Source organism: Apium graveolens, chromosome 11 (genome assembly GCF_009905375.1).
Source record: "Apium graveolens cultivar Ventura chromosome 11, ASM990537v1, whole genome shotgun sequence".
In the NCBI taxonomy this organism is placed as follows: domain Eukaryota; kingdom Viridiplantae; phylum Streptophyta; class Magnoliopsida; order Apiales; family Apiaceae; genus Apium; species Apium graveolens.
In genome coordinates, this window is record NC_133657.1 from 189,155,328 (window position 1) to 189,227,416 (window position 72,089).

Here is a 72,089-nt window from a genome sequence, read left to right on the forward strand (position 1 = left end):
AAACATGAATTAATGAAAAATAAATTAGAATAACAAAGATTAACAGTAATAAAATAAGTACCACTATTGAGTTGTGAAAAAACATATATAAAAAATAAAATTTCAAAATTAGAAAATTTTGAAATTTCATGCAAAAAATTAGAATAACAAAAGTTAACAGTAGTAAAATAAATATTATCAGTAATTTGGTATAAACCATTCGTGCATAATATTGGTATAAAACTAGTATCACCAAAATCAGTGTGTCATGTAAAAATGATCGTTTGGCCCATACACAATTTCACATACTTTCCAGGTTTTTCTTAAAAATATTTTATTTCGTGAACAATGGACCAAAATGTCACTAAATGAGTGAATAATGCCCAAATTGTCACTATTGAATATTAATGCCAAAATTGTCACTTCATAACGGCATATAATGTATCATTTTTATTATATAGTAAAATGGAAGTTTGGCTATCATTTTATATTTTTTATTTTAAAAAATAAAACTCAAACGGATAACCGTCTACCGTTTTATGTTTTTTATTTTGAAAAAACAAAACATACAGAACACACAACACAACCAGAGAAGACAAGAACAAGTGAAGGGAAGAACATGTCGAATTATTCGAGGATGACAGAGTTAGCACAGAGAACACAGGTTGAGATAGAACACGGAGAGCTTCAAAATCCTTTATACTTACAACAATCATGAATCTTGAGGTAATTAAAGTTGCTTTTTATAATTTTTGAAGATTCATGGTTTGTTGATTGTAAAATAAGTAAATTGAAGATTTATAGTTTAATGGGTTATAATTAATGTTTAGTTTCAGTATAGTACTCTTGAAGATGTGCTATATATATGATATTGTTGGCTAAGCTTTGTTGGCAGTGTTTTCTCTAAATGTTTGTCCAATTATAGTAGGAATAGTTACTGTATATTCATAGTTTGTTGATTTAGGCAAAAGAACACAGTACAGACCTTAGTATCTAACTTATTAATTGATTATGTTGATTATGCTTAAGAGAATGATCGTGTACCCTGTTGTGTGGTGGTAAACATTCCAGTGCAACCTGTATTTGTGATCTTTATGTGGCCTTACAAGCAACGCTAACACCTGAAATTTTAATGGAAATTACATAAACTTGACTTCAATGGTAAATAAAATTTAGATAGATAGAAAGACCTTGCAGTACCTGGAGTGTCCCAAAAATGAAAAGAGTAATGCCAATGTACCAATGAGAGGATTATTGAATCCATGGGGAATCGCTTCCAAGTTTGAGACCAGTTCCCCAACCAGACCAATAATGTAGGGTGTGGGTTGACAAGAAATATGAAGGTAAAACCATGCAGGGTATGCTACTTGGAATACTTTCATATATCTTCATATTATAGCACCAACTGGCATCACAATGCCCCAACCGATGGCATTTAGCACCCCGTAAATCTAAAAATATGCAATAAATGATTAAAAAATCATTATATAATTGAGTACCATAAGAATGTAAATTATGTCTATTTCTTTTCGACGATGTTATGTCATATGGTGTATTTGTCAGATGGTGTACCATAAGAATGAAAATAATGTATTTCCCTTGTACATGGGAGCTGTAAACCAGTATCAATATATTTGTTACTCTGTGTACATCTGCTTTCTCTTTTGCTTGCTTGTTTATTTTTTACTGCTAGTTAAGCTCCTCGAGGGCCCTCACATTTTATTAACGGGGTAATTGTTGTGTAATTCAATTTACATATCTTCATATTATAGCACCAACTGGCATCACAATGCCCCAACCGATGACATTCCGCACCCCGTAAATCTAAAAATATGTAATAAATGATTAAAAAATTATTGTATAATTGAGTACCATTAGAATGCAAATAATGTCTATTTCTTTTCGACGATGTTATGTTAGATGGTGTATTTGTCAGATGGTGTACCATAAGAATGAAAATAATGTATTTCCCTTGTACATGGGAGCTGTAAACCAGTATCAATATATTTGTTACTCTGTGTACATCTGCTTTCTCCTTTGCTTGCTTGTTTGTTTTTTACTGCTAGTTAAGCTTCTCGAGGGCCCTCGCATTTTATTAACGGGGTAATTGTTGTGTAATTCAATTCTGCTCAACTGCATTTTATCGGATTTATATTTAGATTTTATAACTAATTTCTAAGAATTGAGGACTACTTTATCTGATTTTATAAAGCTTAAGTGTATTGTGTAGTTTTGTGCAAGATAGGCCTACCGTGACTTTGCCATTAATCTATGTCGCTGATTTTTCATGTTTGTTGCTTTGCTTTACACTTTAATTGCATTAGACTGATTTACTATTTGGCATATCTTATTATTGGATTATAATAGAACTTTTAATGACAGCCTTAGTGTAGTTTATAACTGAGACAATTTTTTATCTATTTGTACTTCTATATGCTTGATCGTGTTTTATTGGGTCATGTTTTATTGAAATGATTGTTTATTTTGTAACTTGTAATTCTATATGTTTGCAGGACGTGCATCCAGGCCCTGTTAACCATAACCTTCTTCATCTTCAGCATACACGTATATCTTTAGATATTTGGAGGTTAGGTGGTGGTGATATGTTGAAGTGTCGCTGAAAAAACCCTAATAATCAAGATAATCTTCAACCGCTAGATCTTCGTATGGTCCTTTTACTTCAGTCTAATGATTTTTATGGTGTAGCTCGGGTGGCATCTTTACAACTGGATTGGAGTCTCATATCAGCTATTGTTGAGAAATGGTGGCCAGAGACTCATACCTTTCACTTGCCTGTGGGAGAGGTCACTATTACTCTACGGGATGTAGGTGTTCTTTTTGGGCTTCCTGTTGATGGTGATGTTGTTATTTCTGATGTCACCCCTGGCCCTGATATGAGTTGGGCTTCTTATGTTGGTGAGATTTTTGGTAGCACTCCTGTTCCGAAGAAAGACATGAATGGATTAAGGGTTCGATAGACTTTTAATTTTTCATGTACTCCACATTTTTCACAGGATGCATCAGCAGATGATATTCGGTCTCAGGTGTTGTGTTATCTTGTTCATCTGTTTGGCGGTGTACTTTAGACTGATCATTCGAGAGGTCTCTTCCATCCCATATTTCTACATTTTTTTCGTGACCTAGACAAATGCGGAGATTATGCTTGGGGTGCTGCAATGCTTGCATATTTGTATAGGGAGTTATACAAGATAATGAAAAAGGAGGTTGATGAGGTTGTTGGTTGTCTGATATTGTTGCAATTATGGGCATGGGAGAGATTGCCCACTCTTGCTCCCATTCACACCACTGTTCCTTTATTTGATGCTCGTTTCTGGGAGGGTCAGCCTACGGCTCCACGTGAACTCATGTACTTAGCAATTTTTAAGTGTTTAACAAAACTTGATACGATACAGAAATGGTTAGGATTTAGGATTCGTGGTTTAGGGCATTTAGGCCCGAAACCATGGATCATAAACCCTGACATCATTTATGTTTTAGGGTCGTTAGGCCCTAAAACCTAGGAGCCGTATTTCATTTTTAATTTAATATTTTTTAATATTTTAGGGTTCATTAATCCCCAAATTGGGTTTTAGAAGCGTTTAAAAGAACTTGATATTGACACGGAAATGGTTATGGTTTGGGATTCGTGATTTAGGACCCCTAAACCATGAAGCCTAAACCCTAATGTCATATAGGGTTTAAGGACCCTAAACCCTAGGAACCGGACTTCATTTTCATGTAAGATTTTAATTTAACACTTTTTAATATTTTAGGGTTCATTAATCCCTAAATTGGGTTTTAAAAGCGTTTAAAAGAACTTGATATTGATACATACTTTAATTTAAATTTGAAAATTTATTTATTTATTTTAATGTGATTCTAGGTGGCTTTATGGTCATTCCCACACTACTACGGGTGGCCACACCCTCCCTGTTATTCAGACGCTATTGGATGGGTTTGGACCATCTCAGTTTATATGGCAGCCTTACCCTCTCAATGTCATTGTTGATCTTCCTACTTATTGCTTGATTGGTGAGCCTATTTGGCGCTACTGCTAATTTTTTCATGAACGGTCTTCGGTTAGACCTGAATGCGATGGATTTTCAAGCACCCAAGGGAAAAAATGAGTTGTTTTAGTGATTTGTTTAGTAATAATGTTGGCTAAAAAAATGTATTGAATTGAGAGATTTGTATTGATCATTTTAATGTATTTGTGTGTTTTGTTGTTAATTTAATTATATGTTTTAATTACGGTAATTAGAAAAATTTTATAGTGTTTTTTTGTATTTTAGCAAAAAATTTAAAAAATCCAGTAGTTAGGAAAAAGAATAGAAGCTTCTGATAATCAAATGACAAAACGAAACTTCATCCAACGTTAAAAATAAAACGTAGTTTCGTCTCGCGTTTTAGTGAAAAAGACAGCAAAACAGGTTTTTATCTAGCGTTTTTGTTGAACCAAACGTTTTTTAATCATGCGTTTTACCTGTTTTTTTATTATCCAGTATTTTAACGGATATTCGTGTGCCGTTTCTTTTAATTAGAAAACAATCTAAACATTTTTTTATTCAACGTTTTACCTTTTTATTATTTTAAAAATTAGTAAAACGGTCTATCATGTACCGTTTTAAGTTTTTTTTTGAATTCTAATTAAAAAAAGATAAGCAGACATAAATAAATAAAATTTAAACAAAATGAATTACCATCCTCCGTTTAATTTAAAACGGTTCTTAATATACCGTTTTACTTTTTACTTTATTTTAATAAAGTCATGCACTTAACGATTTATTATGTACCGTTTTACCCATTTTTATTTTTAAGAAACAAAAAAACGTTTTACGATCCTCCGTTTTAGGTCCAGGTTAACGGAGCACAAATTCACGTTTTAGCTTAAAAAAATATAGGTAAACGGTACGCGAACTTCCGTTATGAAATGACATATTGGGCCATTTTTCCATAAGTATTTTGGACCATTTTTAACTCCAAAATGACTTTTAGGACGACCACCCTTATTTTGTTAGTCCCTAATAAGCTACTACTCCTATCCATAATTAAAAATAATTACAAACATTTTCAAATAAATTATATGGCAAAATTACAAAAGAATGGAAATTTATAAAAATTATCTTAATCCAAATTACTTGTCAATTTTGAATTTTACACTTATTTTAAAATACATTACATTAATGACATATTTTTGTTGTCTCAATACATCCTAAGATCCATCTCCAATGAGTAAAACCCTTAGCTAAAAATGTCTCAAAGATACCATAAATAAATATTATAGATATTATGTAAAAATTAATTTACTCAAATGATACATTTATGTTAGCTAAAATTTTAGCCAACTCCCTGTATTGACAATATTTGTTGAATATGTATAGACCCGTAGTTAAATTACACATAATATATTTATCATATAGAAATTACATATTCTATTTATAATAACTTAAAATGATAAAATATACTATTTTTAAAAGGGTCCTAGTTCCCCTGAAATAGTGTGCCGGTTAAGTTTTATCTAAGATACCGCTACAGGGACATCGGATCTATATTTCTTATTTCAAGGGTCCATATCTAAGTTTTTTTTAGCCTTCCGTCGATATTTTCCGCAGACGGGTTTTTCTCTTTTTTGCGGATATTTTTGACGGAAAGAAGAAAACCCGATCCGCAGAAAATATACGGGGAAGGGTAAAAAAATTTTTTTAGACTTGAGTCCTTAAAATAATGATCCAAGGGTTATATATTGCTTATATAACACCCGATTGTCAGGAAAATTTTACATAATTACTATTTTATATCATTTTAGCCAACCACTTTAGTCAAACACGTTACAGATAGAGCGGACAATCGGGTCGTGTCGTGTACTTTCGTGTCGTGTAATTTCGTGTTTCGTGTACGTAAACATGAAACCCATATCCGACCCGAAATGATTTCGTGTACCCATATGTGAAACTCATATCCGATTCGAATCGTGTCGTGTACTTTCCGTGTACTTTTCGTGTATATTAAATAAAAAATTAATATAATATATATACATAAAATATACAAAAAATATATATTTTAATATATAATTTAATGAAATATGGAGAGTGTATATATAAATATATATATTTTACATAGTATTCTATAAAAACTTGTAAATATTTATATTATATATATATATTATATACATAAATATATGCATGTGTTATATATATTAATTTATAAATATATTTATCTGGTGTAATTCCGTGTACTTTCGTGTACCTAAATTGAAACCCATATCCGACACTAAATCTATCGTGTAATTTCGTATTCGTGTATATTCGTGTTTCGTGTACCAAATATTAAAATTTATATCCGTATTTTTCGTGTCGTGTACCAAATTGCCCGCTCTAGTTACACATGCTCTAAATAATGTAAAAATATCAAAGTGTGCAGATAGATTTTTATGCATGTTTTACAAGGACAGGAGAGAAATTACAGTTAAACCTCTTTAAAGTAATACCCTTGGGACCGGGAAAAAATATTACTTTACCGAATTTATTACTTTATCGATATAATAATATTTTATTACTTTATCGATAAAGTAATATTTTATTATTTTACCGAATTTTTATGTTTACGTGGTACCGTATAATATATAATGTACGTATAAAAACTAGAATTAATCACATGCAATGTATTTGATCTAAAATTACTTTTATTATGATTACTTATATCCAAAAACTAGATGCATGCATATTAAAATTGCACCAGATCAGTACATAAAGGTAACATGTGTTGTGTACGTTGTATTGAAACTCAACCATCTAATATTTATTGTAATTCTTAAATAAAAATACATGAAGAGACACCATAATATTAATGATAAGACTTTGTGATTAACTATATAAAATGATAGAATGGTACACTACAGACACATACAATATCAACTTTGTTTTACAGTCACCAATGTCTTCGCATCATCTAAAAGGAGTGAAAAAATCAGCAATCACAGATAAGATAAGGAGTGCTATTTGTGAATATAAAAAGGAGAATCCAGGTGTAAGCCAAAAAGATTTACAAGCATGGGTACATCAAAAATATGACTTAGATATCAGTCAATCAACTATATCAAACACACTCAAGAGAGCCTCAGAATACTTGTCCGACGAGAGGAAACAAAGTGATGTCAAAAAACACAAATCAGCAAAATATCCAGAGTTAGAGAAAGTTTTGTTTGAGTGGTTTCTTCAAAGGCAAGATAAAGTTAATATGTCTGGAGAAATCATTCAAGAAAAAGGAAAGGAGCTAATGAAGAAAATGTATGGGGAAAGTAATTCCGATTTTAGCTTTTCCAGTGGATGGTTAGAACGTTTCAAGGCAAGATATGGAATCAAATCTTATCGGCGTTTTGGTGAAAGTGGTTCAGTGATGATGGAGAACATTGAAAATGCATTGCCAGGCATCCGATCAAAATTGGATCAATTTCAGTTGAAAGATATTTATAACATGGATGAAACGGGATTATTCTATCGACTTGAAGCTGACCATTCACTAGCTACCAAACAGCTAGAGGGCCGCAAAAAAGATAAAGAGAGAATCACTGTAGTTGTGTGTTGCAACGGTGATGGGTCTGACAAAGTTCCACTTTGGATCATTGGTAAGTACGCCAATCCTAGGTGCTTTAAAAATGTGAATATAAACAATCTTAATTGTGTGTATCGTTTTAACAAGAAGGCTTGGATGACTGGCTTGCTTTTTCAAGAATTTGTTACTTGGTTTGATAGTAAAATGAATGGCAGGAAGGTACTTTTGATTGTTGACAATTGTCCTGCTCATCCAAAAATAGTTGAAGGCTTGAGAAATACAGAGTTGTTCTTTCTACCTCCTAACACAACATCAAAGATTCAACCATGCGATGCTGGAATTATTCGAGCATTTAAAGTTCACTATCGGCGTCGTCTATATTCTAGCATGTTGCAAAGTCTTGAAGTTAATGCAACAAATCCTGAAAAAGTTAATATCTTGAATGCTATTAGTTTTGCTAACATGGCTTGGAATATTGATGTGAAAACAACCACAATTGCAAATTGTTTTCGGCATTGCAAGATTCGTTCAGAAGAAAATGATGAACAAGAACTTGGAGAAATAAATGAAGGTGTCGAAGGATTAAATGAAGTTATCTCTAATTTACGATATAGGAATGTGATGGATGTCGAGCATCTCTTAAACTATCCAAACGAGAATGATGCGGTTATGGAATCACCTACGGATGAAGAAATCATTGAGTCGGTAATGAGCACTGATGAAGGGACTGATCCTGAACCCGACGATAGCAATGTCATCCCAAGCGTGTCATCAAATGAAGCATTTCAAGCACTCACCACTTTGAACAATTACTTGTTACAACACGAGCAAAACATACCAGGAGTTATTTTTGCTTTACATAAAGTCAAGGACGAGATTAATTTTGGCTTTGGTGGAAAGAAGAAACAAGCTACAATAGATTCATATTTTAATAAGAATTAAATTTTGTAATCATATACATTATACAGTATATATATATATATAATTATGGAATTATTACTTTACATATTACTTGGGCCCTTAATGACTTTCGAATTTTTTATTATCTTATGCTTTTAGCGAGAATATTACTTTACAACATTGGCCCAAGTTGGGACCGATGAAAATTATTACTTAAGCGAGGTTATTACTTTATCGGATATTACTTAATCGAGGTTTAACTGTATAGCAATAAATAAATAAAAACAATATATATGGAAATGAAAATGAAAAAGGATAATGGGCAACGTTCATAATCCACAACGGACGCGAACTCAAAATTTAAAATACCGCCTCTTTGCTCGCCCAAATTTTCGGTATTCCCGCTCATCACTTCCCCCCTCTCTCTCCCCCACTACACACACACTACCCTAGTTCTTATAAAATCCACTTCTTCCTCGCCTCTCTCTCCCTCGTCTCTCTCGCCTCTCTCTCTCTCTCTCTCTCTCTCTCTCTCTCTCTCTCTCTCTCTCTCTCTCTCTCTCTCTCTCTCTCTCTCTCTCTCTCTCTCTCTCTCTCTCTCTCTCTCTCTCTCTCTCTCTCTCTCTCTCTCCATGGCTCGTAAGCGAAAAGCACCAAAATCACCATCTACCGGCGAAGCTTCATCACAAAAGGCAACTAGATCTTCGAAGAGATCGAAAGAGAAAGCAATCGTTGAAGAAGAGAACTTTGTGTTGGAATACAGCGACGCCGAGGACGAAAATCTCGCTGCAGAGATTGTCCAAGAGCTAGTAGAACCGCCTGTAGAAGCGCGCGTTGCTCGAGTAGCTAAGCGCTCGGTGACTGAAGAAGAAAGTGTGTTTATCGGAGAGCCTATCAATGTCGAAGAAGCCAAGAGTCGATGGCCTCATCGTTATCTCTCCGAGGTCTAATTGCTTCTCTTTATCGATTTTTAATTACAGTAGAATTTTACAAATTAATGATTTTATGACTGATTTTTTTTATTAATTTATCGAGATTTATTAGTACATTGTTCGGACTTGAAGTATACATTCATAGAGGTTATTAATTTATCGAGAATCTAAAGGAATGTGAACTGATGATTGTTTTTATTGTATGTTAAAGAATTTAATGGGCCGAACTTTAATTAATTTGTTGAGATGATTAGTACATTGTTTGGACTCGAAGTAAAATTCATAGAGGTTATTAATTTTTCAAGGTTCTAGTGAAATGTGAATTGATGATTGTTTTTTATTAAGTTATGAATTGAATGCTAATACGATGCTATGTTTTTGATGTGAATAGATTAAAGGAGGTGCAGAGGCTGAGGCATTGGAGAGGTATTATTTTTTTGTCTATAAATGTATTGGAAGTTAATTGTAGTTGTGCTAAATTGGGAATTTTTATTCGATTGTTTGAGTAATAATGACCAGTACACATTTAGGTCGAGCTTGGTAATGTGCAATTGCTTAGTACTGTAATTGAATTTGCGAGTTGTTAAACATTTGTACAATAGGTCTGTTTTCTGCACATGTTTGGACTACAGTTCACTTGTTCATAATGTATTACTGAAATTGCATTTTGTGTATAAAATTGTGATGAACATGGCACCTGTGAAGAAATTTATAATGAACTCTTTACTTCCATGTTTCTTTTTTGCTCTTAAAGTCATTAATTGGATATTTTCCTTTGCAGTCTAGCACTTTGAATATTTTGTAGACTCTTTAGCATTATGGTCCTGGTGTCCTTCAAAAGTTTGGTTATAATTCTGTGTGCTATTATTCTTTTTCATGTTTCTACCTAAAACTGTCTTTACTATTTTCATACATTTCCTCAGTTGTTATCATCCAACTTACTATACAAGTATTAGATGAATTTATACTGTATTCTGATCTAAAGACCGTAGTTTCAGTTCTTGAACATAGCTTCACTTGGCAAGAGACTAAACATGTCCAATTCATTTTTGAAACAGTGAAGTCAAAAAATGTCAAGCTCGTAGGCATTTTACACAAGCAAGGGTTGATGGGCGTTTATTTGATCTTGGAGATGATGCTCATGTCATGGTAAAAATCCTGTTTTATGTTGCTTATGTATCATACTACATGAAGACTCTTGGAATCATTGAAAAAGAGTTCTAGTACAATTGTCAAGTATTTTTTATAAGCTATTTGGAAAAAAGTAATTAGTATATAAGTCAAGGTAGGCAATCTAATTTGTGTAAAAATAAGTCGAAGAAAGAGCTCCATTTTTTTGAAATAATTTTTATGAACTAGAGGGTAGTATAGATTGATAAAAAAGGAGTTATATCAGATGTAATTGTCTTGGAATGCAGGGTCTAACTTTAGAGTCTGTGTTAAGTGGAGCTAATTTATTTGTTTGTGTTTGGTTATCTATCTCAGGCAGATGAAGGCGAAGATAATTATATATGTAGGATTGTCGAAATGTTTGAGGGTGTCAATGGTGAACCCTGTATTACTGCTCAGTGGTTTTACAGGGCAAAAGATACAGTAAGCTATTTAAGAAAGTATTACTACTTTGTATAAGGCTGTGCAAATGTTTGATAATTTTTATCCTTTCATTTCAGGTCATAAAAAACTGCTCAGACCTTATTGAAAATAAACGTGTATTTCTGTCCAACATTCAGGATGACAATCATTTGGACTGTCTAGTTTCTAAGATTAAAATTGTTCATCTGCCCTTGAATGTAAGACTAGTACTCTTTGGGTGATAAATTATTTTCTAATGTCTATATGTTTTAAATCTAAACCTCAGTTTTATAATTATTGTTTCAGGCTGACATGGATACTAAGTTGGCTACCATTGCTACATGTGACTACTTTTACGACATGCTGTACTTTGTCCCCTTTTCCACCTTTTTGAAGCCACAACAAGGTAGGCAACAATACTATTTTTCAAACTATGCCTCTTGAAGATTCTTCTACAGCCTTGTGTCTAACCTTGGGTTTTTGTTTGTAGATGACATTGATGATGGAAATAAGTCGGTTTCTACCATCTCAAGTGAGATTGATGCTCGTCAGGATGAAGGGAACAAGAGGCCAAAGGAGATGCGGTTATTGGACCTATTCTCCGGATGTGGTGCCATGTCCACAGGACTTTGTCTAGGTGCTAATTTGGCAGGTGTTAAACTTGTTACGGTGAGTTATTATTGAAGCTAGTAAGCTGTCATGAATGTGGAAATTAGTGTTGTCTGTTTAAAGATAATTAATGTATTTGGTTACTAATCAATTATGATTTTATTATAGAGATGGGCAGTAGACCTAAATGAATTTGCATGCCAAAGTCTAAAATATAACCATCCAGAGACAGAGGTATAATATATTATTTTTAATTAATGTTCTTCAAGTTTATGTATGTTCATCAATGTTTGATGCATGTTTGGCTAACTATTTTGGATCTCACCAGGTTAGAAATGAGAAAGTTGAAGAATTTTTAGCTCTTCTGAAGGAGTGGGAGAGACTTTGTACTAAGTTTTCGTTAACTGGAGATAAGAAATGTCAGCAACAAGGTTCATCAGAGAATGAAAGCAGTCATGAAGACGAAGAAGATGAAGAAGTACAAGTGGACAATGAGGAAGTTTTTGAAGTAGATAAGATCTTGTCTTTATGTTATGGTCTCCCTGCAGGGCAGAAGGAAGCTGGACTATATTTTAAGGTACTAGATATTTTTTTAATTGCTTCCATTATGAGTTGGTAAGTTCATTATCTCTTAATTTATTGAATGAAAATCCGCATAGAGTGCCACTCTTAGATTCCTACAGCATCTAGGATTGCATATTGCCAGTAATTCTGTGTCATGCTTGAACTAAACTTGACTGACTTGGCACTTTTAAAACCCTTCCAATTATTGTTGCTCTATGAGCAATCTGAGTTGTATAGAGATTTGGATGATTTCAATTTGCACTTGAGCGTATATGAGCTCAAAATCAATAAAATATTAAAATAATGTTGTAATGTAGTTGGTGATATTGGGTTGAGCTTCTCTTAGTTCGTAAGTCAGGGAATGGGTAGCCTAAGCTAACAACTAAATTAGAAAATATATATGTGGGTATGTGCTAAAGTGCCGTAGTCTGTTATTTTACCTTCTTTTTTGTTCTGGCCTGTCATATTCGTTAAAAACCTAATATACACGGAGTTGGTGAATTATGTTTAGTTTGTCTTGGATACATGTGCAAATACAATGTTTAAGGTTAGAGATGCTAACTTATTGGATATGTAATTACTAATTACATACAAACTTATTTAATTATGTTTAAGATTAGAGATGCTGCCCTTTGAAATTGTACAACATACTAACTTACTGGATATGTAATTATTTAGATCCGCTGGAAGGGCTATGGTGAAGATGAAGACACTTGGGAGCCAGAAGATGGATTAAGGTATAATATTACAGCTCTGCGTTCTCTTGTTTTGCATATATATATATATATATATATATATATATATATATTCCTCTTATGTTGTTGACTAAAGTATATTTTCACCTACCAGTGGTGCTGAGGATAAGTTGAAGGAGTTTGTCACTAATGGATTTAATTCAAAGATTCTACCTCTGCCTGTAAGTTCATAGTTTACAAACTGGACTCCTTTATATTTTGAACTATATCTCACTTATCCAGTGTTGTAGCTATCTTAAATATAAGGCATGAGGAACACCAATTCATGTCGAGGGAGACCAACCTTGCTATTATTAGATGTATGGATAATTAATTGAAGAAATGTTGACTAGTCCTTGTCTTCACACACCTTATATTTTTCTGTAGTGCCTAAGCGTGTTTATTACTTTACTGTCTTTGTCTTTTATTTGTAGATTTGGCAACAGAGGTACAAAGTACATTAATGCAATAAATTGCATCTAATGTAGATGGTTAAACATTCACTTAATATTATTAGGCATAAAGTATTGATATGAAGAACCTGATTCTATTGGTTATATGTGACAGTATGACATAGTCATGAATTCAAGTAGTCTTTGTACTAGTTCATTGTGCCTCCCTGTATTTAATGAAAATATGTCTCGGTTTCTTGGTATATTTTTTCTCAATAATCATGTTTAGATCTAAGTAATTAACATTATGACAACTGAACAGGGTGATGCTGATATCATATGCGGGGGTCCTCCTTGTCAGGGAATTAGTGGCTTCAACCGGTTTAGAAACTCTGAAAATCCTTTAAAAGATCCAAAGAATGAGCAACTTCTCTTTTATATGAGTATCATTGAGTTCTTGAGGCCAAAATTTGTATTGATGGAGAATGTGGTAGATATACTCAGATTTTCTAAAGGTTTTCTGGGAAGATATGCGTTAGGCCGCCTCGTGGGTATGAACTACCAGGCACGCCTGGGTATGATGGTTGCAGGAGCCTATGGCCTCCCTCAATTTCGCATGCGTGTATTTTTGTGGGGTGCACATCATTCAATGGTAATATATACTATATATTGTTCAGGATATTTGTTCATTTATTCACTTGCCGTGATTACATTGTACAATGTATACTTACCAACATTGTGACTTATATTTTATGCAGAAGTTGCCTCCATTCCCATTACCCACTCACAATGTTGTTGTGAGAGGACATGCGCCTGTAGAGTTTGAGGTTCGTTTCTACTTTTGTATACTCTTGTACAATATAAGGCTGCCTATATTTGGTTTTAACTAAATCTTATCAAACAAAAATATAACTGAGGGAACTTTATTAAAAAAATCTTTGACCAATTTTCTAATGTCATTTCTGTTTATGCGTGTTGTTTAACCTTGTTGTTGCTCTTGCTCCTGTTTGTTAAGGGTGTAAACTCACAATTTAGTAAAAGGTGATACTGAGTGCAAATTGTTAAACATAATTAACACATGTTTCTTATTGAAGTGTAAGGGCTGATATTGTGCAAGGGTTCCTTTCATTGTTTTATTTTCTTCGAAGATTTGCACTTTTAATGGCCTGTCCTCTATGATTATTGTTATAATCAGTGCAATTTATAATACATCTATGCTCACAAGTAATCAAGATTTTGAATAGAATTGTATTCTTTTTTAGTGTTATTTCCCTTTGAAGTTCTATTAGCTTTTATTCCCTATTGGTTGATTCTTGGTTCCTTTCACAAGCCTAAACCTTAAAATCACTAGTTCTCACTCCACCCTCATTTTTTTTAACTTGATTGTTTTTTGATGAGATTCTTTTAATTTATTATTGCAGTCGAATGCTGTTACCTACGATGAAGGTAGTGCTCCTAAATTAGAGAACAAGTTGTATCTGGGGGATGCCATTTCTGACCTTCCAGCAGTATGTTTTGTGCCTTGAGAGTGACGACTTTAAATTTTAAATATGGCAGGTTTGTTGTTTATATATTTTCATTCCATTTCCATGTATTTTGTAGGTGGCAAATGATGAAGATCGTGATGAAATGCCATATGGCACTGATCCCAAAACCGAGTTCCAGAAGTTCATTAGACTAGGGAAAGAAGGTAATTCAAGTATCAAGTCATGAATAAGACTTGGTGTTTCATCCTGAAATATATATAGTTTGCAATTTAAGCTTTTCTTTTATCATCTATTCAATTGGCTAATTGCATGCTGTGATACTAGGCGCTGCACAGTCAAACTGCCTTCTTTATGATCATCGTCCACTTAAATTAAACATTGAAGATTATCAACGTGTTTGTCATGTACCAGTTAAAAAGGTTTGAACAATGCTTTACTAATAACAATGTTTATTTTGTGAGTAGTTTAAAATTGTTAATTTATCCAATATGCATGCTAATAACTTTTCCATGTAAAACACAGGGTGCCAATTTTAGGGATTTTAGAGGCGTGAGAGTTAGATCTGATAATAAAGTGGAGTGGGATCCAGACATTGAACGTGTTTATTTAAGTTCCGGAAAGCCTTTGGTATGTTTTGTTCATTATTACTTGCAAAAATTCTTATTTCAAATCTTTTTAATTTGACTAAATTATGGTTTAAAATTTCAAGGTTCCTGACTATGCAATGTCATTTGTGAGAGGAACTTCTTCAAAGTAAGGAATCTTTATTTTTTATCTTCTTGTCATCAGGGAAAGTTGGTTGTGTAATGGTTTCATGTATTATATTTTAGGCCATTTGGAAGATTATGGTGGGATGAGACTGTGCCTACTGTAGTTACAAGGGCTGAACCTCACAATCAGGTAGTGTTTATGTGTGTTAAATGTGATAAGATTATTCTCTATTCATGTATGTTAGGCGTGGCTGACTCTACAATTTTTTTGTTAGATTATTATTCATCCAGCGCAACACAGAGTGCTCACAATTCGCGAGAATGCTAGGCTTCAAGGATTTCCTGATTATTACAAACTCTTTGGTCCTATCAAGGAAAGGTACGTAATTTAAAAGGTTTTGTTACTTATATATCATTATAAATAGCAAATAGTTTTCATTTCTCAAACCTGACAAAAATCATTTCTAAATATCTTATATTTGTAAAATCAGGTACATTCAAGTGGGCAATGCTGTTGCAGTTCCTGTTGCAAGAGCCCTTGGATATTCATTGGGATTGTCTGTCAAAGGTGGTGTCTCTCTGCCTCAAGAACCAACATTCACTTTGCCGACGAAATTCCCTAACATTGAGGACGTTCAATCTCATGCAACTGATAAAGTCTAAAAGGACAATTTTATCATGTTAGTTAGTTATTCATGTCTTGTTATTGTTATGGAACTTTCATCAAACAGTAGACAAAAATACAACTTGATCTGAATGTTTGGTATGCAAATTTAATCATTTTGGAACAAAAGTGATCGTCTTTTACTCTGGTAAGTGGAAGGAAAAGAATGTAATTTAATTATCCAGTTATCTTTAGAAATTTTCAAGTGCTTATAATTTGATAGACAAATGCCATGATAGATCCTGTTTGTTGATAAGAGTAAATTATTACATATTAAGTACTTGTTTGGTTTGCAAATATGAAGTTATTGACTATGGAATTTTAATTTTTTATGGAAATTTACAATTAGTACAAAACATAAAATTTAGTTTTGTCGTCACATGGGTAGTCAGTACTCACAATGGCAATTGCAAGTTACTAAGAGGGATGTTGGAGAGCAACTTGCTGTGTTAGATGGAAATTCAAAATTCATAGCATGTTTAATTTCCTGTATTTTGTTAAAAACCAAAGAAGGATGTCGACTAAGACTTCCTAGGTAACTGAAGTTCCAGGGTATGGGGGTACGTGATGGTGTAGTAGATGTTCTAATGTTAGCCGCAGGTTGTCCTCTGAATGCTGTTTTGCTAGTCCAAGCCGTAGCTGAGACAGTCTTCTTTGATATCAAATATGCATCGGATATTTGTCTAGGATTGTTAGTAAGTATAATATGACTGTCTATACCTTATTCAGTTGTTCCACACAATATCTTATATGAGAACTATACTCAAGTTAATGTAGCTATAAAACTTCAATTCTGTTATAGTTTTCTAAATGGAAACTGTAATAAAAATAGGTCATCAATTGCCAAGACTGCCCGCCTTTGAACAGACCAGACCTGGTATGGATGGAAGATTATCCCTAAAATGTCCTTCCCCTCTTGTTCAATTAGTTGAATAAACAGTTTCTTAACCTGGTCAAAAAGAAGTTTGATGATATTTTAATATCAACCGAACAACCACGGTCACCGAGTGAAGTTTTTTACCATACCTCCGAGTTTTAAAGAGAAAAAAATGGAAATGAGAAAGGAAACATAAAGTCAAAGCAAGTAGTATAATTTATCAGAAGAAAGATTAGCTTATTGTTTAAGCTCAGTTTGTAATTATGAATTGCTCATATTTTAAGACCAACTGGATTAAAATATTTGATTGATGTTTAAACTTGTGCCTTCTGAGAATCTGAGATTGTTTGTATCAGAAGAAATCTTCTAAGCTCGTGATGCTGTTATGAATTTCTTTTATTTGCGGGAAAAAATTAATTTGTATGTTTGACTTTCCTCGGGAACACATTGTTAAACTAGTTTACTCCACATTTTTTTTAAACTTGGTGGCAAATGGATGTACATTCCCATGAGATCTAGTCATGAAGGTTGCTAGTTTGCTTGCTATTGTTTATAATCCACGGAGTTGATCAGTGGTTTTAGAGAATAACTCTTTTCGGGATCTTATATTATTCTAACACTCCCCCTCACTCGAAAGCCCATTTATGAGTCGAAGAGTGGATCACGGACATAAATTTGTCTTCTGTGTCTCTCATAAATTGTGAGAAATGTTAGGGGTGACAGAGATCGAGCCCGAGTCCTCCGTCAGCCGGAGCTCTGTATCATGTTAAGCAATCAGCTCACCTAACAATAAGAAGTTAAGTCTGAACAAAGGGCACATATTTGGGACGTCGGCTATGGAGCTATAGCTGATGATTATCTTCCGAGGGAAGGACGACTTCAACAGAGGAGATGAGAGTAGTAAGACATGAAAATGTGCAAGTGTTGGAGCCAAAAATAAGTTAAAAATGTTGCACATTTTTCTTCCAAGATGTAGTGCTGGTTGGTCATACTCATTTTGAGTATTGAGCATCTACCGTAGGCGGTTTAAGGTAAAATGAAAATTCAGAATGCCATGACTCTCTTCTCTACTAATTAGGAACCTCAATCCTATGCTTCTGGGGATTGGCTCTTACAATTGTTCTCTTTGGTATATAACCTCATAACTTTCTTTCCTCTGCTCATACAGAAGCAGATGAGTTTGCAAATTTTACACATGTATACTAAACTTAATTACACTTAAAAAGTGCCGAGAAACTAAGGTAGCTTACTAGCTATACACATAAGCTGTTGTATTTATATCCCTGACCTACGGCGTCTTTTAATATACTTCTAGAACTGGTGTTGCATAGCTATCAGGTATTTAATGGCAGAAAATGTAACGAAAACGGACTGCTAAAGAGCTCATAGTCAAAACAGAAGCTCACACCAAGAACTGGGGATTTCGTACCATTACAGTGAACTGCAACATAAACAGCATTGGTGTTTAGAGTTGTATAGAGCTCACGGTTTCAAAATCATAAAGGTCCCGAAAGCCGCAGAATGGCCTAAGACATTAAAGAATATTGGCTCCCAATTCATGATGAAGCTCCTGTATACCCAGAAGAGCAATTATCTTTACTATTTTTCTTAGGAATACATGTAGAATGATGCTACATTAATAGCTGGGACGTAAAGAAGGATGCCTAACATTTGCTGCTTGCCTGTATATTTGTTGGAAATCATTTAAACGTGTATCTATAAAGAAAGCGATTAATTTTTTGAGTAATTTTCTTCTCAAGTATTGTAAGCATTTGAAAAAGCAATTGCATAAAACACAAGTTAAAACACAACCCGGTACGATACTCTGTGATCTTATTACAAAATGTTCCTGATCTGCAACTGCAATAATAGAAAATGTCATCACATGTACATATCTACTGTAACTTTATGGGCAGACTATAAACACCATTTCATCAACGGTATTCTCCATATAACAAACACTTATCACAGACTTGCACCGCGTATAGATGACAAAATTTTGATGAAAAGTCGAAGCGTGATCCCGAAAAGCCTCGATCTCATACTTTAACAAAATTTGACAATGAAGATGCATCTAAAGCTGGAAACTCATTTGCGGCAGACAGTACAGAAAGTCCGAGTTTTAGAGCATCATCTTTAGTTGATGCCTGGGAAACAGTACCATCAATTTCAAATCTCCAGTAGCCGTAATACTTGGAGGAAATACAAAGATATAATATATCAGGGAAGACTTTTTCAATACCTCAATGTTGAGGGGCAAAACTGGGTCATGCAGAGAGAGTCTAAGGAGGAACCAGCCGCCATAACCAGAAACTCTGACCTGTTAATATGAAAAGAAAAGAAAGCAATGGATGCTGATGTCAAACTTCTTTTAAAACTAAATTCGGACTGAAATTTATAAAAAGATCAACAGTTTGAACTCACTAAATCAGTTTAAAAACTATGAATATAAACTAAACTAAAGATATTAATCTCATGCTAGATCTTTAGGCTGAAGTAACTAAATCAGTGACAGCTAAGACTGCAAGGAAATGATGGATACGTAGAATGGACAATTCTGATAAGAACCAAGACACTGTTTTAATTATCAAATCAGTAATCTTACGCCTTCATAGTTAACAGGAGCTTTCTGAAGCTTTGGATCTGAATCACTAATGTTCTCCAAATGTTTTAACACAGCCTCTCCATACTCCCGGAAAGATCTGAAATCATTATACCGAGTTAGCAAAATATACACAAGCCTTATATACTCATCCAAGTATTACCATAACCAGTAGCATACCTTCCCTTTAAGTCTGCATGTTTTTGATCAATCTTTATTCTGAGTTCAACAGCCACAGCTGGTTCTTCCAAACCATCCAGCAAATCTGTCAAAACTTGGCTGCCGCCTCCTAGTCCTGAAGCTCTGGCTGATGCAAGTTTGTTTAAAAGTTTGACCTGCAAGTAGTGCCGAGAGAAAACATATCAATATATCATGTATATGGTCAAGTGTTAATCGAATTACAACCTCAAGTGCCTGCTGGAAATACAAGTAATTGGTAAGGAAATCTGCAATGCTTTTTTTGGATTAATCCAATGTTGTAGGCAACACAATTTTTGAGACACATACAAACTAATTTGGTATTAAAACTTACCATGAGGTACGCACCATCATCGAGCCAGTGGTTCTCCTTGAGCGCACCATGACCACTAGTTTCAATGGCCAAATGTGATTCTTCTCCAACTGAGTTCTGAAAAGAAAATTCTTTCATTAACTTAAATTCTGAAGATAATTTGTATCTATACTAAACTATAATAACCGAACAGGGGTATAATTTATAGTTTGTTTAACCCTGTTTTTGGTTATCCCTTTCGATCACGACCGTCAAATCTCTTAACCAAATGATCATAACCGTTAGATTCGAATACTAAAAAAAATACACCAGCCAAGCTTACAGGTTCGAATCCCGCCAACAACAAACATTTATATTATTATTTATAAAATAACAAATAAATTTCTAGGTTCGAATCCTGCCAACAACAAACATTTATATTAATATTTATAAATAAATACACTAACCAAGTTCACAGATTCAAACCCCGCCAACATCAAACATTTAATTATTATTTATAAATAAGGTTAATGGTTCAAATCTCATCAATCATATACTATTTTATACTATACTATTTGATTTAACTTAAAATTATACACAATCAAATTATAACTATATTGTTATTAATTAACGTATTTATTTATTTATATTAGAATTTTAATAAAATCACATTAAATATAAATAGAAAAATTTAAGCTAGTATACTTAATAAACAAACAGTAATATTACCATAAACATAAACATGGGAATATTAAAATATTGAAACTATAACTATAGTATTGGTATTCAAATATACATATGAGTTCTCATCATATATCTACAAGTATACAACTATTTTGTTCTGCTCACAGAGAGAGCGATGAATTTGCAGCTAAGCATTAGCAAACTGCAACAAGGCATAATAACATTTAAAACTGAACTTAAAGTAAATTTTGCATACTCAACAAACTGCAACAAGGCATAATAACATTTAAAACTGAACTTACGATACCCCTGTCAGATGAGTATTTATCTTACCAAACGAATTGCTTCATCAATGACATTTTTGTAGCCCCTTTTGAACCGATGATGCTTGCCTCCTGTGAAATATTAAGACATATAAACACTTCAAGGTGACAGAAATTCCAATCTGCTTAAATTTCCTCTTACCCAGCTTCTTCTCAATAAATGTAGTTAATCCATCTGATGTCACACTGTCGGTGACAATAGTTGTTCCTGGATGCTGGAGAAGGAAATCAATGGAGTATTATAGTTCAAGATCAGGTCTGAAAAAGAAAACTGAATGACAACTGTGACTAATAACACTTACTTCCTCTAAAACAATAGCAGACATTAAAGCAATCAGGCGATTCCGATTTAACTCACAACCAGCAAAATCCACAGCAGCAGATCTGGGAAGAACTTGTATCAATAAAAACCCAAGCAAAATTTACGAAAATTATATTCATGTATATCACCTGTCAACGTCTGTGTCAAAAATGATCCCCAAATCAGCTTTGTTAGTAAGGACCGCTTCGGTGATAGATTTCATTGCTGCCTTATCCTCAGGATTAGGAATGTGATTGGGAAATAAACCTAAATAGAGATAGTTTAACCTAAAAATAAGTAAGGATATCGAATTTTTAATTGTGACATCTAGGGTTTAAAACTGTACCATCAGGCTCCAAGAACTGACTGCCAGATGTAATAGCCCCAAGAGGCTCAAGGACCTTTCCCTGGTAATCATTAAGAACTCAGTTACCATCTTATACTGGTATGGGTAAGTAAACATATCATGTCATAAAAAACATTTTTTGAATGAATACAAAACTGGACCGATTGGTGCATAGACCACTCTCTATGTTCCGCAAAATGATTACCATTTAAAACTATTCTGCAATCCATATTGAGGTCCAATTATCATAGGTAGTAATATAAAATGACACCATTGCCTCAAATTGGACATCAAAATTCACTATTAGGCCATCAATTACATACAAAGAAACTCACATTCGTAAACTTTAAATTCTGAGGGATAGAGAAATGAAGTTTTTTTTTGCTAAATAGAAATGAAGATTTTATAAGTGTAACAAATGGATAGTTTTTTGTGGAATAGAGGGAGTCTATCTATAAAGAAGAGAAAAAGACTGGTACATAAGGTTGAAGTTACAAAAAGTTTCAAAATAAATGGATGATGGTTCCGATTAATTAAATAATGCTTGTACAGATTTCAAAATTGACAAGAGTTGTTAAAGTAATTAAGGGCTAATGATCAGCAAGGGGGTCTTTATAGTTTAAACAGAATAAAAAATGGCTTGGAATATTATTTATTTGACCACATCTCAACTCAACAGAGGGAAAAAACAAGTTATTGTATAAGTAATGTTACTTACAGCGAAAAAACCTCCCGCTCCATTGCCTGCATCAACAATAATATGGAAACCCTCCAATGGCTTTTCTGAGAATTCATGAGAATTTATAGGTTAAGTACAGGATTTGACTGCAAAATTCAGATATAAGGAGATAGGAAGCAACTACTATAATTGAAAGTTAAAGCATGAGGAATCATACGTTTTAACAGATTGAACATGTATCTGGTGTAAAATATTATGAAGGACACCCTCTGTCCCATTTTAATTGATTTTTGATTTTTTAAGACATATTTTGAGATGTACAAAATTCACTCTTATACATAATTTATATTTATAAAATTTATGGAAAATAAAAGGTTAAGATCTAAACTTTAATTTGATAAGAAAATTAAATTATTTTATCAAGGATAACTATTACCTTTTTACACCTCAATCTACGCGTTAAAAAGTCAAGCATCAATAAAAAATAGGGAGGAGGGAGTACCAAATAGAACTGTAAACCGTTACCTAGAGAAAGAATTTTAATGCCCCATTAATAACTACAACAATTTCCCTATAAAACCCATCATGTTATTACCAGTATTTCCTGAAGCTTTGCGAACTGCTGCAACAAGATCAGACGAATAGACACTCATGTAGTCAACTCTCTCTATAGATGAGGAAGCTTTTCTCTCAGAATCCATTAAGGATTCCGTTGTGAAGCATTGGTATATATCTGCTGCCCTTTCCAGAATGTCTTTAATGTCAGGTTTCCCAAGCCCACCCGCATTTGTAAAGAACTTAAAGCCATTTCTGTTGTAAGGAAGATGGCTTGCTGCAGCAGATAGCTTAAACATATTATTCAGGTGATCTCATGATCTCAAGATGTAGGCTATTAGAAAGCATGGAACCGATAATAAATAACAAATGAAGTGTAAATCTATAATTTATGAAAGTTTAGATTGAACTCTGTAATATTAAAGATTACAAGACTTCATTATCAAAAGAATGGTTATCACCTACCCTGAAAAATAAGTGAAGGTGATAATAATATAATAAGTTAAGAACTGATTACACTTGGTTTGAGGATTTATATGGGTAATTAACATCCTTTTCCGTTCTCATTCAATACTTTTTGTCTCGGGTATTCTCTCTGTGACCAAATGCCTTGCATTTTTGGCACTTGTTGAATACTATATTATCAAATCAAGGCCTCCTAACACCTTAAGGTTTTAGAAGAGTTGGCTGCTTATCAGAGCACAAATTTTGGGAAGAGGTTACAGGTTCGAGCCACCAACCCAACTATTGTTTAAATTTATTTGTTTGTTTGTCAGCTAGCCTATTGTCCAGAGGTAGTGTTGTATATAACATGATCAAGGAAGGGATCCTTCTAACACCTTCAGGTTTTGGAAGCGTTAGTTACTTAACAACCAAACACTAAAAAGGAAGCACTTAGATATTCCATGATATCTAATAGGAGCAGATCATTCAAGGAACTGACCTGTTATCATAATGGATCCGTCAACAGGACATAGTAAGTCATCTTTTTCAGTCAGCGTGCTATTAAACATTGCTGGTGTTGATGCCAGTCTATCATAGCAAATTTAAATATTATCAAACTCATCAATCCAATTCAATTGCAACGAGGAATCTAATACTATGCATCAATTAAAAAATGAGATGAGATTAGATACACAGAAATGCTGTTCTTCAAATCAATTTGTACCAAGTTCATCCAGCCCAAGACCCTAACCATTAAACAATTATATGCTTTGGGCCTTTTAAGCGCTTGCCTTTCATATATTGTACGACTATGTAGGTTTCATCCTAATCAGAATACAAAAAATACAGCTACTTACGTCATATTTTTTTCAATTGTTTGTAAATAAAAGTTTAGCGAAAAGACCGTCTTAGTCTCAGAGTATTACTTATCACCACATGGGAAATCGCTAATTCATCATCATGATACAGAATCATTTAAAATATGATATATTGTTAAATAAGAGGTGACGATTGAATAGAAAACTATAGTGCTACTGCATTCCAAAAGAGAAGGCAATCTCAAATTTCATAACAATTGTATCCGGGGCATTAATTTTGGAAGAAGCAATTCTTCACTAAAGAGATTGTTTCTTTAAACTAGTTAAAGACCTAATATTACTATCACAGGGTAAGTTGCGCATATTTTTTCCCATAACAATCATACCCGGTAATTACCGAGGGTGGGTAAAGCATAGCCAAAAAATATATTATCGAAAAATTGAATTTCTCAGGTAATTAAGTTTCATCATCCACCATAAAGAAACCGCAAGAAATAGAGGCTTTTCTAGTAGCGATACAATCTAGGCAAGACATTGGATAAATTAAATTTTATAAGTATCAAGTTTTTGACTTCTCTTCACTCTTCAGTCCATCTGAATTCGAGAATATATAGGACAGACCGAGAGGGATCATATCTGTTCATTACCCCCATTCAAGCCGAACACATATAAACTCACATTGTAGCTTATAATGAGAAAAACTCCAGATACATATAAGTAATGATAATTATGATTAAATGGCATTTATACATTGTAACGTCATACCCACCCATACTGAACAACATCCAGACCAGCTCCTGCAATTCCTCGAGAAGCTGCATCCTGAAAGTCATAATAACATTATCGTAAAAGAGTAACTAGTGAATCTTGATGACTGCAGGCACATGCGATACAAATAATCTCTTTTGAACTGAGAGACTTAAAGTTCAGTCAATGTTTTAATCCATGAGGAAGAAACAAAGTATTTTTATTATTAATCACAACATAGTGATGCTCGCGTCTTTAACGAGCATATTAACATATTAACAATACCATGTAATATGTCAGGCATCAAATTAACATCTTCTATATGCTATCGTCAAGTCTACTTCTCAGCAAATACGAGAAATGTTTTAATCAATGTTTTAATCCATGAGGAAGAAACAAAGTATTTTTATTATTAATCACAACATAGTGATGCTCACGTCTTTAACGAGCATATTAACATATTAACAATACCATGTAATATGTCAGGCATCAAAGTAACATCTTCTATATGCTATCGTCAAGTCTACTTCTCAGCAAATATGAGAAATGCGGAAATAAAGTAAAAGGAACGATAGTTGAGAGGGGAGAGAGATTGGCAAAGACTTTGGTTCATAGATTATAATGTCTACTACAAGTACTGCTAGGAGGCTAAGCCTCTATTTATAAAATAGTATGATAAATTTACTGCTTATTTTATAAATGCAGTAATAGCATTAAACTTTTTTGGCTACACTTCCAAGTTCCAACAGTACTATTATGTAATGATAATGCTAAGCTCTGACATTATTAAGGATTAAAGAACTTCTATATATGTTTTTAACTATTTTATATTTATTTGGTGTAGAGATAAATAATGTATCTATTTATATGTTTTATATGTGAGGCTGGGAGTTTATTTATAATAAGGCCCAAATGTTTATGGGCCTTAGTCCATTGGGTAGTTTATTAGGGTTTCTATTCTCTATATATAATGATGTAATCCCCACATAATATTCAGCTGTGATTATACATTTTTTCTTGGAAACAATACTGAATACTTATTCTTGGGATTCGTATAATTAATTGCTTATTAGCTGTTTAATATCTTTTCTTATTAGTTGTTTAATATCTTGTTCTACATCAATGGGTCTCTTTTCTCCCTTCTGAGGTTGGCAAACCTTGGGTTAGTGGGTGTTCTGTGGTTCACCACCCAAGATTTATTTTTATTCTTGTTTTCAGTTCATAATCGTTCTTTCACACTTTTGTCCTACATTGATGCACTACTAGGTAAGGGATTGACTAATCGGGAGGTCAATGCAAATCAACCAGGGACAGTTACAATGAGTGCACAACAGGACAAAAGATGGTTAGCAGCTGATGATTGGGGCACAAAGGAAACCGTTACAAAAACAAGAATCAGGAATGAAGTGTCAAGGACCACTGGGGACAGCTGTTAACCAATGCACATTTCATTTTCATTTCAAGTAGCATTTCATTTCAATTCTGTAGTAAGACAATATATAAGCTGAAGGTGTAACCAAAAACTATTATCTGTCATTTTGTCATTACATATAATCTCTCCTGTTTACTCTCTGGCTGTTTCCTTTGAGTTGTTTTTATCAGAGTTGCTCTTCTCTTTTGCTAACTCTCTAAAATCACTCCACAGTCTCCATCTCTTTGAGATCAGGCTGATATTTATCATATATTAGTCTTGTTATTTAAGAAACCGCAACATTGGTATCAGAGCTATCGAACCTTGGAATCATGGCACAAAGAAAGAATAATAAAACAGGGGAAGAATCTGACGGAGAGGGGGAGTGACCAGATCTGCAAAGAATGGAGGTAAATCTTCGATCCTTGCTTGAAACTCGGAACCAACGTTTGATTGAGGCCTGTAATAACAGTAGTGCTAACATAGAACAGAATGCTAAAAATATTGCTGAGTTGAATGAGTTGTTGTTGGGTCTTTCTGTTCAAGTGGCTAAAATAGTTAATAATGAAGAAAAAGATTCAGGTATTGGAAGTCAAAATAGTGGGGGGATAGAAATAATAACGATGGAAATAATGGAAACAGATTCCAATCCTTTGCTGCTAGAATGACTAAGGTCGAGTTCCCAAAATTTGATGGCACTGAATTAAGGTCATGGTTATATAAGTGTAATCAGTTCTTCCAACTAGATGAAGTAACAGACCCACAAAAGGTTAGATTAGCAGCTATTCATCTGGAGGGTAAAGGACTATTGTAGCACCAAACTTACATGCAGAGATGTAACCACATAATACCAACCTGGAGTAAATACACTGAGGATATCACTGTGAGGTTTAGGGACCTATATGATGACCCTATCGCTGAACTGAAAGCCTTAAAGCAGCAAGGCACTGTTCAGGACTACCATGATGCCTTTGATGCACTCACCAGCAGACTCACATTGTCTGAAGAGTATCTACTTAGTTGTTACCTGGGAGGGTTGGCTGATGAAATCCAACTAGCAGTAAGGATGTTCACTCCCAAGTCTATTCAGCAAGCGCTTTGTCTAGCTAAATTGCAGGAAGCCTCATCCAAGGCTCAAAGAAATAAATTCTCTCCCAAACCATTACTACCTACCCCTACTGCGTCCAAACCTTACAGCAATGCTCCTTCAAGCCAGGGAAAACCTTTTTTTGCCCAATCCAACTCACCTTACTCTAAACCATACTCTAAACCCTACTCTCCAATCAACTCAACCCCCACAACTAACAGACGAACACTGACTCCTGCAGAATTGAGTGAGAAAAGGGCCAAGAATTTATGTTTTTGGTGTGATGAGAAGTTTGTTCCAGGTCACAAATGCAAGGGAACTAAGGTGTCTTTAAGAGGGATACAAGGAAAAAAATTGAGGGGGATACAATCCCAAAAGCTGGATAAACTATTGCAGGAAACAGGTGAACTTTCTATGCTGCAGCTGGTACCCTTAGAGGTCTATAGCGCTTCTCAGATCTGCACTAAAGACTCGACGACATCAGGCCAAGATGTTTCTTTAACAGCTGTGTTAAAGGAGTACGCTCAAGTTTTTGAGAACCCTAAAGACTTACCCCCAACAGAGAGCAGTTTGATCATAGAATTCCATTAAAGCAGGGCACTGATGCAATTAATCTGAGACTATATAGATATTCCTTAGTACAAAAGAATGTCATTGAGGAGCTTGTTCGAGAAATGCTAGAACAAGGGATTATACGGCCAAGCAGCAGTCCATTTGCAGCACCCATTGTCCTAGTTAAGAAAAAAGACGGTGGTTGGAGAATGTGCATTGACTATAGGGGATTGAACAAGGCAACCATTAAAGATAAGTTCCCAATTCCCCTTATTGAAGATTTAATGGATGAACTACATGGGACTAAATTCTTCTCCAAAATCGACTTGAAGTCTGGGTATCATCAAATCAGGGTAAGCGATAGAGACATTCACAAGACGGCTTTCAAAACTCATGTTGGCCACTATGAGTACCTAGTCATGCCCTTTGGGCTGACAAATGCACCTTCTACTTTTCAATCATTGATGAACCATATTTTCCAGCCATTACTACGAAAAGGAGTGTTGGTGTTCTTTGACGACATTTTGATATATAGTGCGAGGTGGGATGAACATCTGTTACACCTACAGATGGTTCTTCAGATCATGCAAGAAAACTCCCTTCATGCCAACCTAAAAAAATGCTCGTTTGGTGTCACAGAGGTACACTACCTGGGTCACGTAATTTCTGAACAAGGAGTGCATACGGAATCAGATAAGATTGGGGCCATTACCAGCTGGCCAACTCCTCAGACCTTGAAGCAACTACGGGGATTCTTAGGCTTGACTGGCTATTACAGACGCTTTGTCCACGGTTATGGAAATATTTGTAAGCCTCTGACAACCTTGTTAAAAAAAGATGCCTTCACCTGGGGCGAGGAAGCTCAAGAAGCATTCGAGTTATTGAAGATCAAAATGTCAACTCCTCCCGTGCTGGCCTTACCAGACTTCACCAAGCCCTTTGTTATCGAAACAGACACTTCTGGCACAGGGATGGGTGTTGTCCTTGTGCAGGAAGGTCACCCAATTTCTTATATCAGTAAAGCATTTTCTGAAAGGAATGCCCTTCTGTCTGCCTACGAGAGAGAGTTACTGGCCATTGTGTTTGCCGTACACAAATGGCAACACTATCTCATGACCTTGCCATTTATCATCAGGACAGATCAACAAAGTTTAAAGCACCTATTGGATCACAAACTAGCCACGCCTTCCCAACAAAAGTGGTTGTCTAAGTTAGCAGGATTTGATTACTTGGTGGAGTACAAAAGAGGATCTGAGAACAAAGTCGTTGATGCTCTTTCAAGGGTCTCAAACATGGAGCTGTTAGCTATGGCAGTAACCTCAATACAATCACAATTAATGGAAGAATTGGAAAAGCACTGGGCCACCGATCCCAAATTGAGTAAACTCATATCTGCGCTACAAACAGATCCTAATGCTCATCCTAAATACTCATGGTACCAAGGTAAACTCTTGAGGAAGGGAAAATTGGTAATAGGCAGTTGTCCTGACATAAAGAAAATCGTCCTTGAATGGATGCATAGCTCTGGCCAAGGGGGACATTCAGGTATATCAGCTACCTTGAAAAGGATTCAAACCTTGTTCTTCTGGCATGGTCTGAAGCATTCTGTGATTTCTTTCGTCAAGCACTGCCCCACCTGTCAGAAGTGCAAGTACGATCAAAGTGCATACCCTGGATTACTTCAACCTCTCCCAATTCATGTGACGGTATGGGAGGAAGTAATTATGGATTTTATTGAAGGTCTTCCCCAATCTCGAGGAAGGGAGGTAATTCTAGTGGTAATTGACAGACTTAGCAAGTATGGCCACTTCATTGCTTTAAATCATCCCTTCTCTGCCATAATTGTGGCACAGGCTTACCTTGACAATATCTACGGCTTACCTTGACAATATCTACAATTGCATGGGTCACCTAAATCTATTGTCTCTGACAGGGATAAGGTCTTTACCAGTTTGTTCTGGAGGAGTTTATGAGGTTGCAAGGGGTGCAGATCAAGTTATCTTCAGCCTACCATCCCCAAACGGATGGGCAATCAGAAGTGTTGAATAGATGCCTGGAATCCTACCTATGATTAGAGCCGGCCAAACGGTCGGGCCGAGGTAGCTCGTGAACGGCCCGTGAAACTAGACGTGCCGGGCCGGGCCGATTTAACGGAAAATGAAGTCGGGACCGGCTCGCGAATTAAACGACTCAGGCGGTCCGGCGAATTGGCCACGAATAAACGAATGAACGAATTAGGCGAATAACACCACTCTGGCCGACGACTTTTTGTTTTTTGTTTGAATTTTTTATATTTTGTTTTTACTTTATTTGTACAGAATTCTGTTTGAATTTTTTATATTTTGTTTTTATTTTGTTTGTACAGAGACTTTGCATTTTTGTTTCAATTTTACTTTTTTTTATTTCTGTTTTTATTTTACCTTTTTTATATTGGAAAAGTTTTTCTATTTTTAACACATTTTAACATTTAACCTTTTTAACAATTGACTCGTATTTTTGATAAATTAATCAAAATAAACAAATTTTATTTTTACTCGTATTTTTAAAAAGTTAGTTTTTGCAAAACAAATTTGTTAGTTTTGAAAAGTAAAGTTAGTTTTTGCAAGACAAATTTGTTATTCGTGCCGAACGAACGAATAATTCGCGTGCCTGTGTATTCAGACGAACGAATAATTCGCGGGCCGAACGAATTATTCTTCCAGTTTTTTAGTTCGGTTACGAATTATATAGTCCGGGCCGAGCCGGTTCCGGGCCGGTTCCGGTTTCATAAAATGCTATTCGTGTTCGGTTCGTTAGAGTAGACGGTTTGAGCCGAATAACTATTCGTTCATTTACGAGCCGATTTATACGAATTTTGACGAGCCGAATTACGAGCGGGCTGAGCCAAACCGCTCGTTTGGCCAGCTCTACCTATGATGCATGTGTTTTGAAGCACCTAAGGAGTGGGCTCACTGGTTGCCTTTAGCTGAATTTTGGTACAATACAACCTTTCATTCTGCTATCCAAAGAACACCCTATGAGGTCATGTATAACCAGCCTCCACCTACATATAGGCCTTACATCATGGGTTCTACTGCAATAGATTCTGTTGATAGAAGTTTACAGCAAAGGGAGAAAGTCATTGAATCGCTAAAGCAGAACATGTCAAAAGCATAGAACAGGATGAAACAGTTAGCCGACAGAAGGGGGTCTGAAAGAAGTTTCTTGGTAGGAGAGTGGGTATATCTGAAGTTGCATCCTTATAGACAGGTATCTGTAGTATCCAGAAGTAATCAAAAACTTGCTGCTAAATATTATGGTCCGTATCAAGTCATTAGGAAGATAGGAAATGCAGCCTATACACTACAGTTTCCGCCTTCTTCTAGGATTCATCCTACTTTCCATGTTTCCTTGTTAAAGAAACATGTTGGTTTACCTCCTGTCACCTTGGACCATTCCCTTTCAACAACTTCTGATACCATGACTTTCACTCAACCAAGATCTCCTGCTACAGTTACAGAAATCAGAACTGTTAAGAAGAATAATGTTGCTCATGTGGAATGGTTGATTCAATGGGAAGGGCTACCACTAGAAGAGTCAACTTGGGAAGATGTCAAGCAGATCATGGAGGCATATCCAACCTTTGATCCTTGGGGTCAAGGATCTTTTGAAGGAGGGAGTATTGATGCACTACTAGGTAAGGGATTGACTAATCGGGAGGTCAATGCAAATCAACCAGGGACAGTTACAATGAGTGCACAACAGGACAAAAGATGGTTAGCAGCTGATGATTGGGGCACAGGGGAAACCGTTACAAAAACAAGAATCAGGAATGAAGTGTCCAGGACCACTGGGGACAGCTGTTAACCAATGCACATCATTTTCATTTCAAGTAGCATTTCATTTCAATTTCTGTAGTAAGACAATATATAAGCTGAAGGTGTAACCAAAAACTATTATATGTCATTTTGTCATTACATATAATCTCTCATGTTTACTCTCACTCTCTGGCTGTTTCCATTGAGTTGGTTTTATCAGAGTTGCTCTTCTCTTTTGCTAACTCTCTAAAATCACTCCACAGTCTCCATCTCTTTGAGATCAGGCTGATATTTATCATATATTAGTCTTGTTATTTAAGAAATCACAACATACATCAATCGTGCTACATTAAAACTACGACATCATGACTTTGTAATGAACAGTGACAACGTAAAGAAGTTAAATTTGTATTCCATAATAAAAACACAATTGGGCAAAGAAGTCAATACATGACAAGAGGGTAAAGAAGTAATTAAACTAGGAAAGCAAGGGGCAGAGAAGTAATTGCAGATGTGAGAACTTAAAAGGGGAAAGAGAAGTTTAATTAGGTGTCGAGATAGTGAGTCGTATTTACATGTTTTGGGAGAGAACTGGCCTCTCGAATGTCCAGGAGTTGTAATTGCAGACCATATTGAGTTTTAGACAATCTTATTTCAGTATTTAGTGAATATTACACTTCTGCTCCATCCCTGTTGTGTTCTTTAAAATAAGATTCATCATAATATTTTGTATCACAAACTTCAAGCAAGGGGTGTCTTGTATTTGAGCATCTCTCAGAATCTGCCGTTTTGATGAGACACAAAACTGGTGTTTCTTACTCTTTAAGTTATTTCATTTCATGGTCAGTATCCAAGTAAGTTATATACTCTTACATAGCAAAAAAACAACAAGCTGAACATCTGGGGTTAGCCACAGCCTGTCTAACAGCAAAAGAAACCAGTTAAACTGAATTAGCCACCTGGCTTCTACTGGAACCATCTTTTATACCCTTTTTAATTTTTATGTAAGGGTAGGTATGGAGGGTCTAAATCTAAAATAAGATAGCCTATAGCAAGAAGGCTCGTCAGCGTTGAAGTGATACAGAGCGCCTATTTCAGGTAACCACCAGTCAGAAACCTCTAATTCTTCATACTAAAGGATTATCATAGCCTATATCCTACTAGATGATCCAAGGCAAGGTGCGGAGCCTTCAGCTGGCTCTTTTCTATTTCGATGGTCGATAATCGACCGAAATCTGCATTATTTTTATTTGAATTATATTTAAGTGGTTCAAGTCAAAAATGTCAAGAAATAATAACAGGAAGAAGAAGAATTGGGTTGCACCATTATTTTCAAATAAACTTTTCAAAAGGTTTAAATCTAAAGGAAGCTGTATTTAAGGAACCCTCCTTGGTCTGTGACTCTTTAAAGCGCCAAGATGCCGTGTCAAAACTGAAACTGAGAAACACATCTTTCCTACTTTTTATGAAGAACCTTTCTCCCCCCAATCCATCACCTCCATCATATCAACCCAAGTCCCAACTTCAGAATTAGTAAAGAATGAAGAGCAAGGCAACAAGACGACAAGAATATAGTAAAGAGAAAATATCCAATGCAGCCTAATGCCAGTCTCTCACGAATCATGATCATACTTAGTTAATCCAAATTATTCAAACATTGAATAGCAGTAAGGACATGGGCAGCCAATACCTGTAATTTCTGTGCAGATACACGAGAATCGTGGCCAATGGAAACTCTCAGTCGCCTAGATCCATTAGATTTCTTTTTATTCAAAAGCCATGCGGAGAAGGCAGCTGCTATTGCTTCTGTTACTGGTTCAGTGAGGTTAACAGGTTCCCCCTCTACACCAGCAACAGCAACACCGCGAATGTCACTGCACCAAAAATTATTAGCGGATGTAGTTTTTTCCATATCTGTATTGAGTATTGCACACCGTTTATAAAACGTCTTCCTATTCTTATTAGTTGCTACGGATATATTACTTACACAATTTTTTATTTTACCAAAAGGATGCACAGTTACATATAATTAATTTTCGATATCGCCTAACTCGCTAATGATGGATCACAATGACACAGGCTTCATCCCAAATACATAGAAACACCAACCATTTGCCAGGACCTAAACATATTAATCACAAGTTGTCCTATTTCAAGTTGAGTGGTGAGAGTCTAACTATACAAGCTAGGTGGATAAGCATATCACTTCCATCCATTTAATATTAGATATAGAGGAAGCAGAGGTAGTCATGGAAATTTATATACATGTCTATGTATTTTAGAAGATAGGTTAAGACTTAAGATAATGTTGTACCTGCCGTTTTGGAGCTTAAGGAAATCAACCCTTTCAAGAGATGGTATTGCTGTAGCAGATGAAGCAACTGCAAGGAGAATTTATCTAAAATTGTAACTTCGTAGTTGAATGAGGAAAAAACTTAAGAACAGTACCCATGAAAGCATACCATACTCAATTTAATATAGTAATCAAATGTGATAAAGAGTGGAGAGTGCAATCTGGAAAAACTACCAGATAACTAAACTATCTCAGGGGTTTCAAGATCTAAGGTTGAATAAAGTCAACCTAAAGAATAAGAATCTAGAACAGACCGTTGCAGTAAACAATTCCTCGGTTAAGTTTTGAGAATCTATGCGATTGCATGGTGGAGGTTCCATCCCACGACAATTTAACTCCTTGAAAGGAAAGTAATTTGTGTGTGACAAGGGCAAATCTATCCCTCTGACATTGGGGACTGACTTGTCTGTTCTGCTTGCAGCACTGTGCAACAATAACACTTTGTGATATTTTTCCAGAAATTGCTGCATAGAAATTTCAGTTCTATCAGATGCCTCATTAGAAATAGCTTCAACAACAGTTCAAATTATTTTCTCATGTTCAACGTCTCTCTTAGAGAATTTTTTTCGAGGAGTTCTTGATAGAAGGTAACCTCCCAATGATTCACACTTTAAAATTCTATTTCAATTTATTAGTATCATTTTTGCAAATGTGTTGACAATTCACCACTCGTTGTGTAAAAAAATTATAATACCGTCATGCAAAGTCATTTCCATGCCTAACTATTAAGTTACTTTCTGAAAATGCTGAACACCTTTATGTGGAAATAGAATTCTCATAGCTACGCCTACAATAATTGTACATCTAGAGAATAATGAGGAAACACCCACCTGACTAGAGCACTCTTAACAGTCCTGGCGCATAACACGTAAATTACTCCCAATTTAGATGGAACATTTAATAATTAATACAATGGAATGCCTTGAGGCAAAATTTTACAACAAGCTGAAGCTAACGAGGACAGCCAACATAATTATATAACATACACTCAAGAACACAAAAGGGTAGAACCTAGCCCTTGCCTCAGAATGCTATAGCAACGCAACATCCCTTCTGAACTGACATTTGGGCTTTCACACTAGGTAGGTCGTAAGGTTAAGATAGGGAGACTTAAAGAAGAAACGTCGAGTTATTCTTGTATTCTTCCCAGATTGTCAAATTTCAAGTCTTGCCATAGACATCTAATTTTTCATATTATCTTCCCATTGCTCAGCATTAGGACTCGATGTTATACTAGTCAAACATTTCCATTGTCACGGAAACATCGTAATCATCATCATACACAATCTACTAAATACTTAATGAAATGTCAGTACCTTCTCTATCACTTACTCATAAATAGGCAGTCAATTTTCGGAAATGTAAGTCTACTTTCAAACCTGATCAACAAGATATTCCTAAACCTAAGTCCTAACACCAAAGTCCAAACAGTAATTTATCTCTTTTAGCACCACCGAAACAAACGAAAGAGCAGTTATATAAACAAAGAATATAATCCTAATAATAAAACCGTAATGAAATGTCAGTAACATTGTTATCATCATCATACACAATCTAACAATTCTGTAATGAAATGTCAGTAACTTCTCTACGGCTATTCATAAACACGCAGTCAATTTCCGTAAACGTAACTCTAATTCAAACCTGACCAAACAAACACGACATTCTTAACCCTAAACAACGAATACAATCCTAATAACCAACACGAAAAGTCGAAAACACTCTACGAGACATTTTGTTAATTCAGTTGGAAATTCCTGTGTTTAATTCAACACCACAACTTATCTATAACAGAAATGCTTTACTTACAAGCTTCAAATCAGACACATAATCAAAATTACAGAAATGAAATATAAATAACTAATAATCTCACTTAAAATTATGAAAGCAAAGCATGAGATTATAAAATTAGATTAATAAAAAGAAGCTGACCTGCCATCTGATCTCGCCGAGAATTGAAGTTGTAAGTATATGTGTGTGTATAATTACAAGCTGGTTAAGTAGAAGAGGAGCGGAGAGTACGAGAGAGACAAATTTGTAAAACAGATTGAATTTCTCAGCTAGTGAGCTTAGCTGTGCTATGTCATGGACTGGGCCTGGGTTTGTTTTAGGATGGGCCGGTCTTGAGGGCTACGTGGATTTAAGCATTACGGCTACTTTTTGGGACTGGCTTATTGAGTGTTTTGTTAAGAAACTAAAGGCCGAATCTTACGGATAATTACTTAAGGTGGGCTTTCTTTTTACCTTTGTTTATTGTGTTTGTCTATTGTGTTCGCATTAGCATATATTAAAAAATTGTGATTGATGAGTTGTAAAATTTTTATTGACCGGAGATTTTCGTATATGCATGGGGTCCAGTATTATTAATAAGCTTTCACCAATATTTTGTGAATATATGGTCAAGCACCAACTCTTAGCATGCATATCCTAGAAAAATCCTTGTTTTTATTATTTTATTAGACTATAAGAGTGATTTAATAAGACAGGCGATTGAGGCCTGTAACAAATGTTGAATGATTGGCTGTTGACCTCAAATATCACTATTTGAGAGATAATGACCCTCAATGTCACTATCTAAAAAGATGGTCCCAAATATCACACCAAAATGGAATCTCGGTTTATGTTTTTCAAAAATTATAAAAATGCAGATGTGTTTTGCGTTTTTATTATTTTCTATATTTCAAAATTGAAAACGCTATCTCATCTCATGTGTTAAATGGCTTGAAAACGTTACTTGAGATTATGTTTTTAGTTTTTTGTTTTGTTTTTTTATGCAAAACGGATTCACATGTTTGGTTTTAGAAGTAAAATGTAATTTGTACTCCCGTTTTGCTTTCTTTTTTATACCAAAAATTCTAAACAGTGCTATGTTTTCAAGTTTAACACGTTATTCTAAGAGATATTCCATTCATATCTATAAATATTATAATATTTTTAAAATCCAAATTTAGAATTATTTAACCCTATAATATTTTTAAAATTAATAAAACAAGTCTAATTTAACAATTTTTAACATTTTAGGGTTCCCCAATCCCCTTTTGGATTTAAAATTATTTAAAAAATAAATTAATAAAATATACACTGATTTAGGGCTTTTTAAGGGTTTAGGCTATAGGGTTTAGGGCCCTAGAGCCTAAACCCTAAATCAGTGTATATTTTATTAATTTATTTTTTTTAATATTTTTAAATCCAAAATGGGATTGTTGAACCCTAAAATGTTTAAAATTGTTAAATTAGACTTGTTTTATTAATTTTTTAATATTTCTAAAACCCAAAAGCGGATTAATGAACCCTAAAAAAATAAAAACTTGTTATTCCCAGTGGACTAACAATGAGATTTACAGAAGGGGGGTTGAATGTAAATCTCAAAACTTTTTCAAGTTTTGAGCAGTTTCTAAGGCTAAGTGTTTGAGTGATCAAATGTGTGTGAATTGCTTGAAGCTGATGCAGACAGATATATATTCAAACACAAAAGAAATGAGCACAAAGAACTTAAAAACTTTTCTGGTGGATTTGTTGTTCCACCAGAGATGTGTTATTTCAGAAAATCTGTGATTCAAAGAATTAAATCACAGCTGCTTCCTAGTACAAACTAGATGATTTTCTCTTTTGATATTTCTAAACAGCTCAGGAAAATTCATATCTAATTACTAGCTTCTACTTGGTTTATATATCACCAAGTTTACAAGTGAAGACAAACGGTAAAATACAATTGAAAAGATTCTTCACATGTTTCTTCTTCATTTCTCTATCCAATGCAATCTAGGATAATCTGTAAATCTTTGAATACTTCCTTGTTTGCATCAGAATGGAAATGCTGCATTTTCTTGATTCCTCCTAGAGGCTTCCACATTCCAGTATGTCTCTGTCAACCCATGTGCCTCTGTTAGCTTGTGAATTGTCACTATCAACTGCTAATGAACTAAGCATCCGTTGAAGCTTTCATCCGTTGATGCCTTATCCGTTGAGGCTTTATCCGTTGAAGCTTTATCCGTTGATGCATTATCAGTTGAAGTCTTTATCCGTTGAAGCACTTATCCGTTGAAGGATATTATCCGTTGAAGCAATAGAGACATCCGTTGAAGCTTTGTTTCTTATCCGTTGAAGGTCTTTAATATCCGTTGACACTTCTTCACTTATACAAAATTACAAGGCATGAAATATTTACAATTAGCCCTCCTATTTGTACATCCATTAGTAGTCAACATGACTGATTATTTCCTAACAACATCTAAGAATTACAGCTTGAAACCAGAGAGTGAAATGTGCTACAATACTAAACTTATTGCTAAGTAAAGTTACTCCTTCAACGGATAGCCAAGATGGTCTTATCCGTTGAGGCTACAAATACTAGATTTCTACTTAAGTGTTTTGCTTAACTTATCATGAAACTAATACACATATTCCTAACAATCTCCCCCTATTTATGTCTACTAGAACTGTAGGCATAAATTTGGGTTTAGCTTGATGATAACAAAACACTTAACAAATATATAAACTGTAATAAAGCAGAAATTCAAAAGTGCTACAAAAATGTATATGCTGAGATGGAATTGAAGTATTACATTGTTTCCAAGGGTGCTCCTTTAGCCTGAGCAAATTACTTTCTTTTCCTTTGATCCCTGGTTTTCTTTCCTAGCCTCCTGTCATTCTCCTCTATTTGAAGTTGAAGTTGTCTGTAGAATTCAGCTTCATCTTCTTCATTGATATCTAACTTAGATTGCATATCCTTGAGAGTTTCATTACTGGCAATCTTTAGCTGATCTTCAATTCTGAAAAATCTTCTGACTCCTTTGTTGTCTCTGAACTCCATCAACCAATGAGGTGATTTGTGAATTGTAATTCCTCTTTCTTGAATGAGTAAAGTTCTAGGCAAAACATTGGGCTCCCTCCAAGTTTTCCTTATGTTGGCAATCTTGTTGAGAATCTCAGTCTTGGCAGTCCTGGTAAAGCCAGAATCCCTTTGTATGGCTGAGTAGACTCTAATCAAGGTAGAGTAGCCTTCATTCAGAATTCTGTGAAGAGGCCATGTTCTTTCCCCAGCTCCTTTGTATTTGAACACTAGTCTTTCTGGTAGCTGTCTGTAGGCAGCTATTCCCCTTACTTCCTCCAGCTCATCCAGATAGAGTTCAATGTCTGAAAATTCTTTTATGTCACAGATGTGAACATAATCATATTTAGAGGTTTGAGGTTTAGGCTTAGGCTTCTGTGTGAATTTGATTGAGGCTTTAGAGGGTGTTGATTTGATTCTTCTTTTCTGCTTCTTTGATGGTGGAGAAAAGGTTAGGAAGGTGGGCAATATGATGGTGTCCCAATCAATTGGTTCCTCCTTGGGAATGATTGTTTCACCATGAATGTTCATGAAGGGGTCAGGTACAATTGGTTCAGGAATAGAGGGTAGTGGTTTGGATATTGATTGGGTTTCTTCAGTCTTATCTACCTTCTCTCTCTTTGCATTGACCTTCTTTCTTTTCCCCTTCTGCCATTCTTCCTTACTTCTTTCCTCCATCTCAGTACCAACCATGTCCCCCATAGCTTCATCTTCACCTTTATCTTCAATTTCTTTCTGTTCTTCAGCCTGACTTGACTTTAGCTGTTTTTCAAGCTTTGCTTGTTCTCTTTTGTCAGCCTTTAGCTGTTTGGCTTCTTCCTTCAACCTTTTGGTTTCTTCCCTCTTGGCTATTGAGAATTTGGGATGTCCTTGCATCACACATATGCTATTTCCCTCTCTGAAGATAATAACCATGTTTCTCCTTACAGCCTCATCCATGGTCTCTTTGAGATATGCAATACTTCTACCTAAAAGCTTGTCCTCATCAGCTTTTGGAAGAGGAAAATCCACCTTTTTTAGAGGATTCTTTGTAGAGTCCTTATTGGATCTGTTGTTGGGCTTGAGAACCATAGGTTGCAGATCTTTGGAAGAAGTTTCTCCATCCTTATGCCTCCCTACTGGCTTGAGTTCCACAATAATTGATTCCACTTTTGTGCTATGCTTCACAGATTGTGATTGAGAAGTTGTAGAACCAAATATTAGTTGCATTTTTCATCAATCTTCTTCCTTTGCTCTTTGACTTGCAATTCAGCTGCTGCTATCTGGATTAGATCAATTACATCTAGCTTTCCTTTGACTTGAATAGTTGGAAAAGTTGTGATGACAGGAACTAGCACTTGAGAAATTTGAACTGTTGTAGATGGCTCTCCTTTTGTAGATGGCTCTCCTTCCCCTTCCCCTTTATTCTCCCCCTTTTTGTTATCATCAAGGGTAGGGGTCAAGCCTTGTGTTTGTGCCAGCTGCATGAGTAGATTTGTTTGAGTTTGTTGATTCTGAAGGATGGTGACCATAAAGTCTTCAATGATTTGAACCATATCTTCCAGTCTGGCCAGCCTCTTGTCAGCATCAGATGCTTTCCTCAGTCTCCCCAACAAATCTTGCATAGTACCATAGGGTATAAGTGAATCCAATTTCTCAGCATTGTAGGATTTCAGATCAGCAATGTCCAGCTTGAGCTCATCCACACTTAGATTTTGCTGGTAGTGTTGCAACTGCAAGAGATGCAGAGATTCCAGATGAGCTTGAAGAATTGTCTTGGTACCAGCATCCTGAGTCTCCTGAAGGGCCTGCTGAATTGTCATGACTTGTCTGACCAAAGTGACACCAAACTCTCCTGGTGTTGATGGTTTTGCCCATGCCCATGCAGGAAGATCAGGAACAGAACTTGGGCCTGCTACTCCCCCTAAGTTCATGCTCTCATTCAAAGAATTAGAGTCATCATCATGAGAATTTACTCCAAATTCTTCAGATGGCTCACCAGCTTGAGAAGGCAGCCTGTTGACAGCAGCTTTGTCTCTGAGAAGAGATTCTGAAGTGTGTACAATGTGTAGTGTCTGTTCTGCCTCCACATTGCCCTGTGCAGCCAATAATTGATAGGCTGAAACAGGGTGAGTAAAAGTGTCAGCATCCAAGGAAATGTTATCAATGACAGCTTTGTAATGTTGCTGAAATTGTCTTCCCTTGTCTGCATCATCCACTTTCATTAACTCACTAGCAATGGCTGGATCCACCCTTATAGCTTCTGTACCTGCCTTTCTCTCAATTTCTCTCTGTTCTTGCATCAGGGGCTCCCCCTGGCTCACATACACCCTCACACCCTCACCTTCACCTTCTAAGGTGGCACTCCTCTCACTCACTTTTGCCATGCTGGAAGAAATAACATGCATTTGGTGACTCTCAACCTCTCCTTTTGCCTGGGAGCAACCCAGCCTCTCACTCAAAAGATCACTCCCTTCCCTCAAACCTAAAAGTGATTGTACAGTTGTCATATCCTCTACAGTTGGAATTGTTTCTGTGAAGTGTGTAGAGACCATCAACGGATAGGGAATATCCGTTGAAGTGGAAACCGATGGCATCAACGGATAACTGCAGTTAAGCTTATCCGTTGAAGAACAACCACTTGTCAACGGATGAGAGATATCCGTTGAAGAAGGAAAAGATGTAGATATAGAAAGTGACATAATTGTTGAATCTGTGTGGATTGATTTTAAGTGAGGTAACACAGAATCTTCAACTACATCTGAAAGAATTGGCTGATGATCCAACAAATCATCTAAAAGATGATGATCATCAGGTTTTGAGTGGGGCTCCTCCCTGAGTTTTAATGAGGGAGAATCAGGAATTGATGTGAATATCATATCCACATCCAGAGAGGGTGTTGGAGAGTTTGATAAATGGTGTGTTTCTATATTGAGAGAATGGGGATGTGATTCCACATTTGCTGGAATCACATCAAGCTGAATTTGAGAAGGCACAGATACAGGTGGATGTATATGTGTTGTGTGTGTCCCTTGTGTGGAAACTAGGGTTTTGGCCTTCTTCTTCCTTGAAAATGCTTTAAATGGTGAATGTGTGGCTTCAGTGTCCCTCCCTCTTTTGTTCTGTGTCCCTGGTTGGGGACTATTTTCAATAGTTACATCCTTTTGGGAGGATGCAACTAGGGATGTGCTGGACTCCTTTTGAACCACCACAGTCTTTTGAGAGACCGTGGCTTGGCTGGTTTGGGTACCACTCACCTCTCCCACCTTATCCTGGGGGGCTTTTTGATGTTCACCCCTCCCCTCACCACTCACACCCTGTTCACTCCCTTCAGGGTTTATGGTAGTTGTTACAACTGTTGTCTTTTGAGAAACAACAGAGGTAGGTTTCTTTGACTTAACTTTGAAAACTTTAGATTTGGTGGCTTTGGTAGGAGCCTGTTTGGACAAAGACACAGGTTCCATAGCCACACTAGAAGGCAAAGAAACATTGGGGTTGGAAATAGTAGGAGTTATAGAAATATTTACCTCACTTACCTGTGGTGCATTCATGATTGGCAAGTATACCAATGGCACCTGGCTGTTGAGTTTCATTCTCAAAAGGTCTGCAAGGACCCTTTTCTCTTGTGCCCAGCATTTGAGTTTATTATTCTCATTGGATATAACCAAACCTTCAGCAACATGGTTAGCCAATAACATAAAGAATCTAGCATAGTAGATGTTATGTGGTCTATTAGTTTTGTTACCTAATCTGGAACCTAATTCTAGCATAACACAATTGCTAAAATTAAAGTACCTATCAGAAACTAGCATATAGAGCATATTAACAAGAGATGAAGTGATAGCATCAAAATTGCTAATCTTCCCAGAGAAAACCTTAATAAAGGCATCTCCAAGAAAACTCCATTCTTTCCTAAGGCCTTTCCTTCTAATACTACCTAAACTAGCAGAATCAAAAGCATAGCCTATGGAATCTAGCATAGCAGAGACATCTTTATCAGTGTGTTGTGTCATGGCATTATTCTCAGGCAACTTAAAGCAAGATTGTATATCATCACAATTAATGCAATAGTCCTTATCTTTGAGAGAGAAGGCAATAGTCAAATCTGTGGAGTTGAACTCTGCAGTTGTCCAAATCTCCTCAATCACCTCACAGTAGATGGTTGGGGCTTCCAGCATTGCATAGCTTAGTTTACAGTTTTTGATGAAGTCCATCATCTTGTGATAATCAGAATGGGCTTCATTCTTTTCAACCAAGGCTATGAAATTATTCTTTTCATAAACAAATCCTGTTTGAGACATAATTTTGACTACTGGTGCCATTGTTGTGAGTAGAGGTTGCAGAGAAAAACTTGAGAATTTAGAGAGAAAGAGAATAAGAATTGCAAGAAAGCGTAAAGTGAGAATAAGAGTTCAATTGGCATTTTATACTTTCTTGAATTAAAACGTAAATAAAATGATTGAATGATAATTTTAAGTAAGTTACAGCCGTTCGAGAATAAATAAAACTGTAGAAATTCTGAAAACTACCTTAAATACAATTACATACAACACTGTATATTTGTATCAACGGTTGAGTAAAAGAATCAACGGCTGAGACTCACTTATAGTAACTGACGTGACACTTCAACGGATAAGGGAAATAGTTATCCGTTGATGAACAACACCATTTTATCCGTTGAAGGATAAAATTACCAGAAATGTATTTGTCTTTCAACGGATAATGAACATCCGTTGATAGAACAATTTTGGCTTTCAACGGATAGAGAATATCCGTTGATAGGATAAGTCATAATTAAAGCCAACTTTGTTCTTGCAGCAAATTTCATTTCAGGCTACAAGACAGATTATATAGATGATATAGATTATGAATAATTAAGCATACCTAACTCACTTACTAATCTTGTGAATGTTGATTCATCAAGTGGCTTGGTAAATATGTCTGCAATCTGTTTTTCACTTGGAACAAAATGAAGTTCCACTGTACCTTTCATCACATGTTCCCTAATGAAGTGGCACTTGATATCAATGTGCTTGGTTCTTGAGTGCTGCACTGGATTTTCAGTAATGGCAATGGCACTTGTGTTGTCACAGAATATTGGAATTTTGTCAACAGTCAGACCATAGTCAAATAGTTGATTCCTCATCCATAGTATCTGTGCACAGCAGCTACCAGCAGCAATGTACTCAGCTTCAGCTGTTGATGTGGAAACAGAATTCTGCTTCTTGCTGAACCATGATACAAGCTTGTTCCCTAGAAATTGACAGGTGCCTGTTGTGCTTTTCCTGTCTATTTTGCAACCTGCATAATCTGCATCTGAGTAGCCAATTAGATCAAAACCAGACTCTCTAGGGTACCAAATTCCTAGATTTGGAGTCCCCTTGAGATATCTGAATTTTTTTTTAATAGCCACTAAGTGAGATTCTTTAGGGTCAGCTTGAAATCTAGCACAGAGACATGTAGAAAACATTATATCAGGTCTACTAGCAGTTAAATATAAAAGTGAGCCAACCATGCCTCTATAACTTGTAATATCCACAGACTTTTCAGCCTTGTTTAATTCAAGCTTAGTGGCAGTGGCCATGGGAGTTTTTGCAGGTGAACAATCCATTAAGTCAAACTTCTTTAAAAGATCATAAATATATTTAGTTTGACTAATGAAAATTCCACCACTAACTTGTTTAACTTGTAAACCAAGAAAGTAAGTTAGCTCTCCCATCATGCTCATTTCATATTTACTTTGCATTAATTTAGCAAACTTTTTACAAAGCTTATCATCTGTAGATACAAATATAATATCATCTACATAAATTTGTACAAGTATCTTAGAGCCATTAACATTTCTAAAGAAGAGAGTTTTGTCAACAGTACCTCTTGTGAAGTGATTATCTAGAAGGAACTTTGACAAAGTCTCATACCAGGCTCTAGGTGCTTGCTTTAGTCCATAGAGTGCTTTCAACAGATAATACACAGAGTCTGGAAAATTTGGATCTTCAAAACCTGGAGGTTGGCTTACATAAACTTCTTCCTCCAATTCCCCATTTAGAAATGCACTCTTGACATCCATTTGATAGACTTTGAAATTGGCATTAGCTGCATAGGCTAGAAAGATTCTGATGGCTTCAAGTCTGGCAACCGGAGCAAATGTTTCATCAAAATCTATTCCCTCTTGTTGAGAATAGCCTTTAGCAACCAATCTGGCTTTATTCCTTATGACAATGCCATTTTCATCCATCTTGTTTCTGAATACCCATTTTGTGTCAATAGAACTCTTGTTCTTTGGCTTGGGTATCAGCTTCCATACTTTGTTCCTCTCAAATTGGTTTAGCTCCTCTTGCATTGCTAAAATCCAATCTGGATCCAATAGAGCTTCTTCCACTCTCTTAGGTTCCTCCTGTGATAGAAAGCTACTATACAGACATTCATCTTGAGTAGCCCTTCTAGTTTGTACTTTTGATGTAGCATCACCAATGATCAGTTCAAAAGGGTGATTCTTGGTCCATTTCCTTTGAGGTGGTAGATTAGCCCTAGATGAGGTTGCCTCAGTATTGTCATGATGTGAGATAGAATGTTGATTTGTTGAAACTCCCCATGAGTTGCTGATCCTTTGAAAGGAATTGGGAGCTCTATCAACTGATGAAGTGAATTGATTATCCGTTGACAGACTGTGATCAACGGATGCTTCATTATGAACTTCAACGGATGATGCACTTTGTCTTTCAACGGATGTTGCATCCTGTGCATTATCCAAAGGCAGATTCTGAATTCTTCTTGAGATGCCTTCTTCATCATTCTCTTCTTCACTATCATCACAGTATATCTCAATGTTGTCAAATTTGAGTCCTTCATAATGTCCCTCATCTGTTAGTCCATCAATCTTTTTATCATCAAACACAATATGTACGGATTCCATGACAATGTTGGTTCTTAGATTGTAGACCCTATATGATTTTCCAGCAGAATAACCAACAAATATTCCTTCATCAGCCTTTGCATCAAACTTCCCTTTGTGATCAGATTGATTCCTTAAGATGTAGTATTTGCAACCAAAGACATGTAGAAAGTTTAAAGTTGGTTTTCTTCTCTTGAATAATTGATAGGGAGTCATGCATTTTGCCTGATTGATTAGAGAAATATTCTGAGTGTAACATGCACAGTTAACAGCCTCAGCCCAAAAATAAGTTGGGAGTTTTGACTCTTCAAGCATTGTCCTTGCAGCTTCAATTAGTGATCTGTTCTTCCTTTCCACCACACCATTTTGTTGTGGAGTTCTTGGAGCTGAGAACTCATGCATGATCCCACTTTCTTCACAGAACAACTTCATGGTTGAATTCTTGAACTCAGTTCCATTGTCACTCCTAATATTCCATACTTTGAAATCAGGATGATTGTTGACTTGCTTGATATGATTGATGATGATTTCACTAGCTTCATCCTTTGATCCAAGAAAATAAACCCATGAAAACTTTGAGAAATCATCTACAATCACTAGGCAGTATCTTTTCCTTGAAATTGGTAATACATTGACTGGTCCAAAAAGATCCATGTGTAGAAGTTGTAGTGGTTCATCAATTGCAGATTCAAGCTTCTTACTGAATGATACTTTCTTTTGCTTTCCTTTCTGACAGGCATCACACAGTCCATCCCTTGTGAATTTCACTAGAGGCATTCCTCTAACTAAGTCCTTTTTGACTAGATCATTCATTGTCTTAAAATTCAAATGGGACAGCTTCTTGTGCCATATCCAGCTTTCAACTGGTCTTGCTTTGCTGAGAAGACAAGTTATGGATTCTGCATCTGTAGAGTTGAAATCAGCTAAGTACACATTCCCTTTTCTAACTCCAGTTAGAACCACTTTATTGTCCTTTTTACTTGTGATAATACAGGCTTCAGAATTGAAGGAAACAGTATTCCCTCTGTCACATAGTTGACTGATGCTCAATAAATTGTGTTTGAGACCATCAACCAATGCAACTTCATCAATGATGACATTTTCTTTTGAAATCAAGCCATATCCCATAGTGAATCATTTGCTGTCATCTCCAAAGGTTATGCTAGGGCCAGCTCTCTCCTTAAACTCTGTGAGCAGGGTGAAATCTCCTGTCATGTGTCTTGAACAACCACTGTCCAAGTACCATAGATTCCTTCTTTGTCCCTGCACACAACAAAATCAATCAAGTTGATTTTGGTACCCAAGTTTCCTTGGGTCCAGCCTTGTTAGTCTTTTTCCTAGACTTCATTCCTCCTGCATCTTTTGACTTAGGTAACTTTGGGTCAACCTTGGTCTCAGATGTGGTTGGTTGAAGTGTAGGGTTAGTCACAGAATCATTTAACACATTTGATTGAATTTGATAAGGCATAGGTTGTGCAAACATGTTATTCCACATAGGCATATTGTATGGCATTTGAGGCATACTAAATGCAGTAAAATAAGGATTGTTAATATATGGCATGTTTGCAAAATGTGCATGGGGATTCTGGTGAGACATAACAGGCATAGCATGCAGAGGTGACATAGACATGTTAGGCATTGAGGGATTTGAAGGCATGGGAGCATTTTTAACAGATTTGCAATTATCAGATAGGTGATTAACACTTTTACAATGCACACAGCTTTTTCTAGGAGCATACCTATCAGGTGTGTAATTGTTATGTTTATTAATCCCTACCTTCCCATTTCTTTTAGATTTTCTTTTAGTTTCCTTCTTATCCTCAACCAACTTAAGCCTATCTTTTAGCTGATCTAAAGTCATGTGTCTTATATTCACCTTACTGACATCTCTGGATGTGCTAGCTCCTTCTTTGACAAAGTTCTTGAGAGTTGAATCATTCTTTTTATTGAGAATTTTATTTTTAAAAGAACTTGCCTGTTTTAATTGATGAGCCTTCAACGGATGCTCCTTTTCTTCCTTCAACGGATAACCTTCTTCATCCGTTGATTCCACATCCGTTGACAATCCATCAATTAATTCTAACTCCTTTTTGTTTTTCTTCCAGGCATCCTCACAGAATGATTCAATTCCCTGAACCTTTGCAATCTGAACACTAACATCCCTAGATGTTTTCCAGGCCTTGATTACCTCTTGCTCACTTTCTAACTGTGTAGAAAGAATTTCTACTTTCTTAACAGCTTCTGCTAGTTCACTCTCAACAGTCAAGCATTTAAGTTTTATCTTTTCAAGCTCAATTACCTGATCCTCTAACACAGCATTCCTATCACTTAAAAACATATTATTCTCCTTGATCCTAGTGTTTTCTTTTGCTAGTGATTTAAGGGAAACACGCAAATGATATAATTCATTGGTCATCTCATTTATGGCTTCATTGCATTCATGTTTAGAAAGCTGAGAGAGATCAGTAGTAATTACCTGGTTGCTTGATGAACTAGTTTCATTTTCATCAGAATTAGCCATCAGAGCTAGGTTGACATATTCTACATCATCATCTTCATTTACCCCATCTGCTGCCCAATCATCTTGAGTGAGAAAAGCTCTTTCCTTTTGTTTGAGCAAATCAAAATACTTCTTTTTGTAATCAACTTGCTCAAATTTCTTTTTCTCAATTTGGTTTCCTACACTCACTTGCAAAGTGTCCACTAATGCCACAGTTGTAACATTTGAACTTTGATTTGTCCACCATGTTTTTGTTTGGCTTAGTGAACTTTGTGTTTTTCCTGAACTTCATTTTTGCAAACCTCCTGGACAGAAAGGCCAAATGTTCTTCAATATCATCAGATTCATCCTGACTGGAATTGTCTTCATCCTCAGCAACTTGCTCTTTACCCTTGCTTGATTCTGATTTGCTTGTGCCAATTTTGAGACTTGGCATTGTCTTCTCCTCATTCCTGGCTTCCATCTTCTCACTGTCAGCTACAAGAGCAACTGTTCCTCCTTTTTTCTTTCCCTTTTCCAACAGCTCATCCTGCTTCATTTCAAGTTCATAAGTCTTCAGAATTCCATATAGTCTTTCAAGTGTGAAGTTCTTATACTTACACGGGTGCTTGAGAAAAATATGGCAGCGTGGGCTCCACCCGGACCTTAAATGCTCCAGCCAGACCGGGACAAAACCATCCGCAGGACGATGAAAGATCCTCTCATACGGCTCGGGCCACCTCCAAGCGATATCAGGAGTCAACTGAAAAGCAACCCGAATTGCCTTGTCCATATCACCCGGTTCAGCTTCAGCATAAAAATCTTTCAGCTGGTAATGATCCCGGCTGATCCCAAATGAAGCAAAAGCTGCCTCCAGGGCGCCCTGATCATAAACGCCCGGGTGGCCGTCCTCGTGCCTCTCGTATCTGACTCGGGTATAGTATATGCTATCTTCAAACCCGGGTGGCTTTCTAACAAAGTGATATTTAATATCGGACCAGCGGCCATCCGGGGTGAAAATAACAGAGTTTTCTGGAAGCCTCTTGAACCGGAAGCTCGTAATTGTTCCCACGGACCCGGACCCCTTTCTAACCATCTCGCCCCGGATCTGTTCTCTACCAGACGAATCCGGATCACTCTCCTCGTCAGAAAAGTTGGGATAACAGTTGTATACTTTCCTAGCTCGCTATTTGATCCGGACCATATACCTATTAAAATGAAGGTCAGTTAGTCTGGGCCCTACAGATTTTATTTGTCTTCTAAGTGGTCCGGATCAGGTACGTTATTTTATCGCAACCTAATGATCCGGACCACCAATGCAAGTCCAACCCAGAAAAACATCAACGATCCGGATCATGTTAACTACAATCCACAAAAGCAAACCACCACGGACCCGGATCTTGATGGCAAATACCCAGATCCGGATCCATAACAACAAAAAACTTAAAGCAAAGCCCGTATACCTGGATCCCAACGACAAACAACCACGCCCGGATCAAAAGCAACCAAGAACAGATCAAAAAACCTAAGCTATGCAATCCTACCATAAACCTCCCCCAAATTCGGACCCTACACCCCAACCCGGATCAATATCAAAACCCTAACCCACAAACAGTCAACCAAAGAATCAAACAGCAAAATCTACCCTTTTTACCTATACACACATATATTTTAGCCAAGAACACGAAGAACAAACATAGAAAACCCTGAAAAATCGAGCCCAAAAACTAAAAATCAAACCAAAACACAAGGAAAACCTGCAGATCTAAGCATAAACACACGAAACGAGCACCAACGAGCAACAAAAACTAAGCCAAAAATCATGATTCCTACTACTTATGCGCGGATGAAAAAGCAAAGTCAAGGCATACAAAAACTCGGAGGAAATGAAAACAAAATCGAAAAGAAAAACAGAGGAATAAAGCAAAAAAAAAACAAGTGAAGATCTTACAAGTTAATGGAGGATTATTGGCAAGACCGGCGAGATACGGCGGAAGAATCAACCACAAACATGGTGATTTGCAGAAAAGCTAGAGAGAGAAGAGAAAAACAAAGGACTGTTGAGCTTCTTTTGTGAAAATAAAAAATAAAATGGAAGAGGGGAGGCAGCCTTTTATAGGCCCAGGAAAGAGTAACTCCCCTGCCACGTGGCAGGATCCTACTGGTTACAGAAGCAGTTACAAAAAAAAATTATACATATATATGTGTAATTACACACATATAAATGCAAATTAAACCCATAGTGATCATGGGCCGAGTTTTTAGGAAATAACTGCCCAAAAATTCAAATTCGTGGGAGGGAATAAACTGAAAGACGTTACAAATCCCAAACTTTTCAAATTCCCCAACCCAATACCCGGATCAATAATATAAATCTGGATCATTGTCAACCAGGATTATTCTACTATTCTACCTTAATCCGGATTGGCATCTACCACACAAGATCCGGATTGGGGTGCAACTAGGAGCAGGAATTTTTCTGAACTATTCTACCTTAATCCGGATTGGCATCCATTTCACCAGATCCGGATTGGGGGGCAACCAGGAGCAGGAATTTTTCTGAAGCAACTATTCTACCTTAATCCGGATTGGTATTCATTATACCAGATCCGGATTGAGGGGCAACCAGGAGCAGGAATTTTTCTGAACTATTCTACCTTAATCCGGATTGACATCCATTTCACCAGATCCGGATTGGGGGCAACCAGGAGCAGGAATTTTTCTGAAGCAACTATTCTACCTTAATCCGGATTGGTATTCATTACACAAGATCCGGATTGGGGGGCAACCAGGAGCACGAATTTTTCTGAACTATTCTACCTTAATCCGGATTGTCATCCATTTCACCAGATCCGGATTGGGGGGCAACCAGGAGCAGGAATTTTTCTGAAGCAACTATTCTACCTTAATCCAGATTGGTATTCATTACACCAGATCCGGATTGGGGGCAACAGGAGTAGGAATTTTTCTTTACTAAGCCAAATATGCAACCCTACTCTACTCCCTCATCCAGAAAATCTGCATAAGGGAGTGGGGGGCAAATGATAGGGCATAAGAGACCCGGGCAAGAATCAACCTGGACTAAAGGGGTCAGGCTCAACCGACCTGCTAAGACCCCCCTCTCCCAGGCCAATCAAACATAGGAGCTCAGGCCCGGGTCTATCCTACTTCCCGGATCCGGATCCGCCTGCATACCTGGATCCGGATCGGGGCCAAAACCACAGTGAGAGAGGTCTCAACAGACGCATCACATCCCACAACCCGCCAAGGAGGGGTACGTGGGCACGTGATTATGACAGCTATCAACAACCAACACACCAGACAAGCACGGCGCGTGTCAGAGGCCGTTAGGACACTCTGGAGGTGGTCCTCCCCTGGACACGTGTAAGCAATCTGCCCAAGCCAGGCGTCCTCCGCTCCCAAGATCCAACGGCCCAGATTTAGAGGTAACTACCCCTAAACCCTACCTTGGGGCTATATATACCCCCAAGACTGAAGGGTTTAGGGGTTGGAAAATAATTTCTCTTGCACCCACATACTCACACACACTCAAAAACATACAACAGCCATCACATATAAACACATACACAGCAGCCTCTAAATTTCAAAAACATATATCCCTTCATCTTTTCCAAAGCCTGTTCTCATTCTCACACCGGATGCGGCGTGGGAGCCAAACCCCCCTTCCGGTGTTGTTTTGCAGGCGCCCAACCAGCAGCTACACCCCATCCACGCATAGAAGGTCCGGGAACGCCGTCGGACGGAGCCGCCCGCTCACCGGAGTTATCAATGGTCTTATCCGTTGAGGCTACAAACACTAGATTTCTACTTAAGTGTTTTGCTTAACTTATCATCAAACTAATACACATATTCCTAACAAAACTGTTAAATTGGGGCGCACACTTTAATTTTAAAAAATTAATTTAAAATTTAAACACCCCTTAGAAAAAAGTTTTGAGCTTGAAAACATAACATTATCTAACATTTCGGGAAAAAAAATGATAGAAAAACGCTAACCTATATAGCGTTTATGCAATATTTTGTTAAAAATAAGGTTTTAAGTTATTTTGAAAAATAAAAAAATAAAAAAACGAAAGTATAAGATCCGGTTTGCGTCCCACTAAACGTGGTCTCAAGAAAAGTTTATTACTTTTAAAAAAAAAATACCAAAGCACGCATTAACGTTTTAGTTAAAACAAGTAACTGACACCCGAAATTTCGTTTTTAAATGACAATTTGGGATCATATTTTTAGGAAATAATAATGAGGGTCATTTATCTCAAAATGGTGACATTTGGGGACCTTTTTCAGTATGATTTTATTTGTAACAAAAAAAGAACAAGATAGTTGATTTGGCAAAAATTTTACGACTGGCGAAATTAGGGAGTATTATTTTGTCATGTTTACTCTCTTTTTTTAAAAAATAATTAGGGCTTTTATGTAATGAGTATATAGTACAACAAATTTTGGGATGAGCCATGATAATTAAATTATGACAACAAATGTCATGTTTACTTTAAATTCATGTGATGATTAAAAGTACAATAATTTTCTATGTTTGGTGTATTAATAAATATAAGTAAAAGATGACCACAGTTGAATATTTTAAGTGGTTAAAAATTTATTTTATGTCGTCGATTATAAGTTCAATTCTCGCTCACTCTGAGAATTTATGAAAATAGATACTCATTTGTAGGAATTTAAGCCATAATTGTTAAATATATATATATATATATATATATATATATATACTTTTTCCGTTTCATTAAGATGTATATGTTTTATTTCGGCACGGAGGTTAAGAGAAAATGGAATGTTATCAGGAAAAACAAGAAAAATTGGTAAAGTAGTGGGAATAATCAATATTAATATATAAAATAAGTATAGTGGAAGAAAGTAGAGAAGATAAGTGAGTGTAATTAATTTTTATATTATTAAATATTTACTATTTTTAGGAAGTTTTGAAATGTAGATAATTAAACAAATATTCCAAAAATAAAAAATATATAGAAATGAACCAAAACAATATTTCAGTTGAGCAGAAACGCATACACAGACAGAAAAAGAAAATGCATACACAGACATGCCTAAATGTAGACCAGGATGCATAGAAGGTGGGGTGCATAGGGATCAACAAAGTTAAGCAATGTTGTTTGTCAGACTCCCTCACATTCAAACAGCATGGGGATGCAATATTTGTGTGCGTGCGTGCATTGACCAAAACCAAACTCAACCCCACAATTAATTACTGCCTTTAATTCCGTTCCCATCTCTAGAGGATCCTATGACATGACATTATAGGAAGAACATGATTCATGAATAATAGATCTTTCTGTGTTATATAATAACTACTGAATTTTATGAGTTTTGTACATATATTATTGGGATTTTCTATGATGTATTCAAGAGTACACAATAGTCACTAGCTTTCATAAAAATAGGTTGTTCTTATTGGTGGTTGAATAATAAATGTTAATGGCCCCTTACATTCATATCAATTCCACCAATAAAAAAAGGTCATTTTTATTGGAGTTAGTGACTAATGTGTGTCCTTGGTCACACATTAGAAAAACCGTATATTATTATTGATGGAATTATTGTAAATGACAGGGGGTTCATCAATATTTATGATTAGATGATTAGAGGACCAATCAAAATTTATCAAATCCATATGAGCTAGTATTTATTGTGTGCACACACTTGGGCACACATGAGAAAACTCGTTAATGAATTATCCAATCTAATCTAACTTTTAATGATAACTCGATTTCTTCACAGGTCTTCTCCTTTCTCACACGCGCTGAGATCCAACTTCCGTAACGGATGGGGTGTGTTTAACCTGCTAAGTAGGGGTCTCTGCAAAACAGAACCTGAGGGGGGTTGTATCTCGCGGCAACTCCGGTGTGAGAGTAAGAAATGGGCTTTCTTGAAGAAGATGAAGAAGGTGGAAGAAGGAGTTATTCAAAATATATGTGAGGGTGTGTGTCTATGTGTGTAGCAGTCAAATATTTTTCAACCCCTAAAACCCTCTTTTTGGGGTCTTTTATAGGTCCAGAGATTTAGGGTTTTTGGGGTTTGTACCTCTTCATCCTGATCTTTGATCATTCTTGGTTGGTGATTAGTTGGACGGTTCAGATGGACTGTGTGGTCATGTGTCCTTTCTCCGTTTTAATATACTTTTTCTTTGTTAAATCTCACGTTTTTACTATGTATAGTTTTTTCTTAAGCGAACATGTAATTTAAAATGAAGGAAATATCATAAATCAACATTATATTTTTTTCTCAAAAAAAACATTATATTTTATATCATAAATCCGGCATTAATGAATGTTCATCTACAGCAGTACCAAAAATCCTAAGTTTTCATCTAATATAAACAAAACATACCCTGTATATCCCGCTTATCGCAGGGTCTGTAAAGGGTAAGATGTACGCAGGCTTCCCCTCATTTAAAATAATGAAGAGACTGTTTCCCGAAAGATCCCAGACTTATGTGTGTGCATATGCACAATATGTAAAAAGTGTAACAATTTGAAATAAACTAAAGTTTGATTGCATAATATAAATATAAATTAAGACAAACCTTAGCCTATGGCGTTGTTCACATAGGACTTACCAAATTCAAATGTATTTTTCTCTTGACCACAAAATTATTTTACTACCCGTTGACGATGAATTGAAATTGCAAAATAATTCATTAATCACACCCGTTTTTCTCTTTTTTGTCATTCTAACTTCTAATAACATCCTCCAAAATGTTTTTGACGTAGAGATCATCATATTTCTTCACGAACTTGCCATTTCTCTTTATGAGTTTTTAGTTTTCATCTAATATCATGAATTTAAATGTGAAATCATTATTCCTTTATAGCTTCAAAATTACAAAGACTGCTACCAAAATATTGTGATTGACATATTTATTACAGTAGAAAAATTATGCGTATTACTCCATCCGTTTCAAAATACATTTTTTTTTTATTTTTTACGTGTATTTAATAAGAATAAAGAAAATAGCTTCGCAAATTTTTTACGTGTATTATGGTGAGAATTGAGGAAGGATTTGGGTATATGTATAATATAAAGGGGGTTGAACAAGAAAACCGGAGCTCAGCCACCAACCCGGCGCAACCGTTGTTCCAAACATGGTTGACCTCTCAGTCACGTGACCCCCACCTTTACGCAAGCACCCACCTCTGATTCGTGTTCATGAATGAACGTTAAATTTCACAGATGTGTTGTACAATTTTGTTAATTATTCGCTCTGTTTTTTATATATTATTTGACTTTCTTTGCACAATTTTAAGATATAGATAAAATATTTTTTTTATAAATTAAAATATTAATTATATTTTTATTCAAAAAAATAAAAATTTTAAAATTATTATTTAAACTATGCAGTCAAAACACTTAGAAAGAAGTATGTTCAAAAAAGTCAAAAATGGGCTTATCATTTTACATGATTTCATTAAAAATAAATTTTGTTATTTACTCCGGTTTTTTAGTTCTCATATTTGATTTTCAAGCAATCAAATTAATATTTTATAAAATAATAAAACAAAAAATATATATCATTCAAAAAAAATCTGCTTTAATATGTAATTTTTAATTTTTAAAATAGTGTGAGAGTAATTTATAATTTTTGATAAAAAATTAGTAAATTTAACCGATAAAAATAGAAATGTGACAGGGGAAGGAGGAAGTAAATCTCAAATACTATTTGATTTTTATATGGTAAAAAACAACTAGAACTTAACTTAAATTGCATATATATAACTTAAAAAACTGTAAAAAAGAAATTTATCAAAAAGTATATTTAATTTATCTTATTTGATTTTTTTTTGAAATGGTAAAGAAAAAAGTTTATGGTCAAGATTGAGTTAAATTGACGAAGAAATAGTTAATTATCAAAGTCTAAAAATAGAAGAAGTTAATAGTGGTCTCCATTTTTTTTTTGCTAAATTGTGGTCTCCATTTTATTTACGAGAATGTATTATTATATCGAAATTTAACTATAGTATTTAAGTATTTTACAAATTTTAATATACTTTTTATGATTAAAGAAATAATTTATTTAATTTTGCTCTTCCATTGATCAAAATCTGATGACTTTTGACAAAAAAAATCATCAATTATTTTTTACTTGAAAATCATTCAATCAAAAAAATGATTAGAGCATATTGAGAAAGCTGGTTGATCTATTGTCTTTGATTTGGACTCCATCATAATTAACGCTGGCAAAAAAAAAATATTATAAGAACAAGCACTCATTTATTATAAGACTATAAATCATAGTAAAAAAAATGATTGTAAAACTTGGTGAACATTAAACGACCAACATGGATCAAACTCAATGCTCTTAAAACAAATTTAATTAACCAGCTGCCAGGCACAAAAGTCACTGAAAAAAGTCAATTGCTAATCCGATCGCAACGACTTTGACCGACAAACTCTTAAATTACCACCCTGTCTAATCCTTCGGTTTAGACAGTGTCATTAACGTTTAATTAATAAGCGTGATCAAAATTTGCAGAGTTAGAATCCCAAACAGATATCCAGAACACTACTTGCGGCATAGCAGAAGCCTTCACACTTGTGGTTTACTTGAGTATTTTAAACTAATTACACTACACTAAATGTTGATTACTTTAATTACAACGTGTGGAGTACAGTCCATTCAAGTCTTACAATACTATTAAAACTCCTAATCCTATTTCCATTTCTGATTAATTTTCGAATTTCATAACTCTTATTTTGAACTAGTTTATATTATAATATTTTTCTAGTGTGTGCTTAAGGATAGGTTAAAAATCCGTATTTGATGCATTGTTAAAATTTTATTAATAATTTTTTTTGTATATATAGAGGTCCGTCATCATTAATTAACTCTTCATTATTAAAATTTTGACAAGTAATCAAATACGGATTCTTAACATATATTTTTGGGCACACAGTAGAAAGATCGTAGATAGGTTTAATACAAGTAAATGAGTGTTAAAATATGTGATGTAACTTCACGTTCATGTAGTTTTTTGCTTTACATGAATTTTAGTGTCTGTCAAAAAAAATTTCGGACAAATAATATTATTGTAAATGGATTTTATAAGTCAGGACAAGATTCTTAAAAGACAAGTGAAGATCACTCCTTGGCGTGTGGAAGATGAAGGTTCCAACCGACAGACTCTTTAAATCTGGTTGAAGGAGCAGTTAATTAGCTCAAAAATCAACGTGGGGGGTTTATTAAATTAAGACACATTTAAGTGTATGACTTAATTTAACGGAGCTCAAATCCACATGCATTACCCTAACCCCGCACTTGCTGCAATGGAGGACTGTCTTTTCCAGTTGTTGAAAGTCATAAGCACTTATGTGGATTATGGGGATCCTGGATCACAGTTTCCATCCCAAGTTTCTTTGGATAACAAAGACAAACATTATTATCTTTTTTATATAATTGAATAATAGAGAAAATGAGAATCTTATGAAATATTTAGAATATCTATTTCAGCTTATGGAAGTCATAAGCATTCACATGTCAATTTTAAATTTACTTGCAAACATGATTTATTTATGTTATGGATGACTGGTTACGGATACAAGTGGTTTAAATCATTTTAACGTTTTAAAATATATTGTGGCTTTGTATGTAAATGGATTTTACGTTATTAACATTACGAGTGAATTTATTATCACGTTGAATAGCAGTTTCCTTTACAGTATGTTATTATGAGTGAATCATCATTTGTCGACCAAATTCACTAGTTGTCTCGGGGTTGGCCCAGTTAGTTAAAAAATGGATAATTATCCTCTTACTTACAGGTTCGAAGCGGTTTATTTTGGTTCACGTGTTTTACAGGATATTGCGCGAGCCCTTGGAGTTTACCCTGTACGTAGCGGCTGCAGATTTCCTATGATAAAAAAAAAGTAATTTAGTTGAGTGAATAAGATCCGTGTACATGCTAGTCGAGTCTTGGAGGTATTCATCTTCATCTGATCCTAGTTCTCAAGGATATTAATCATATTTCATAACATGAACCTACTTTTTAAGTGATTCATCTTCATCTGATCTGCTTCCTGACGAGGGATACTTACTCTGTATGTTGATATGGTTTAGTGGCCTTCAAATAGAGAGGGGGTTTATTTAGCCAAAAAAAACAAGCACTGCTCTCAGAACAGAAGGTTTACACAGTTGCACCATTAAAGTTCACTTTCATGACACCATTGGGAGTCAGATGTTAAGAAGCATACAGAACAAAATTAATTTAGCAGTACGATCATATTTTCATATTTAAAATAGCAATATAACAATATATTAGACAAAGCCTCAACGATTTAGAAATTAATCATTCAAAGACGATAAAATATCAGATACAAAAGTCTGTAGCAATGTCTGCAGATGTCTAAAACTCCCAAATCCAGGAATACACATGAAAATTAAAACGAAAGAACATAGTAGTAATTCACTGTACAATTGATATAGAGTTTAATTTTTCTCTATCTTCCCATGTTGTCGCTGCTTGAATCCATCAGAATTGTTAGCCTTCTTGCTGTCTTCGAAAAGTTACTACAAGAGAAGAGAAAAGATACAATGTCAGTATCTAATATTACTAAACATCAAGTGATAGTTTGTAAAGAAAATATGTATCCATAAAATACCTGAATGGCTCGTCTCCTGTGTGTTTAACTGCCCCAGCCTCATCCCGGTAAAGCACGTTGCTCAACATCTCTGACCTTTCTAAGCTAAACATGTTGAGTAACTTTCTGTACAGCTCTTCGTATGAAGCAAGACCTGACAGATCAAGTGTCCTACCCACATCCTCTGACTCCATAAACACCTTACAATGGCCTGTAGTTTCAGCCTCCCCGAACACTGACTTTTGTTCATCGGATGAACTGTCTAGCGCACCATTTTGAACAACTGCTGATCCTGAACCATCGGAGGGATTTGCTGTTCCATTCAATGAATTGCTTCCAACAGTGTCTCCAGAGCAGCTTTGAGAGAGCTGCTGCTCGGTCAGAATGGGTTGTCCGAACAAAAAGAACGAATGTGTAGGTTTAGAATTACTATTATTAATTGAAGTGGGACTAGAGTTCCCCATTGTCAGCAAGCAAGAAATATTTTCATTGGTTTCGGGGGGTTTGTTGAACTCACGGACAGGAATTTTAGAAGGTAAAGCAGCAGCATAGTCAAGCTGCTGGAACCCAAATGGAAATAGACCCGACTGCAGTTTGTAAAAATGGGGATCTTGTGTAAACAATCCATATTGAGCATGCCTGGCTCCCTGTATGCCTGCAGGAAAATTAAGGGGGTTGCTAAGAACTGACGGCATTGAAAGCTGCCCCATAAGGGAGCAATCTGGAGGCTGTGGAACCCGCAATTTTTTTCTTGGGGGAGAGAATGGCGACTGATGGATTGCAGGCATATTTGAGACAAGTTCAACCAACCATGGGTTGACTCGCTTCACATTCTGAAGTAGATCTGGTTCATCCCATGCTACCTGGAAATGTTTTGGGCTAAAATGTTATAACCTATATCTCATAAGATCCCTTGTTTATTGCAGTTTCACATTGTTGAACAAACAAAATGATAGCCTCATTTAACCAAGAAATATGTGCTGTTGTTAATTTATGAATATCATAAGTTCGAATCCGAGAAAACTGAAAAGTAGATCCTATTGACTACGAAAGAGAGGAAGGATTTCATATTCATATGGCAATACTAACATTGAGCTTAAAATTTCTATACGCAATATAATACAAATAGTTTGATAGATACTCTTATAAAGCGTAAAGTGTGACTTATATCATTAACAGCGATGTCATTAAATACGTGGATTGCAATCAGTAAATCACCAAAACATGCTTCACATTTTAAGAACCATCAACAAATTTGCATATAATTTACCTGGAGAAGCCTCCATGGAGAGTTGGGCCAGCGAATAGGATCATCGACATGAACTGAAGAGATGGTCCCCATGAACCAGCTTATCCTAGATGAATCTTCCGTCTCAAAAGGCATTTTAAACCTCATCCCAGAGCACCACTGGATTCTCATTGAAGCCTTAACAGATGAGGCCTTCACAAAAAACTCGGGCGTGCTTGCTCGGGGGTAATAAACAACCTCAAAGGCCTTCCCCTCAGCCACACGAGTAGCTACTTCAGAAACAGATTCACCACTTACTTTCCTGGTACCATTTTCACCTGTATCAAAAGCTCCACTTGCATGACCAAGAAAACCGCCATATCTAGGGGCACAATTAGACGTATTCCATCCACAAGGCGACTCTAGACCTCCACCAATTCCTCTCTTCGCACGACGAATACCAACGCAAAGATCTCCATTGTCTGCCCTCAAAAACACAATTGAATCCCCAGCTACAAGCTTTTTCTGATTAACAAAATTACTCCACCCTGTAGTCAATAAATGCCTACGCGGAGTCCCTCTATAAATATGCCTAAACTTCCACACCTGACCATGAACATCCTTGGCTAAAATGGTCTGAACAGGAGGCTCAGCTGAGTAATCCAACCTAGGAAAAATCGTCTCAGCACAATACCTAGGCACCGAAAATCCTCCACCATTATTAGCATCAGACTGTGTCAAAGTCTTAGCAAAAGAAGCCGACTTTTCCTCACCTTGATTCTTATCAAATCCCACAAAACTCTCTTCATCATAGTCAGCCTCACTGCTTCTCAAAGGCACTAACCTCACTTTCGCATAGACCTCATCGGTCTCAGTATCCGCCATAAACTTAATACCAGACACTCTACAAAGCACGAGTGGAGGAACTCTAGGGAAGTTCTTAAAATCAACATTATTTTCTTGGGCATGTTCAATGTGGCCTTGTGCAAAATAAAAGACTTTAGAATTAACTTGTGGCATTTGAACCATACCACCAGCACAAGCATGCCAAAACTGTGAATCCAAGCATTTCTCTTGTTCATTCAAAGGCCTATTCATACTATTAATTAAGGAAATCATTGTTCAACTAAAGTAAATCCTTGTTTGCTTAAAAACCAAGAAATTTAAAACTTCCTTTCCTGCAAACACAAAATGTTTACAAAAGATTTAAACTTTAAGCAATAAAATGAAAGAACACAGCTGCAACCACAATAACATTACAAAAGATCAAAACTTTATGCAATAAAATGAAAGAACACAGCTGCAACCACAATAATATTACAAAAGATCAAAACTTTATGAAATAAAATGCAGATAAACAAGTACTAAAAACAACAAATTATAAGAAACATACAGATATATCTCTACAAACAAGAATGAATCACTAGTATGTAATGAGGCTTGTGAGTATTAGTGTATGTACCTTGAAACTGAGAAGGGTTAAAACTGAAACATCAAACACTTGGTTCAAGAACAAAGCTGCACCAAAAGATGAAAAATAAAATGACCCAAATCAAGAAATGATCATAAGAATACAAATCTTTGGATTATTTTCACTTTGAGAAAGCAAAAAATATGAAAGGGTAAAACAGAAGAGAGGCAGAGAAAAAGGGGAAGGGTGGAGTGTCTTACAAGTGAATGTAAGTCAGGAAGTAGCAGAGGGGAAAACAGAGATATAAAGCAAGCAAGGAGGGAGGGGGAGAGAGAGAGAGAGAGAGAGAGAGAGAGAGAGAGAGAGAGAGTAGAAGTATTGAAGTGTAGAAGTGTAGATACAAAATATATATATAAGGGGGGGAGACACAAAGACTGAAACCAAGACAGAAATAGTCACATCTGAAAGCTTCCTTGCCGACCAGACGGTGACATAATCAGAGACAAACTTATTCTCTTTCCCTTTTATTTTTTTGTGCTCACAATTCTTTTGTACAAATAATTTCGTAACAAATTTATTTTCAAAATAAACTTATTTTCATAGGGAAAATATTAAATTAAATTTGATCTGTGTTTCTTTTTTGCATGAAACAAAATTATGTAATTAGAATCATCTTATTCTTATGCTCTCTTGTCTATCGCATTTCACATTTTAATATCATTCTTGTCAATTTAGTAAGAGTTTGATTCTCGTAACTTATTTAAGTATAAAGAGTGTTTTAATATCAATGCATGAGAGATATTATTATAAATACAGAAATTATTTAAAAAATTATAATAATGCCATTTAAAATATATTATATACTCAGTTAAGTTTCCTAAATATGTATTTAAGGATATTTTCTCATTTAATAATATTTTATTTTATATAAATTTACGCACTTTCAGGGTCGAAACTAAAATCTATTTTAAAAGAGACAAGAGTTTAATCATCTTACCCAAAAATTAAAGTAGTCTTTAAATTCATTACACCCTACTTATCAATATGTAGATGTAAGAAATAAAAATAAAGTATTTTTGGTTTAATAAGACCAGAAGTTCATGGTCCATTGGTGTTCCATTTCTCCTAGAACGATTTAAACTGAATGGTCCGATCAACTGTACCTGTTTAACAAACTTTAAGACAAGTCTTTTCACTTTCATTATTGTTATACTGTTGGGACAGTGTTTTTACATTTGTACTCCCTCCGTCCCACCAGGATGTTTACATCCCTGGTGGGCACGGAGACCAATATATATATATAAAAGTAGGTAAAGTAATGAAAAATGATGAAAAATGGTTAAAGTAGTGGGACCTATTACTATTTAATAATAGATTTGAGAGAGTGGAGGAAGTTAGTGGGTGTAATAGTGTTTTATATTATTAAAAACTTACTATTTTTGGAATGTAAAGAAATGGATGGGACGGCCCAAAATAGTAACTGTAAAGAAATGGATGGGACAGAGGGAGTAATTGATTTTAACAATTACTGTAAATTGTAAAATCATTTATCAGTTGACTCCAAAAGTAAACAAAAATGAAGAGTAATCAACCTACAATCTACATGATTCCAAATGCTTAATGAATTTACCAGTTAACCAGAAATTTGTTCCTGGTATGTTGGCAAGAAGGTTGCAAGATCTGATCAAGAACATTATGTGACAGCAGAATTTTGTGGGGAAAAAACTTTATTACTTGTATTAATTTCATTTTCATTATTACAGTACTCTGTCAAGTTTACTGTAGTCAGTACAATTCCAACTACTACTACTGTTTTCATCTTCTTTTTTACCTTTTATACCACTTTCTCACTTCCATTCTGAGTTTCATAAATCAGTTGTTTTTCAAAAAACGTTAATACATTTTTATTTATTTTAATACATATTTGACTAATTTGATTTTTATAATCCAGTCATGGTTATGAATAACGGATATCATTAGTATTAATCTGATAAATTATATATACCAATTAGTTCCCATGTGCAAATATGCACTATGTTTCGATTTCCTAATATATTACATTTACATACTAACCTCTTACTTATATGTCTTTGGTACAAGATTATTTTATTTTGATAAAAAATTACTAATATTATCTTCAAATATATATATATAATTCATATTTTTATAGGTATATAATTGATTTGGTGCAATGAGTCAATCAAGTGATGTGGTAGTTTAAGATCCTCTACCAAGTATATAAGCATGCTGTTGATCACTAAATTCCTCACATTACAATCCAAAATTAAGCTTTTGAGGAAACCCCAATGCTAAATTTATGGGTTTTCGCCTATTTCCAACCATAAAAAAATAAAAATTTACTGACATTAATTTATGACCCCTCACCATCATCACATCCATTATCTAAACTGTCAATCCATCTTCTATCATCCATATATTTTCGGTCTATAAGCTACTATATCTGTCACATTTTATACGAATCACTTTCCTTTTTTTAACGTCCCAATGAATACATTTAATTTAATTTTCACTATCTCTTTTTTGTGGTTCATATTGAATTCTACCTTAAATTTCTTAAAAAGCCTGTAAGTCAAAGTAGCTCATACAATTCGGGACGGAGGGAGTATATAATTAACTTCGTCAATGAAAATAGGCCGAAATTGATAATTATTATGATAATTTAATAAATTTTACCATCAAAATTGGGAAAAAGAAAAAAGATTGGAACTTAATAAAAAAAAAACTAACCCAACATAAATTTGTTCATCCAAAATTTGAACAGGCCTATGTTGTTCTAATCTGCGTTAACAACATACTCTATTATGTACTCACTCTGAACAATTTAGCTGGTTGAGTCACGGACTCAAGAGACTTACCATTCTAAAATTTTAAATTTTATATTCATTTCAAGTGGATATTCGAATTTAAGTAAAGGTCTCGATATACTAGCCTCTTTCAGGATTCAGGATTAGTGGAGGAAAAAATATTACTCCATGATTTAAGTTTTGTTGATAGGCCATTAACGCGTTGACATGTACTGCAGTTGTGCAAACTAGTTGTTAATAACGGATTTACATTGCAAAGTAGTTGTTAATAACGAATTTACGTTGATAGGGCTATCTTAATGTTTCTTTACCGCCTTCTGATAATATCATTTTTGTCATATACCACCTATGCCTATGGACTCATAATTTTTTTAATTATATATTATATTCTCATTGTTAAAATATGAAAAAACAATTGTATTTTACGGGGATTAATTAATTTTTAGAATTAGGCGGCAGCCTCAAAAGTTAGAGCATTATTAGGGTTTGCAAATTTAACCTAGATCCCCCTGAATCTTAAATTATTTAAATAATTTTATAAAAAAATCAATTAATATTATAACGTTTAGTTTGTGACGCCAATGGAGCGTATGTATCTAACGTTTCCATGCACTATTCTTGTCTATGTTTTCTAGTGATCTAAGTGCAGGACAGATAATTCAAAGGCAAAGACCATGTAAATATATAAAAATAGTAATTTATAATAAACAAAGACCATGTAAATATATAAAAATAGTAATTTATAATAAACAAAATACTATATATAGAATGAAACTGTCCTTGACTTTTGTTGGGAGTGAATGGCAAAAAGGAATAGAACCTGGTATATGCTCATACATACCAGAAGCCCAGTATCACCGTTCACCACAGACCAATTAAAGAAGTATTCAAAAAATTTTAATTTTTCATAAATATCAATTTACAGAAAATATTTGTAAAAATATGATCAATCTCATGTATAAATATATATGTAACTGTTTCAATTTTATATGTCTTGCAAATATTTTCATAAAAAATAATATTTTGATAAATTCCTTTTTTATTATTAGCTAAAAAAAGTTGCATGTCTCCGTAAATATTTATATTTACCTAAGGATTATTGAAACGAATAATAAAATGATGAGGCGTTTATTGATTCATTGAGGACACATTTTCCTCTTCTTTTTGTCTCAAAACTATTGTGCACTATAGATAATTTAAGTGTTAATTATGTTAATATTTTTGAAAAGTAATACATTTTTTTAAATAATTATTAATTTGCCTAATATAACTGAATAAAAGGTAAAAATTTAACTGGAACTGTACGAAATTATCATCCATGGACTGTTATCGGAAATAGAACAAACTGTTAATCAAATTACAAACTATATCCTAATATTTTTATTGTATAATATAAATTTGTTAGGACATGGACATAGTTAAATATCGATCAATTAATATATTTGAATTCAATTTATTTTGTTAATTTATCGTGATAAATTATGCTTTCCTTTGTCAATATTGAATTATGAAAAGTTATTTATTCAACAAATTTATCTTTTCATCTAATATTTTTATTTTCAGAAATTCTAATAATGAATGATAGTAATGTGTTAAAGCAACACAAAACCCTTGAATTGTGGTGCGTCTTAAAAGTAGTAGTAGTAAAACAGAACTGAGTCAAGAAAACAATAAAGAAGTAGCTGGGCACAATTTCCAGAAATGAGATGAGCAAAACAAAGCTGTGGTCTGTGGAGTTGTGTTTGTAGTTACAAGATGAAAACAAATGTCAAACCATACATAGCCTCAACCACACTCCCATGAATAGGTCTACTTGTCCAAATCCATGGTTACAAAATTCAGCGGAGTTGCACATCATTTTATTTTACATGCACTTGCTTTTTTATTTAACATTTTTAACATTACCACAAAATGTAGAAATTATAGCCTAACTTTACGTATCAACTGTTTTATTTTACATGCAATGTTTTTTTATTCAGCAATTTTAACATAAAACTTGCTATAATTATTAATACTAGTTTATAACCTGTGCTTTGCACACGGGTATTTCAAAAATTATTTAATAAAATAAATAAATACATTTATAATTAAAATTGAATAATATAATTCTAAAACATTAAGTTATCTATATAATAAGTGTATTGCATCTGCATATTATGATAAATTTATTTAAGAACTAATTTCGTTACATAAGTTATTTTTATATTATATATTTTATGAAATTATTTCTATAAATAGATATGTCAAAATTTAAAATTTACTTCAAATTTGTATTAAAAACTTAACTTAAATAACACAATTTATATTTAAAATTGTATTGCAAAATTTCTATAATTAAAATGGGTCATAATAAATATATGGATCTTTTATAAACCTAATATGGATACCAAACGTAAAAATAAATAGTTCACTGGGTCAAATTAAAGTTAAAAATTATATCTGAACCAAAATATGGATAAAGGGTTAAACAACAATTTATAATATATACATTTTTGTCATAAAATGTAGAAGTTAGAACCTATGTTTATATATTTAGGATAGAACTCCATAAAAAACCATCTTATATAAAGGGAATCATGAAGAATAATTATTTTAAAATTATAAAATATATTATTTAATTTATTTTTCATCATATATAGTTACAAATTTTAATTACCAAGTTAAAAATCGAAGTTACACAATATTTCATTTAAAAAATCATTGAAATTTAATTAAAAAGTTTAAATTAGTTTCATAGTGGAATCCATTAAAATCACACTTATTAAAAATTATTCTGACTATATAATCAAATTTAAAATTCATCATCTTTTAAATTTTAATTGTTAATTTTTTTTATCATATTCAAATATAATTATTATTCTAATTATTATTCTAGATCAGAATTATATATATTTTTTCTCCATAAGATGGTCCTGGATGAAATAAATGCCTACATGTCTAACCTTTACCCGTAAAACATGCAATTTTTTTATTCAACAATTCTAGCATAAAATTATCTACAACTACTGAATTTTTGCCACAAAAATGTAAAAATTGGAGTCTAAGTTTAAAATTTGTGATATAAATTTCGTTAAACAAGCTAAGATATCATTTAAATAATGTAAGTTCAATCCTGTTGACGGATTTGATAATGAACTTAAAAGGTTTGTGTAATTAGTTAGTAGTAGTATAATAGACGGTCTTGAAAGAAGTATAAAATAAATGCACGCATGAAGCCATGAACATGTCAATTGCTTAGGGAATTGATTGTCTTCACATGGTTGGAGATCCCGGTGGTGATTGCCGGGGACGGCGGCGCCGGCCGTGTGCTTATGAATTACTACACTTTGTGTCAAGTAGTATATACTTCACTTCTTTTTTTTGCAACTGATTTGGTTTGGATGCCTAGTGATCGCCAGCTGATTTTCTTGATTATTGTCCCTTCTAAAACAAGAATATCTTCTTTTTTATAAATTTTCATTTGTCAATTAATGTCAACATTGTGTTGTTTAAATTATTTCATACTATAACTAAATTACACACTACAAAAGTTTTAAATGAATATTTTATGTCGGTGTTTAAGGTTATTTTTAGCTGAATTGTGGATTTTGGCCTAGACAAATTATCAACGCATATAAATATGTGACGGATTTCAGCAGAGATCAATTATCGACACATTTACATATGTTTAAAATGATTCGATAGGAAATGTCACAAGAATAATTTATGAAGGAATGGAATTCAAAGCCATGACCAAAACTGAGCACCAAACTGGTGTTGTCTAATGATTTGAGGTAAAATGTAGAAAGCCAAAACTTGCTTAAAACTGAAGGCTTTAACAATTAAGTTGATGATTGATTGTGCACTGCAGTCTTACAAAACACTAAAAGCAGCCCTCTAGAGTTTTGGTTGCTAATCAATCATTGGGCTCGATCGATCCGGCCCAACCATAATGAACTGTGACTTATTATTGATAATCATTTCTCTTATCATAGCAACTACGCAACAATGCTTGACAGTAACCGGAATTAAACCATTATTATCTGGTGTTTTGGTGCAACCCAATTCTAAAATTAATGACTGCTCTACCTAGAGCCCTAATAATCATTTTTAACATTTGATTTTCACATCATTGGATTAACCATCCAACTGATTTAAAAAAAATTCCCTGTATCCCGAAATTTTTTTTGGGTTAGGCTTTTTATCGTTTTACCCCTGACCCTGTACCCGAAAACTTTCAAAGGTCCGTATCCGGAAACTGAGCAAAGTAGGGGATGATCATGGGAGTTTCGGCTGATACCAACTTAGCCTTCCACTTGTTATTAAGGTTTAGAAAGAGTTTACAATTTTTTTTAATTAATTGAAGGCCAAGTCGCAAAAGTTAAGAAATTTCAGCAGGAGCTCCCACAACATCCCCTGTCCCCCGCCCTCTCTCCCTCTTTGCTTTGTTTCTAAACCGCAGAAATTCGAGTCCCAGTACCAACATGAAAAATTTCCGGGGTACAGATCAGGGGCAAAAAGATAAAAAACCCGAATCCTGGAAAATTTTCAGGATATGTTGAAGATTTTTATAAAATTATAGTCGTTGGACAACCATCCAACGATGCGGAAGTCATATGTTACAAAAAAACATCCCTGCACAGAAGAACAGGGTCCAAGGCCCTTTCTATACATAACTCAAAAACTAACCTACTTCTACAGTTTTTCTTTAAATAGTCAATTAATAACCAGTAACCACACAAAACTACAAATGTTCAGGAGTTACTCTTTCAGAATTAATTGAGTAATACGTCCTCCGTCTCGACCAATTCTTTGGTTTGGGCACGGAGAAAATATGTATAAAGTATTAAAAAAAAATGGGTGAAATAGTGGAATCCATTAATTTTTAATGTATGAAAGAAATATAGTGGAGTAAAAATAGTGTTAAAAGAAAGGAAAAGTGAGAAAGTGGTGGAACCCATTAACTATTTATGCTAAATTTTGCAATGTAAAAAATTGGAAGGAACATTCCAAAAAAGAAAGTGTAAAAAAAGGGTTCAGGACACGTGGAGTAACTTGTGTGTTTCAGGTTCAAGTACAATTTGACAAACAGAGCAAGTTAATTTGGACTCACTCTGCAAAACAGACCCACAAATAGAAGCCATCTGTTTGCAGGACTGTAGTTCTGAGAAATTAAAATTTTGGGTTGGCACCAGTGTTTTGACAATAATGGCAGCAATGTCACCATCCAAGATAGCCTATGATTTTTGTTAGTTAGGAAACATCATTATGAATTTTTTAAAATCTTGTAGGAATGTCACTATCTACATAAACTTGTGAATTCAAACGGGATACAGCAAGGCAGCTTGACAAACAAGAAGTTCACAGCCTGGAGAAGCTTCAAGTTAACTGCTAATTAACATGTAGATACATCAGACTGTAATTAAAGACAAGGTAACCAAAGTCCAAACTATCAATCATTTCAAGAGTCTAAAAGAAAATAAACTGCAAAAAGACTTCTCATACAAGAAGGGACAAAGAGAACAAGAACAGTACTGACTCAAGACCTAATCAAATACTAGAATCTAGACACTAATAACTCGAAATCCTTTAATACTTCTACTCTTTCTTCAGAAATCAGTACTCTCCCATCTGATTCCTTTCTCACTAGTAGCTAATATATGCTCCACTATAGATCCTACCCTTATAGCACATCTCTTTATACAAAAGAACAATTGAACAAATGAAATTTAGCCGAAACTAGTGAAATAAGATGAGAGTAACCATTGCAGACATGACAAAGATTAGACTAACCAAAACCCATTGCCTGCATGCATTCCTTCCCTTCTCACATGTACTCGAGTGAAGGATTTGGGATCATTTCTGGCTCAGAACTCGCATTCATGAACTTTTTCTCACCGCCACCTTTGATTCTCATCTCAACAACCTTCTTGTGAGAATTGGAGTGCAAAGAAGGAACAAATGTTGGACTGGCTGCAGGGCGGTACTCAGGGAAGAGTCTGCCGGATTTGTAACGAACACCACAAGCATTGCAAAGAGTTTTAGGACCTAGTGGGCCAGCCCTCCATTGGGGTGTTTTTGTTATCTCGCAATGCAAGCATTTCCTCACCGATGCTTGCTGCTGGGGTGAACTGCTGTCCATCTCTGCAGAACCTGATGGAAATGATGGTTTCTGCTTCTGCTTCTTCTTGTTCTCTGACACAGACTTTGGTATCTTCATACGAAGAGACTCCACAAAGTTCTCAGATTCAGAAGAAATCATTGGCACATTAACTAGCCGAGAGTTATCAGTAGCAGAATAAGTTGGAGTTATAAACGGCATTGCTGATCGAGGTTTGAAGTTTGCAGGGCGAGGGCGCTTGCTACGAGCACGCTGAGGGCCACGATGAGATGGACTGAGAGGAACAATCTTCCCGTCAGAGCAAGAGCTACTGCTGCTACTCTCAAGCACTGAAACAGGACTAGAGGTGCGAAACTGATTCTGGGATGCATTATTGTTAACAGGAACATTTTCTTTGTTGAGGGTCATCCCTCCACCAGAAAAAGAATCCTCCACAAAGGTTGAAAGCCACTCAAGCTGCACAATGTCCTCGTACTGTAAAAAATAATGAAGACAATCAGAAGGCCATAATTTAATCAGATAAAGAAGAATATGTCCTCCACTCACTCAGTAAAGTTCAAACAGTCGGAACACTAGAAGTTTCGAATATTTATCTCATAACTAAGTAAAAATGTTTTTGATATGATATGTTACTGAGTAACACCAAGAATGCAAAACAATTTAGGCGGACAAAGGTGGGGTAAACAATTGTAGCAAGAAACGTATAGTGTGGCAACAACTTTAATACCATCCATGGAAATATGATATCTTGCTTCTGTCTTAAACTTTAGCAACTACCAGTGGAACCTGATACAGACTTCATACTAAGTTTTAGCCAATGACAAATTGTCGACACCTTCCAAATTTTACTCAAGTGCTGTATCTGGAGTTTTACATTAAATACAAAAGTGCTCAATGATCTCAGTCCAGATCACTTGTTAAAAAAATATATTTATGTGTCCCACATTCAAAAATGTTCTTGGTTTCTATTCCAGATGTCCCTCTATAGTACTGACACTATATCTTTCCAATAATACACTCAGATTAGTTCAGAATCCAGAAACTCTATACCTAGTAATTTTTATTTTCTCCTTTTTACTCCTATTCCAGTAAAACAAATATATATATGCAAAAGTGTAGAAAGGGGTTAAAAAGATGTAAAGTGGATCTCTGCAAGTCAGTCTAAGGGGCAAAAATGTAAGAATGATCAGTTAAAAATTTGGAACATTGCAGATATGCATAGAGACCAACTTCGTTAGTAAAATGTAACTTAAAAGGCATCTTGAAGAAAATTATTGACTTCATCTTGTAAATTAAGGAAGAAGATAGTAGTTTAGTACCAAAAATGATAACTCTTAATTAATGAACCAACAATTCATGAAGCTAAATGCACAGGATAACTACAGAGATATTTAAGATTAGGCAGTTGCAATTTAAACTTAAGATCACCAATCAACCAATTTATTCAAGAGCAATTAGAATACTAGTTTTAAAACCTTAGCTGGCAGAGTAGCAGTCATCTAGCAAAAAAATAGCATGCTCACTCAGAAGTAAAACAATTATCAACATGATA

At 35.0% G+C, this 72,089-nt stretch overlaps 6 protein-coding genes across 8 annotated transcripts in view; 3 read left to right on the forward strand and 3 right to left on the reverse strand.

The window, feature by feature from the left end:
- The first annotated feature begins 2,645 nt into the window (after positions 1–2,645).
- On the forward strand, positions 2,646–4,037 carry LOC141696289 (serine/threonine-protein phosphatase 7 long form homolog). Its single transcript, XM_074500448.1, has 3 exons — positions 2,646–2,948; positions 3,066–3,346; positions 3,863–4,037. The coding sequence occupies exons 1-3, from the start codon at positions 2,646–2,648 to the stop codon at positions 4,035–4,037; spliced, it is 759 nt and encodes a 252-aa protein (XP_074356549.1).
- A 2,818-nt stretch (positions 4,038–6,855) lies between these two features.
- Positions 6,856–8,472, forward strand: LOC141696290 (CENP-B homolog protein 2-like). The gene has a single exon (XM_074500449.1). It carries the CDS (start codon positions 6,856–6,858, stop codon positions 8,470–8,472), a length of 1,617 nt encoding a protein of 538 aa, XP_074356550.1.
- A 544-nt stretch (positions 8,473–9,016) lies between these two features.
- Positions 9,017–16,292, forward strand: LOC141697878 (DNA (cytosine-5)-methyltransferase 1). The gene is made up of 21 exons (XM_074502435.1): positions 9,017–9,374; positions 9,754–9,788; positions 10,421–10,511; positions 10,848–10,955; positions 11,033–11,152; positions 11,241–11,340; positions 11,425–11,603; positions 11,712–11,777; positions 11,872–12,120; positions 12,786–12,844; positions 12,957–13,023; positions 13,556–13,885; positions 13,992–14,060; positions 14,655–14,741; positions 14,836–14,923; positions 15,045–15,139; positions 15,243–15,347; positions 15,430–15,473; positions 15,551–15,620; positions 15,706–15,809; positions 15,922–16,292. The coding sequence occupies exons 1-21, from the start codon at positions 9,063–9,065 to the stop codon at positions 16,091–16,093; spliced, it is 2,550 nt and encodes an 849-aa protein (XP_074358536.1). The 5' UTR covers positions 9,017–9,062; the 3' UTR covers positions 16,094–16,292.
- A 2,441-nt stretch (positions 16,293–18,733) lies between these two features.
- LOC141697511 (uncharacterized) lies at positions 18,734–36,242 on the reverse strand. Of its 2 annotated transcripts, XM_074501917.1 has the most exons (18): positions 36,093–36,242; positions 34,415–34,624; positions 34,122–34,188; positions 33,498–33,681; positions 24,983–25,035; positions 23,895–23,983; positions 22,992–23,228; positions 22,436–22,500; positions 21,718–21,778; positions 21,521–21,638; positions 21,373–21,454; positions 21,213–21,285; positions 21,081–21,142; positions 20,106–20,201; positions 19,754–19,908; positions 19,577–19,673; positions 19,214–19,291; positions 18,734–19,118 (listed from the first exon to the last, which is right to left on the reverse strand). In XM_074501917.1, the coding sequence occupies exons 1-18, from the start codon at positions 36,097–36,099 to the stop codon at positions 19,011–19,013; spliced, it is 1,842 nt and encodes a 613-aa protein (XP_074358018.1). In that variant the 5' UTR covers positions 36,100–36,242; the 3' UTR covers positions 18,734–19,010. The 2 variants fall into 2 exon arrangements, with proteins under 2 accessions (XP_074358018.1, XP_074358019.1); XM_074501918.1 differs by lacking the exon at positions 34,415–34,624 and having other exon boundaries at positions 36,093–36,231.
- Positions 36,243–58,643: 22,401 nt separating this feature from the next.
- Positions 58,644–62,081, reverse strand: LOC141696639 (auxin response factor 18-like). The gene is made up of 4 exons (XM_074500754.1): positions 61,664–62,081; positions 60,244–61,379; positions 58,995–59,836; positions 58,644–58,902 (listed from the first exon to the last, which is right to left on the reverse strand). Exons 2-4 carry the CDS (start codon positions 61,318–61,320, stop codon positions 58,833–58,835), a joined length of 1,989 nt encoding a protein of 662 aa, XP_074356855.1. The 5' UTR covers positions 61,321–61,379; positions 61,664–62,081; the 3' UTR covers positions 58,644–58,832.
- Positions 62,082–69,850: 7,769 nt separating this feature from the next.
- LOC141696828 (GATA transcription factor 8-like) overlaps positions 69,851–72,089 on the reverse strand; it is a 4,402-nt gene continuing 2,163 nt past the window's right edge. For both annotated transcript variants that reach the window (XM_074500951.1, XM_074500950.1), the window contains exon 4: positions 69,851–71,011. In XM_074500951.1, the coding sequence (XP_074357052.1) occupies positions 70,244–71,011 (768 nt within the window). In that variant the 3' untranslated portion in view covers positions 69,851–70,243. The remainder of the gene's footprint in view (positions 71,012–72,089) is intronic.

Excerpts from the sequence above, each read along its gene's own strand:
- LOC141697511 (XM_074501917.1), bottom strand. Across the intron at positions 23,229-23,894 it reads CGGATCCATTATGATAACAG|CAAGCCATCTTCCTTACAAC; the intron begins GTCAGTTCCTTG and ends TATCTGCTGCAG. Across the intron at positions 19,674-19,753 it reads CATGCAGACTTAAAGGGAAG|ATCTTTCCGGGAGTATGGAG; the intron begins GTATGCTACTGG and ends TAATGATTTCAG.
- LOC141696639 (XM_074500754.1), bottom strand. The coding sequence starts at position 61,320 with ATGATTTCCTTAATTAATAGTATGAATAGGCCTTTGAATGAACAAGAG. Across the intron at positions 59,837-60,243 it reads CTCCATGGAGGCTTCTCCAG|GTAGCATGGGATGAACCAGA; the intron begins GTAAATTATATG and ends AAACATTTCCAG. Across the intron at positions 58,903-58,994 it reads ACAGGAGACGAGCCATTCAG|TAACTTTTCGAAGACAGCAA; the intron begins GTATTTTATGGA and ends CTTCTCTTGTAG.
- LOC141697878 (XM_074502435.1), top strand. The coding sequence starts at position 9,063 with ATGGCTCGTAAGCGAAAAGCACCAAAATCACCATCTACCGGCGAAGCT. Across the intron at positions 14,061-14,654 it reads ATGCGCCTGTAGAGTTTGAG|TCGAATGCTGTTACCTACGA; the intron begins GTTCGTTTCTAC and ends TTATTATTGCAG. Across the intron at positions 15,810-15,921 it reads TTTGGTCCTATCAAGGAAAG|GTACATTCAAGTGGGCAATG; the intron begins GTACGTAATTTA and ends TTGTAAAATCAG.
- LOC141696290 (XM_074500449.1), top strand. The coding sequence starts at position 6,856 with ATGATAGAATGGTACACTACAGACACATACAATATCAACTTTGTTTTA.
- LOC141696289 (XM_074500448.1), top strand. The coding sequence starts at position 2,646 with ATGGTCCTTTTACTTCAGTCTAATGATTTTTATGGTGTAGCTCGGGTG. Across the intron at positions 2,949-3,065 it reads AAGACATGAATGGATTAAGG|ACTGATCATTCGAGAGGTCT; the intron begins GTTCGATAGACT and ends GGTGTACTTTAG. Across the intron at positions 3,347-3,862 it reads ACGGCTCCACGTGAACTCAT|GTGGCTTTATGGTCATTCCC; the intron begins GTACTTAGCAAT and ends ATGTGATTCTAG.